The 72,089-nt window shown below is 37.1% G+C and overlaps 2 protein-coding genes and 1 pseudogene across 2 annotated transcripts; all 3 read right to left on the bottom strand.

The window, feature by feature from the left end:
* Window positions 1-19,082: 19,082 nt before the first annotated feature.
* Window positions 19,083-19,955, bottom strand: LOC130685145 (olfactory receptor 6C2-like). The gene has a single exon (XM_057508317.1). It carries the CDS (start codon window positions 19,953-19,955, stop codon window positions 19,083-19,085), a length of 873 nt encoding a protein of 290 aa, XP_057364300.1.
* A 10,802-nt stretch (window positions 19,956-30,757) lies between these two features.
* LOC130685144 (olfactory receptor 6C2-like) lies at window positions 30,758-31,702 on the bottom strand. The gene has a single exon (XM_057508316.1). The coding sequence runs from the start codon at window positions 31,688-31,690 to the stop codon at window positions 30,758-30,760; it is 933 nt and encodes a 310-aa protein (XP_057364299.1). The 5' UTR covers window positions 31,691-31,702.
* A 28,072-nt stretch (window positions 31,703-59,774) lies between these two features.
* LOC130685143 (olfactory receptor 6C2-like) lies at window positions 59,775-60,710 on the bottom strand (annotated as a pseudogene).
* Window positions 60,711-72,089: the final 11,379 nt, after the last annotated feature.

Below are 72,089 nucleotides of genomic sequence, written 5' to 3'. Positions count from 1 at the left end.
GACTTAGTCAAAATGTTTATATTGCTCTCAAAGAATTAGGGGAACATTGATGTCAGGATCCCTAAGTATATTTCTTCAGTTTCTATCTAATTTTCTCCTTTCCTGGTCTGTGCATAGCCTTCCATTCAGCCTGTTGCTGGTCAAGTCACTCCTTTCATCACCTTATAAAGAAATCTCTTTGAGATGATAATCTTAGTGAATAAAAGTGAGAATAGGTGTTCCAGGAAATCTAAGCATGACTTCACTTTTAATGTTTCCTTGCAATGCTGCAAGGATTGGGAAACATGTCATAAAATGTTAGTACAATGGTGCACACCATTTTTCCAAATAAAACACAAAACAAAACAAAACAAAAGCCCACCTTACTCAAATAAGAAGAGACATAATATTGAAAAGAATCAATACTTTTCTAAGTGTACCAAGGAAATATTTCATAACCCCCGAATACATTTTAAAACAGGAATAAGTATACAACCTAGGATTTGAAAGAAACATTTACTAATAAGGAATCTTAAAATCACAAGATTCACATATTTTATCGATTAGATCCAATCCTATATAAAAGTTATTTAAAAATTGCAAAAGGGACATGAATTCAGAGTAAATGAAGAAAGAAATGCACTGGTAATTCCTGTTAAAGATGAATCTTTCCCTGAAGTTACATAAAACAAATTCAGATTGCTGTACCAATTAAAATGTTAAAGCTTGAATGTAAACAATTTAAGCAAACAGATGCCAGTGAATCCAAGGAAATCAGTATAGGGCTAAAAGAGTGATAAATTCGTAACGAGTAAGCCAAATATCCGGGGAATGAAAAAAAGGGAAACAGAACATAATGTAAATACCAATATCAATGTGAGAATCTGCTTTTTTTAAATGAAAAAAAAAGTCATTTCAACAGTCCAAATTATACACCCATGGGGTAAAGAGAAGTTTTCAATAAGAGTTTCCAGAATTTCCCACCTGGCCTTAGGCCATTTTCATATCAGTGCCTGTACACCACAGCAGAGCCTCTGGTCAATCTGGGTCAAGGTGTGGAGAGAAAGTGGCCATTTTCTCCTCACCTCCATTCCTGGTACCTAGTTGGTGTGGAGCACACCAGTCTTCAAGGACCCATCCATGGAGATCCTGATGGAAGGGGCGGTCTGCAGTAGAGCGTGAGCCACAGGCAGAAGGGACAGAAGGAGCAAGGACTGGCTAGCAACCTCGAGCAAGCTGCGAGCAATAAGACCTCTTTCTCCCCATCTACCTTTCCTTCCCCATGTTCTCCTTTTGTTTCACCAGATTCACAGGGATCTTGTCCAGGAGAGGGGAAGCCCCCTTACCTCCAGCACTAACAGTATTTCCCTAAAGAAAGATCAGCATTTCATCACTTGTTACATTTAGTACTAACTTTCACTTCTATAGTACAACACATCAAAACTTCCTTTGATCGCTGTTCTCTTACTTTAGGACACTTCTCATATCACGGCCCAGGTAGGCAGGAATTTCACCCCCATTTTTCACCTTCCACATTTCCAGGGTCCTCCAGTTCAAATGATATTCCCACAAGGAATTTTTTGCTGACCGTGTCTTATGATTCCACCAATAGTACCACCAGGCCTCAGTTAGTGCAACTCATTCACACTAGTGTCATCACTTACCCCCTGCTTTCATTTTACCAAACTAAAATTTTAAGTTTACTTGTCGTTATTGTACTCTCAATGGCAAATGCCCAGGAGAATGTCTGCCCCAAATGCCAAATTCTAGAATGCTTTATGCCTGGAACACAGACAAATATTAGTTGCATAGTAGATAATTTTCCAATATGATGATTTGAAACTTCTGATCATGCAAAATAAGAAATAATAGTGAGGAGAAAAAACACAGAAGTAACATTTGACATTAATCTGTGAAAAAAACTTAAAAAAAGGCATGGCTATAATTAACAATTCTGTTAAAATATTTATTTTTAAATATATGAAGGAAATAAAATGGAAGCCAAAATTTGTTGAAAATTTATAATATCGTTAACCCTGAAAGTATCCCTATAACTTATATGTATAGTCATAATTTACACTAAAGAAATGTGGGGAAATAAAAGTTTGGAAAAGTGAATTATTGCTACCAAACAGTAGAATTAGGATTCAAAACTAGTTTATTGATTTTTGAAAGGAATTATTTATTTAAGTAGATTTGTCTGATTCTCCAGAGATGGTTTCAAGGAACTTCCCAGAAATACCAACCAGTATTAAATTTGAGCAAGATTTATTTCATTAACAAAGTACAAAGAAAAAAGTAAGATATAATGCATTTGCATAACACACATTATGAATACTAATAATATAATGATAATAATGATAATAAATAACATTCATTATTATAATTGGATGATATACCATGAAAAATAACATTAAATGTTTAAAAATAAGGTTACCAATATATAGAAATAAAGAGCACGTGGAAATGGAAAAAGAAGTATAAGCCAGAGAAGAGGTGAAAATAAAAAACAGTACTATAACCTCGATATTCAACCTCATTGAGCAAAGTCTGCCTCCAGGCATTTTTCTAATTGCTAATCATCTGTTCTATGCAGAGCCTCCCCTTGTGAGCCCTTTAAGAACCTAGAGGGCCCTGAACAGATTTTTCAAAATTTAAGAGTACTTGAGAGAAAGGTTCTCCAAGTTTCAGCCCCCATCTAGCACCAAAAATGTTTAATGGCCTTCTACATTTCAGCCAGGAGAAAGCATCTGGGCAGGTATCCTCACCCTATGGCTATGGTTCACGTAGATTTCTGAGATATTTAGCTTGTCTGATTCTTTGCTTCTGCCATAACCTATGCTATTAACCCATCATATTCAATCCAGGAAATATATATACTTCAGTTAAGATTTTACCTTTGCTTTTTTGTCCTTGTGGGAGTCTCTTAGCCTAACTATACCACTAAATGAAAGGCATAGAGTTCAACTATCAAGTCCTCAGTAATACCAATGGATATAACTGCTATCACATCACTGATTTCTGACTTCTTCAACCAAAGGTGAAAAATTATTTTCTATTCAGATCTGGTTTATCCTCTGGGCTCACAGCTTGGTCACATACGTAGGTGGTATTCATGATATTAGTTTTATAACCCATAACCTGGCTGCTAATTGTTATTATTTAATCACACACTTACTCAATCTCAATTTTGAAAAAATTGAGAAATAGACACAGGATTCAGATGACTACTAATAGTTGTTTCATTCATGATAAACATAGATTGATGAATACGGCTAAGTTGAGGGAAGTTCCTAAAACAAGCTTGATTTTCCCACCTAGTTAGAAGCTGCACATTTCTGAAACACTAGGTGTGGACACTGCCCAAGCAAGCTGACTCACTGGCAAATAGAGGTTAGAGGGCAGTGTACTTGCCTTGCACCTAGCCAGTCATTAGTATTGATTTTATTTGGATAAATTTGGCAGAAACTTATTCAGTAACCTAGGTTTTTAAACTATTAGTGAGTTTTTAACCATTCATAAAAGGAGACAAGATACAATAATTACCAAACATGTACTCTTTGTCTGGTTTCCATAAACATCAGCATATTAAAACTACTTTTCTCTATCACCCTGTGATGTTTTATTTCTTGGCTTCTGTGGATAAAATTGCAGTATTTACAGAATCTCTTGCTGGTCCTAAGTGAATGTCCATGTCAATAGGTGTTTCCAAGGGGTGGAAAGAAGTAGTCCATCTCCCTCTTATTACGTGGTTGCTGAGGGGGTGGGGAGTGAGGGCACACCCAGACGGGAGAGGTGTGGTGGGGTTCTCTGCCAGGAGTGGTGCCTTCCGTCTCAGAGATGGCAGAGGAGATGTCATGGGAGGATGGTGGGGTGGGGTCGAGGGCCTAACTGTCACCGAGGCCATCATCCGGGGCACCAGCCCCACCCTCATTAAAGTCTCACCCCGTTGTAATTAAGAAAATAAAAATGCAACTAAGTGATCCTCAGGGGGAGGAGCAGCTCCCCCAACCAAAAGGTTGTGGAGCCCTCCATGCAACACCATTATACCCAGCATGTGCTGGTGGATATGAGCATCTGGATTCAGCAGATGTTAGAACCTCTGCCTACATGGCTTTTGCTTTTTGGGATATAGGGATCAAAAGCATTGTTATGTAGTTCTGAAATGAGTAGACTGGCTTCCCTGATGACTCACCCTTCCCACCAGCAGCAGTTCAAAAGTGCCTGTCACACCCCAGGGAATTGGGTGCTTCTGGATTGGCTGACAGCAGCCATCAGGGCAATTTGGCCTAATCAGGGTGATTTACCATACTTACCTCCTAGATGGGAAACATGCGGAGCTCCAGCAGGCATTATATGAGACTTAGGCATGAAAAACATCATCTATAATATGGAACCCCAGTGCCCCAATGAGTTGTTCACCATAACAATGAGAATTCTGTTGCTCCATTCATTTTCACCATCCCTTTTTGGGTCCCTAGTGACTATTCTTTCCCCCAACATAGGGCAACCAAAAGTGAGGCTACTAATACTTTAGCAGATCTAGGGAGGTTGAAACAATAAGAGCACAGTAGGAAGTACAGACTGTGACTGAAAGGAGAGGTGCAAAAGGCCTCATGAAGGTCTCAAGGACCCAGGTGTGGGATGATTTCATAAAGGGGGTAGTGAAAGTATAATTGATGGGAACCCCAATAAGATCTTGTTAGAACTGTGGCACCAATTAAAGCCAGAGAAGCAGTTCCAGCAGCTGCGATCCAGGACCTGGAAGCATGACCGAAAAACCCATGTCAAGCTTGTGTCCCTGCAAGACTTCCTGGGGGACAGCACTAAGGCTATGCCTGGGCCCTCACCCTCACAGGAGGACAATTGGACATTGCCATTTGACTGAGTGGAGGTCAAGGCCCCCACCTTGGGGGATGTGGTGGGGACCAGAAGCCATAGAATTAGCAATTCACTGGTCCCCCATGAATATACAATGTGTCCTGGCTCTCACGGACACAGGAGCTGAATGTTCTCTGATTTATAGCAACCCTGAGCACTTTCCTGGAACACTTGCTATGATAGATGGATATAGGGCTATAGCAATTAAAATGAAGAAAACCCAAATCCCATTAAAGACATGGCATTTACCTTCAAAGGAGTATACTGTGTACATTTCTCCCATCCATGAAAATATTTAGGGGGTTGATATCATACATGGCCTGTGGTAACAGACCACTGCAGGTGAGTTCAGGCTGAGGTATGTGGAGTTTAGGCAGGTCTGAGGGGATGTGCTAAGCACCTTCCTATACCTCTGCCAGTACCTCAGTGGGTGACAAATACCAAGCAATATAATTGCCTGAGGGACACAAGGATATTGGAGAAACTCTACAAGAGTTGGAGAAGGTGGGAATCATAAAGCCCACTCATAATCCTTTTAATTCCCCAGTATGGCCAGTGAAAAAGCCAGATGGCTCCTGGAGTTACATAATAATCCAGTATCATTGTCTTGCATGTAGCTGTCCAGATTTACTAACACCAGTTATTGAAGAAGCTGTCTTTTCCCCATTGTATATTCACGTCTCTTTTATTGTATATTAGTAATTTTACTTCTAGGGATATATTTGAAGAAAACAAAATCCCTGATTCAAAAATACATATGCATGCCTATGTATATCACATCATTATTTACAATAGCCCAACTATTGGAGCACATAAGTGTCCAACAATAGATGAATGGATAAAGAAGATGTCATACTTATAAACAATGTAATATCATTCAGCTTTAAAAAAAAAGATATCCTGCCATTTGCAATAACAAGGATGGATCTAGAGGATATAATAATGCTCAGTGAAATAAGCCTGGTGGAGAAAGATGAAAACCATATGATTTCACATGTTTGTGGAATATAAAACCAAAACAAAGCATAAGGACCACGATAGCAGGAGACTCAAAGACACTGAGAAGAGACTGGTGGTCACCACGGGGGACTAGTTTGGGCAGGTTGGGTGAGGGGGATAGAGGGGCACAAAAGTTCTAAATCATAATGAAAATTGGTTACAGGGATAATGGTACAGCATGGAGAATATAGGTGATGATTCTGTAACATCTTCCTATGTTGATAGTAACAACAATAGAGGGGCTGAAGATTTAATAATATGGTAACTGTTAAAATGAACCACTGTGCTGTATGTTTGAATCCAATATAAGATTGTATATCAACCATACTACAATAAAAAAATAACTAAACCTGTAATATCTTATTGCAACAGAAGGAAAAAAGATAGTAAAAATGTCATATGAGGAAATAAGAACCAATTTTAATTCTACCTGCTGACATAAAATGGGACAATTTGAGCATTCAAATGTAATAATTACTCTAACAGTTTCAAAAAAATAAAATACCTGAAAAAAATCAATCTGTATATAGCTTTTTAAAGGAAACTGACCATCAGTGGAAGTTTTTATGACATCAAATTTCTACCCCAGAACACTGATAAAGGAGGGAATGTCAATGCTCTATATCCTCCCTTGGAATCAAATAGTATATCAAAAAAGCCTATATTATGGATTCACAGAAATACAAATGAAAAAATGCTTTCAACTAATTAACAGAAGAATGAACCTCGACAATGCATTAGTATGTGCTAAACAGCATTTGTGAAATATTCGTAAAAGAGATGTGAGGCTGCAAGACCTGAATGCATTGATCAATCTAATCATTGTTAAAAGAATGTCAAATGGACATTAAGGCTCATGATCTGGTGCTATAGAAAACATACAGCCTCACCTATTTACCTTCTTGCTATAAGTATGAATATAAATCTAATTGGTAATTAAATCTAACTAACATGTGAGAAGAAATGGGGTGATAGAGAAACAAGTTAAGTGATACCATAAGGAAACAGTTTAATAACCAAGGATATCATATAACACAAATAACCTAATTTCTCCCTGAATTAAAGAATGAAAAAAAAAAGGCCCAGAAGGAAATTTCCAAATGTTGTAACATAACAACGAAATGTGATGTGTTAGGTGTTGATCCAAATACTTTACTTGTAACAGAAACAAAAATAAAAAACAAAATGTCTTTATGTAAGCCAGGGAAATATGAACACACACTGAATATAAAAATCTATGATGATTTATTGATCATATTGTGTGGGTAAAATTGCAGTATTTCCAGAATCTCTCACCTGGCCTTAGTTCTTCTCCATATCAATAGGTGGTTCCAAGGGGTAGAGAGAAGTAGTCCATCTCCATATCAATATGAAATACAAGGGCAAGTGAGGGCATGCAGAGGCCAGAGTGGTTGGCTGGGGTCCCTTTTTGGAGCTGGGTCACAAGATACACAGGCAAGCAGAAGTGGACACCTGCTTGTAAGCAATAAGCAGCTTTCTCCCACTTTATTTCTCCCTTGGACTGATTTCAGTTTCAGGTAGTTTGCCCTGGGATAGGAAAACATTTCCCCCCCATAGTTTCATCTGATGGTAGTTCACAGAACCTCAGAACCTGAAATCTGTCTTCATGGGTGCAATTCTTAGGTGGGCTGCCCCTAGAGATGGTGGAAAGATACCTGGAAGCCCCTCCGTGGATGGTGGGGAGGCCCTAGTGGCTGCAGTGGTGGAGGGTACAGCTTCACCGAAGGGCCCCCTATCGATGGGGTTTCCAACTGGGGAGCCCCTAGTGGGGAATTGGTCTATGGTAAAGCACCTGCTAGAAGGGTGGAACCTTCCCCAGTTGGGTACGGGTGGAGACACTGGAAGCTCTGGAATTAGTCCTCATGAGATAGAAGACTGTTCAGAGGCCCCGAGTGGTCGTGTAGCAGCCAGGATGGTGGGATGTCTGTTTCACGAGATAGTGGAAAGGGGTTTCAACGAGAAAGAGACACTTCAGTGATGCTTGGGGGAACTGTGTGATGATCTACAGGATGCCCTTAAGAAAGAGACACAGTTAATGAGAAGGCAGCTTATGCTCCTGGTAGATACGTTAGCAGCGAGAGAGGAGGCAGCAGGAGAAGCTGTGCTGAGGGAGGCCATGGGGAAGGGGGAGGAATGAGCAGTGACGACAGCCCCAGAGACGGTAGAGGAGATGCTGGGGGAGGGGGAGGGGCTGGGGCCGAGAGTCCATCTGTTGCCAAGGCACCTACCAAAGGAACTAGCCCCTCTCATATTAAAAACCTGCCCCGTTGTAATTAGGAAAGTAAAAAGGCAACAACCAAGGGCTCCTCAGAGGGAGGAGCTGCCCCTCCCCAGGCTGTGGAGCACTCCGTTCTTCTCCCATAAACCCTGATGAGCTGGGGGACATGAGCATCAGGTTTCAGCAGAAGACATTGGAACCTCTGCGTGCATGGCTTTTGCATCTCTGGGATACAGGAGTGGAAAACACTGTTATGTCATTTTCTGAAATGGGTAGTCGGGCCCGCGTGATGACTCACCCTTCCCTTTGGCAGTGGCTCGGGGAATCAGGTGCTTCTGGATTTTCTGAGAGCAGCCATGAGAGCAGTTTGGCCAATCAGGGCGATTTACCATATTTACCCACTAGCTGGAAAACCTATGCAGAGCTCCAGCAGGTGTTACGTGACTTGGGAATGAAAAATATCTTCTATAATATGGACCCCAGGGTCCCGATGAGGAGTTGTGCAACACAGGAATGAGAAATCTGGTGCTGTATACAGCTCCCTCGTCTCTCTTTGGGGCTAGTGACTATTCTCACCCCCGACATAGGGCAACCCAAAGTGAGGCTACCCCTACTTTAGCAGAAATGGGGAGGTAAGAGCCCGGAAGCAAGTATAGGCTACAACTGAAAGGAGAGGTGTAATAGGCCTCGTGAAGGCCTCAAGGACCCAGATATGAGTTCATTTGATAAAAGCTGGGGTAGTGAAAGAAAAACGTAATGGCCAACCCAATAGAATATTGTTATAAATGTGGCACCAATTAAAGTCAGAGCAGCAGTTCCAGCTGCTGAGGTAAAGGACATGGAAACCCGAGTCAAGGCCTCATGCCCATCCTGTGTCCCTGAAAAACTTCCTGGGGGACAGTACTAAGGCTTTCCTGGGCCATCAGCCTCACAAGAGGACAATTGGGCATTACAGTTAGACTGAGGGATGGGGTCAAGATTCCCATTTTGGGGGATGTGGTGGCAACCAGAGGCCACATGTCAAATAAGCAATTCATTCGTCCCCTGTGAATGTGCAACATGTCCTGGACCTAGTGGACACAGGAACTGAGTGTTCTCTGATTTATGGCAACCTTGAGCATTTTCCCAGGACCCCTGCTGTGACAGATAGCAATGGGGATAGGCAATTAGAGGGAAGAAAGCCCAAATTACATTGGGGATAGGGTGTTTACCCCCAAAGGAGTATACTGTGTACATTTCTCCCATCCATGAATGTATTTTGGGGGTAGATATCCTGCAGAGTCTGTGGTTATGGACCACTGCAGGTGAGTTCAGACTGAAGGTATGTGTGGTAAAGGCAGTTCTGAGGAGACATGCTAAGCACCCACCTGTAGCTCTGCCTGTACCTTGGTGGGTGAAAAATAGTAAGCAGTATATATTGCCTGGGAAATTGGAGAAGCTTTACAGGAGTTGGAGAAGGTGGGCATCATAAAGCCCATTCATAGTCCTTTTAATTCCCCAGTGTGACCAGTGAAAAAGACGGATGGCTCCTGGCAAATGCCTGTGGACTACAGAGAATTGAATAAAGTCATACTCCCTTTGCATGCTGCTGTCCCTTCTATAGAAACCACTCTATGGCATGTACCATCATGGTGTAGACCTTGCTAATGCTTTCTTCTTTACTGACATAGCACAGGAAAGTCAGAAACACTTTGCCTTCACAGAGGAAGGCCAGCAGTGGACATTCACTGTCCTTCCGCAGGTATACTTCCACAGTCCCACTGGCTGTCATGAACTTGCAGCACAGGACTTGGCCACATGGAAGAAAATGCAAACACTGTGGTCATATCACTACATTGATGATATTATGCCCTCATCTGATTCTCTTTCAGATTTAGAAGGTCCTAGATTGATGCAACATCTACAGGAGAAAGGATGGGCTGTGAACAGCACCAAGGTTCAGGTACCATGACGAATGGTTATCACCAGCTCCATTGGGGGCCACAGTTGTGGCAAGACCTATGGGTGTCTAGTCAGACTAAGACAGTTACTGTATGTCATGTGACTGGCCATTTGCCTTTGGCATCCCCAGGGACTGATGAAGAAGACACATTGGCCCAGGTGCATTGGCTAGAAGGAAAGCCTGCTTCTGATGTAGCCCAATGGTTACATCAGCATTTCTTGTATGTGGGGTAGAAAGAAATGTGGGCTGTAGCCCATTGGTGGGGCTTGCCACTGACCTTTGAAGAAGTCAGCAGATCCCAGAAGGAGTGCCTTGTGTGCTCTAAGAGAGACTTACACAGTGTCCCCCGCAGCATGGGACAATAGTATATTGGCTAATACACCTTGTCAGGTGACAGATAAACTATTTTGGGCCTCTTCCCATATCAGAAGGATACTGGTATTCCATGACTTGCATGGATATAGCTACTGGACTTTTGGTTGCTTTTCCTGCACATTGTGCAGATCAGCAAATGACCAAAAGGAGCCTAGAGCATCTCTTTGCAGCCTATGGCCAGCCACAGGTGATAGAGAACAATCAAGGCACCACTTTACTGGACGTGCATTACAAGAATGGGTCAGGAATTAGGAACAACGTGGAAGTTTCATGTACCATGTAACCCTACCAGGGCAGGCATGATAGAGAGGAACAATGGTCTGTTGAAATTTGGCCTGAAGTTGGACACCAATAATCTACAGGGCTGGTCAGTTTGCTTATGGACAATGTTATGGTGTTTGAATGAGAGATCCCAAAAGGAGCCTTGAGCCCTGTGGACATGCTAACACACATTGCTCCCTCTCCTACACAAGTGTATGTGCAAACCAAAGTGGAGTTATCGAAGCCAGGATATGGCCAGCAGAGCAACATTCTGCTGCCAGCCCCAACTGTGTCAAAACCCAGAAACTGCTGAGTGGATGTGGCTTTGGACATTTCAACACATGGACCAGCAATGTCTGGTCACCCTGGCACCTTGGGGAAATGGCCTGGAAGCTGGCCTCCTTGGTTGTCCTTTGGAACATCAGAGTTACCTGAAAATCGTGGTAGTGTACCCAAAACATTTGAGAGGTTTGAGCATCTTTATGGCCAGTGCATGTACCTCCCATAGCCCTATATATTGACCCACCTGTAACTTCCACAAGGAGGGGGTTGAAAGTCTGGTATAATACACCGGAATGAGACCCCATTCCTGCCGCTGTCCTATCACAGGACCACTTTCTTGCATGCGTTCTGCCTGATGGACAAGATTTGCTCATGTTGATATAATTAAAACATGTATCTTATCATCCTTAATGTTATTTTCTTCTACAGTCCCTGTGGCCTCGACCCACCTCCAGCTGAAGCTGCTGCATGATGACTGCTCTGAACTCCCTACCTGTTTAACTACTGCCTGCCTGTGGAATGGGTGACCTATAGACTTAATCTGCACAGGACTTTGAAACTAGCTGAATCCTCCTGCTTGTGGATATTCTTGATTTTACTGTTGTTGCTATTGTACATCATTAGTCTGGTTACAATGCTCCAGTTTTCTCACACATAGGCCATTGTGGAAGACGGGGAAAGATCAGATTGTGATGTGAGATTTCTGGAGGGTGGGCTGTGGGTAAAATTGCAATATTTCCAGAATCTCTCCTGGCCTTAATGCATCTCCATATCAATAGGCATTTCCAAGGGTGGAGAGAAGTAGTACATCTCCATATCAATACATGATTATATGGGGGAGCAGGGCCTACCTGGAATGGACATGTTTGGTGGGGTCCCTTTTTCTGCAGCCCGGGCAAGCAGAAGTGGATATCGCTTGTAGGCAATTAACAGGTTTCTCCCACTTTATTTCTCCTTTTGACTGATTTAAGTTTCAACAGTATTTTACCCCCAGCTGGGAAAATATTCCCATGGAGTTCCAATCAATATTATAAATTTTCAACAAATTCTGGCTTACATTTTATTTCCTCCACATATTTAGAAATGAATATTCTAACAGAATTTTTACTTATATCCATGCCTTTTTTATCTTTTGTTCACAGATTAATGTCAAATACTACTTCTTTGTTTTTTGTTCTCACATATTTCATTTTGCATCATCAGAAGTTTCAAATCATCATATTGGAAAATTATCTATTATGTAACTAATATTTGTCTAGATGCCAGATATAAAAGATTCCAGAATTTGGCATATGAAGCAGACATTCTCCTGGGCATTTGTCATTGAGAGTAGAATAAAGACAAGTAAACATGAAATTGTGGTAGGGCAAGGAATGAAAGGAGCTGGTAAGTGGTGATACTAGCGTGAATGAGTCAGACTAACCCAGGCCTGGTGGTTCTGTTAGTGGAATCATAGGACAGGGTCAGCAAAAAATCCTTGTGGGAATGTCATTTACATTGGGGAGCCCTGGGAGTTTGAAAGCTATAAAATGAGGGGAAAATACCTGCCTAGCTGGGCCGTGATATGAGAAGTAGATTGTAGTAAGAGAAGAAGTATCAAAGGTAGTTTTAATATGTTGTACTATGTAAGCTGAATTTGGTAGAGAATATAATGAGTAATGAAATGCTGATCTTTCTTTAGGGAATCACTGTTAGGTGCTGTAGTTCTGGGGGTAAGGGGTTCCCCACTCCTGGGCAAGTTGCTATGAATCGGGTGAAACCAAAAGAGGACATGGGGAATGGCAGGTTTGGGAAAGAGGTTTTATTGCCAACAGCTTGCTTGAGTTTGCTAGCCAGCCCTCACTCCATCTGTCCTTTCTGGCTGTGACTCACGCTCTATCCCACAGATGGCCCCTTCTATCGGGATCTCCATGGATGGTTCATTGGAGACTGGTGTCTCCCCACCAACTAGATACCAGGAATGGAGGGGAGGAGAGAACGTCCATTGTCTCTCCACCCCTTGATCCAGATTGACCAGAGGCTCTGCTGTTGTACACACATGCTGGTATGAAAATGGCCTAAGGCCAGGTGGGAAATTCTGGAAACTCTGGCTGAAAACTTCCACTTACCGCATGGATGCATAATTTGGTCACTTTTTTTTCATATTAAAAGAGCAAATCTTCACAGTGATATTGGTATTATCATTATGTTCTATTTCTCCTTTCTTCATTTCCAGTATACTTGGCTTACTGGTTATGAATTTATCACTCATTTAGCCCCGTATTGGTTTCCTCAGACTCACTGCCATCTGTTTGCTGAAATTCTCTACATTCAAGATTTCACATTTTAATTGGTACATCAATATCAATTTCTTTTAAGTAACTTCAGGGAATGATTTATCTTTAATAGGAAAAACCAATGCATTTCTTTCTTCATATTAATGAATTCATCTCCCTTCCATAATTTTTAAATAACTTACATATTGGTTTGGATCCAGTCAATAAAATATGTGAATCTTGTGGTTTTAAAGATTCTTCAGTAGTAAATGCTTCTTTCAAATTCTAAATTTTATACTTATTCTTTGTATTAAAATATATCTTGGGTGTATAAAATATTTCATTGTTGCACACAGAAAGAATTGATTCTTTTAAATATTATGTCTCTTCTTATTTCAATAAGTTTTTTTGTTTTGTTTTCTATTTTGTTTGTTTTATTTGGAGAAATGATGTGCCCCATGGAACTAATATTTTAAGACAAATTTCCCAATCCTTTCAGCATTGGTAAGGAAATGTTAAGAGTGAAGTCATGCTTAGATTTCCTGAAACACCTATTCTCACTTTTATTCACTATGATTATTATCTCAAATGGTTTCTCTATAAGGTGATGAAAGGGGTGACTTGACCAGCATCAGAACTGAATGGAAGGCCAAATCTAGATCAGGAAAGAAGAAAATTAGACAGAAGCTGAGGGAAATATGCTTAGGGATCTGGACAACAATGCTCCCCTAATTCCTTGAGAATAATATAAATATTTTGACTAAGTCATGAAAGGCTTGTTTCACTTGTTTGTTCCCCAGTGTGTAAATAAATGGGTTTAACATGGGGAAATAAAAGTAGTGAGTATTGACACTCCCTTATTAATGACCATTTCAGCTTTTGCTGAAGGTTTGCTATAAACAAAGATGCAGCTGCCATAGGTGATGGAAATCAAGATAATGTGGGAAAAGCAGCTGGAAAAGGTTCTTGTCCTCTGCTGTGCAAAGTGGAGTCTTAGAATGGTTCTGATGATGTACATGTAGGACAGAACCGCACACACCAGAGTCATGAGGAAAGTCATCACAGCACAGACAATAACCATCTGCTGTATGAGCCATGTATCTGAGCATGCGACCTTCAGCATAGGGTTAGCATCACATGCGAAGTGGTCAATGGCATTAGAGGCACAGAATTCCAGGACCAGTCCCAAGCTGAGTGGTGGCAATACGATCAACAAAGAAGTCATCCAACAGCAGAAGTTGAGCCTTTCGCAGACCCTGTAGTTCATAATAGTCATGTAATGCAGGGGTTTACAGATGGCTACATCTTGATCAAAGGACATGGTTGCTAGGAGAAAAAATTCTGTTACTGCAAAAAATAGCAGGCACAACATGGAACATTTTCAAGAAAAGATCATGTACTAGGCCACAAAAAGAGCCTCAGTAAATTCAAAAAGATTGAATGAGTCCCAACCAGTTTCCCAGATCACAAAGGTATGAAACTGGAAATAAATTATGCAAAGAAAATGAAAAATCCCACAAACACATGGAGGCTTTACAACATGTTCCTAAATAACCAATGGATCAATGACCAAATAAAAACAGAAATCAGGCAATATATGGAGACAAATGACAACAATAATTCAACACTGCAAAATCTGTGGGATGCAGCCAGGGCTGTGCTAAGAGGAAAGTATATTGCTATACAGGCCTACCTCAAAAAGAAGAACAATCCCATATAAGCAGTCTAATCTCACAATTAATAAAACTAGAAAAAGAAGAACAAATGAGATCCAAAGTCAGTAGAAAGAGGGACACAATAAAGATTAGAGCATAAATAAGTAAAATTGAGAAGACTAAAACAATAGAAATAATCAATGAAAGCAAGAGCTGGTTCTTGGTACAACATTCGAAAATCCATCAACGTCACTGACCACATGAATAAAAAGAAGGACAAAACCACATGATCATCTCCATAGAGGCTGAAAAAGCATTTGACAAAATTCAACATCCATACATGATAAAAACTCTCAACAAAATGTGTATTGAGGGCAAGCACCTCAACATAATAAAGGCCATATACAACAAACCCACAGCCAACATCATACTTAACAGTGAGAAGCTGAAAGCTTTTCACCTAAAATAGGGAACAGGACAGGAATGCCCACTCTCACCACTTCTACTCAATATAGTTCTGGAGGTCCTAGCCATGGCAATCAGACAAAACAAAGAAACACAAGGCATCCACATTGGCAAAGAAGAAATCAAACTGTCACTGTTTGCAGATGACATGATATTGTACATAAAAAAAACCTAAAGACTCCACTCCAAAACTACTAGAACTAATATCTGAATTCAGCAAAGTTGCAGGATACAAAATTAATACACATAAATCTGTGGCATTCCCATACACTATTGATGAACTAGCAGAAGGAGAAATCAGGAAAACAATTCCATTCAGAACTGCATCACAAAGGTGAAAATACCTAGAAATAAATCTAACCAAGGAAGTGAGAGATCTATTCTCTTAAAACTACAAGACACTCTTAAGAGAAATTAAAGAGGACACTAACAAATGGAAATTCATACCATGCTCTTGGGTAGGAAGAATTAATATTGTCAAAATGGCCATCCTGCCTAAAGCAATCTACAGATTCAATGAAATCCCTATCAAAATACCAACAGCATTCTTCAATGAAATGGAACAAAAGACCCCGAATAGGCAAAGCAACCTTGAAAAGGAAGAGTAAACCAGGGAGAATCTCACTTCCAACTTCAAGCTCTACTACAAAGCCACAGTAATCAAGACAATTTGGTACTGGCCAAGAACAGACCCACAGACCAGTGGAACAGACTAGATAGCCCAGATATACACCCAAACATATATGGTCAACTAATATACAATAAAGGAGCCATGAATAAACAATGGGGAAATGACAGTTCATATTGGAAAAACTGGACAGCTACATGTAAGAGAATAAAACTGGATTATTGTCTAACCACATACACAAAAGTAAACTCTAAATGGATCAAAGACCTGAATGTAAGTTGTGAAACCATAAAACTCTTAGGAAAAAACATTAGCATAAATCTCTTGGACATAAACACGGGCAAGTTCTTCATGAACATATCTTCCTAGGCAAGGGAAACAAAAGCAAAAATGAACAAGTGGGACTACATCAAGCTGAAAAGCTTCTGTACAGCACAGGACATCATCAGTAGAACAAAAAGACATCCTACAGTATGGGAGAAAATATTTGTAAATAACATATCTGATAAAGGGTTGACATCCAAAATATATAAACATCTCATGCACCTCAACAAACAAAAAGCATATAATCCAATTAAAAATGAGCAGAGGATCTGAACAGACACTTCTCCAGAGAAGTAATTCAGATGGCCAGCAGACTCATGAAAAGATGCACCACATCGCTAATCATCAGAGAAATGCAAATTAAAACCACAATGAGATATCACCTCACACCAGTAAGGATGGTCAACATCCAAAAGACAAATAACAGCAAATGTTGGCAAGAATGTGGAGAAAGGGAAACCCTCCTACACTCCCAGTGATAATGTAAATTAATTCAACCATGTGAAAAGCAGTATGGAGGTTCCACAGAAAACAAAAAATAGAAATACCATTTGACCTGGGAATTCCACTCCTGGGCATTTACCCTAAGAATGCAATAGCCCAGTTGAAAAAGACATCTGCATCCCTTTGTTTTTCACAGCACTATTTATAATAGCCAAGAAATGTAAGCAACCTAAGTGTCCAACAGTAGATGAATGGATAAAGAAGATGTAGTACATATACACAATGGAATATTATTCAGCCATAAGAAGAAAACAAATCCTACCATTTATAACAACATGGATGGAGCTAGAGGGTATTCTGCTCAGTGAAATAAGCCAGGTGGAGAAAGACAAGTACCAAATGATTTCACTCATCTGCGGAGTATAAGAACAAAGAAAAAACAGCAGCAGAATCACAGAACCCAAGAATGGACTAACAGTTACCAAAGGGAAAGGGATTGGGGAGGATGGGTGGGAAGGGAGGGATAAGGGGAAAAAGGGGGCATTATGATTAGCATTTATAATGTGTGGGGAACACAGGGAAGGCTGTACAACACAGAGAAGAGAAGTAGTGATTCTATAGCATCTTACTATGCTGATGGCAGTGACTCTAATGAGGGATGTGGGGTCTCTTGATAATGGGGGGAGTCTAGTAACCATTATGTTGCTCATGTAATTGTAGTTTAATGATACAAAATAAAAATAATAAAAATAAAAAGATGAAATAAACATATGCAAAAACTAAAAAAAAAAAGAGTGGACAGTAATGGTCTTAAAGATACTCACTGTACTTGAGAAAAACAGAATAGCAGAACTCAAGTTGGACCTCAACAAGGAGATAGAAAGCAAAAAAGAAGAAATCAGGTGTAAAGAATTGAAAAGATGAAATAAAAAATACACTGAAGGGAATAACAGTGGACTAGAAGATTCAAAAGAACAGATAAGTGACTTGGACGACAGAGTAATGGAAAGCACTGAAACTAAACAACAGACGGAATAAAGACTTAATGTGAATCAGGAAAGAGAGCTCTGGAACAACAGCAATGTCCTAATAAGCTCCTATAACATTATAGGAGTCCCAGAAGAAGAGAGAGATAGGAGTAGAAAATTTACTTGAAGATGTAACAGCTGAAAACTTCCCTAACCTGAGGAAGGAAACAGTCTACCAGGTCCAGGAAGATCAGAGTGTCTTTCCTGAATTATTAACTTTTTAAATGTTTTTGACCAATCCTCCTAATCTTTAACATTCTCCTTTTTTTTAACTGAGGAGAACTGGTAATAACATTCTATGAATTTAAGTATAGAACTTAAATAACGTTAAATTATAATTTAACATCTGTATACAGTACAAAGTGATCACCATCAAAAGTCTAGTTACCATCCACCACTGTATACTTGACCTCCTCCACCTATTTTGCCCACCCCCCCACTAACATTGTTCTTCAATCAAGGGATAATGGAGGTCTGGGTATCGGAAAACTTATCAAACCAAGATTCAGTTCTCTTGCCTGTAAATTCTGGCTTGTTCTCCTTTAGTCTCTATCTAAATACCATCAAAGATAAAGCCAGTAAAGGACATGTAGTAATTGGAGTGTTGTCCTTTCTCTTGTGTTGTCTTCATATTTCAGGAGGCAGTGAACTTGATATAATTTCAAGAAATGACAATAGAAACGTTTTTTCTGGAAAAAATTGGATTTAAAGGAAAGAATATAGTTCACTGATTTTGAAGTTGCCCCATTAACACCTTGTGCTCATTTTTGAATTGTGAACATTTTATAATGAAGAAGTGCTCCGGAATACACATGTGATCTACTTTCAAGATTTTTGGAAGAATCTTGAATTGCTCTTACACATTTGGAGGTTTGATATTAAAGTATTTCCAAAAGTGAGAAATAGTCTTTGGGCATCTGTACTCTATATTAGGAGAAGACTATATAATATAGCCAGAAACTGAATTTCATTTATATGCATTTAATTTCTATGACATTGAGCACTTTGGGACTCAGGTTTCTGGAACATGCATTTATTAAAGAAACCATTCTAATAAAAAATAAACCTGAAGAAATGAGACATAAATGCCTTGATTTTGACTTTTCAATTATAAGGGGAAAATGCTTTTAGGGGAAGATAATGTTGATAAGACTGCAGAATAGGAAGAAACAGTTTATTTGGAAAAGTCATGAATATAGCTCATGGATTATTCATATTTAAATTTAATTTAGTTTAGTCTAAAAAAAATGAATAGTCTCCTACTTCTTTGTGAGAAATCCAATCTGTTTTACCATGTCTTTGAAGGCATCTTTCACTTGTTTGTTTCAGAGTGTATAAATGAATGGATTAAGCAAAGGGGCAATGGATGTAGTGAGCACAGACACCACTTTATTAATAGCTACTCCTTCCTTTGCCGAGGGCTTGATGTAGATGAAGATGCAGCTGCCATAGGTGATGGAAACCACAACCATGTGGGAGGAGCAGGTGGAAAAGGCCTTCTTCCTTTGCTGGGCAGAAGGGAATCTGAGAATGGTCTTGATGATGTATGTGTAGGAGAGGACAACACACACCAAGGTAATAATAAGTGTCACCACAGCAAAACTCAAGGCAATTTTCTCTATGAACACTGTGTCTGAGCAGGTTATCAGTAAAATAGGAGATGTATCACAGCCAAAATGATCAATCACATTTGAGTCACAGAATTCCAGCTGGAGGCACATGGCAAGGGGTGGGAGGATTATTAACAGGTCTGCAATCCAACAGCAGAGAACGAGTGCAGTGCAGACTCTGTTGTTCGTGATGGTCATGTAATGCAGGGGCTTACAGATGGCCACATAGCCATCATAGGACATGGCAGCAAGGAGAAAAAATTCTGTTGCAGCAAAGAGGACAATAAAAAATAACTGGGTGGCACAAGCATTATAAGTAACTGTATTATCTTCAGATAACAGAGCATACAGGAATCTGGGGATACAGACAGTGGTAAATGAAACTTCTAAGAGAGAGAAATTTCGGAGAAAAAAATACATGGGAGTTTTAAGATGTGAATCCCACAGTGTGAGGGTGATAATGGTGAGGTTCCCAGCCACACTCAATAGGTAGGTGATAAACAAAAATACAAAGAGCAAGAATTGTAGTTTTGGGTCATCTGTCAATCCCAGCAGGATGAATGTGGTTATTGCTGTGTGATTCCTCATCACTGCCTTGTGCCAAGTCAAGAGCGATTCCACCTGAAGAGAGAAGTGTCGCAAGAAGCTGGCCCTGGAACCTGGATGCAAGTACCCGGCAAGCAGCTCACACGCACTTCCTTGTTTTCCTTACTGGCCAATTATTAATAGCAGTGCCTCTGACATCTTATGAGGAGGCAGCTACAGGAAATATCTAAGACAGATCTTATGCTTATAATTCTTTGATTAGCCAGCACATTTACAAAAATGTCAAATAAAAGCCAAAGAAAACATAAATCATATGTGTAATTTGTCATTTCTCAGCAATACTGTTTCGTGGTACAGATCTTATTTGTCCTTATCCTGGAGGAAATTAAGTCATTTCTGAAGTTTTCTTCTCCCTTCCTCATCTTTCTATGCTTTTGCACACCAGACTGAAAAGCTCCATTTTCAAAATCAAGATCTATCAATTAGCGTTTTTGTGTGTTTTACAATTTTTAGAGCAGTTTTAGGACCACAGCAATATTGAGCATAAGGTACAGAGATTCCCCATATCCCTCCTGTCCACACTTGTGAAGCCTACCCCTGGTGTCAGCACTCTCACCAGAGTAGCACGTTTGTAAAATTGGTGGACCCACATGGAGACATCAAAGCCCACAGTTTGCATATGTTTCACTCTTGGTGCTGTCTGTTCTATGGGCTTGGAGGAATATTTCATCAGTATTTCACCCTGATCATATTAGGTTGTTATGCTGAATTCTAACAACAGCACATTTATTTAAAAGTGTTAGTTCTGCTCTTTGCATTTCAAATTATCTCTGTTCAGGGAGACAAAAGTTTAAAATATGAAACTATCTTTGTTTCTTCTTCCCTGTATATCTAGGCAAATGAAGGTATTTATCAGCCAGTTTTGGGACTGCTTAGGCAGAAAGTTTCCTGAACTGGTGTAAAGAAAGCTTTTCTGGAACCTGAATATCAGCCAGACTGAGTCCTGCTGTGGGGCTCCAGGGTGTGGGCAGTGCCCAGAGGGGAGGATCTGTGGTGTTTGCTCTCTGCACCTTCTGATCAACCCTGCACTCTTTGCTGTACAACAGTCAGAATCAGTGCCATGGTGACCTCTTCTTTGAAAAATTTCTGCTGCTCCTCTCCTCAAATCATCTCTCCCCATTTACCAACAAACTCCCTAAACCTGCTGCTTATGTTCTTTGAGTTTGGGGATAGGTAACTTGCCCAAGCAACATCCGAAAACAACTGTACACATATGAGTCAATCAATGTAAATAAATTCTAAAGTACCCTACCTTTGTCACTGACATATACCACTGTCCAATCTTAGGAGTTTTAAGACGCCCTCAGGAATTCCATTAGGTAGAAGACTGGGAAATTCCTCTCACCTTTATATCCAAACTTACCCTCACTAAGATTAATATTTTAAGCAGCTGCTCTCAGGTATCCATCCTGTAAAAGAAGATCTGGTTAATGCATTCTCGCTGGTGTACTAAGTATTAATAATAAATATATCAGACTATAATATGTTCTTGTGTTTAGTAGGAGGAATAACTGATAATTAAATGAGAATATTTAGGTATAACTCAAGGGTTTGTAGGGAAACTCTACACATTTTACGTAAGAGGAAAAACGAATTCCTTGAGTGTTCCAACAATTGCTCCAGTTCTACCCAATGTGTGTACTGAAAAGAGAATCAAACTATGTTAGGTTACTCTTCTTCCCTATTGCTCAAGCAAGCAATCTACATTTATTCATTCAAATAATATTTAATAAGCATCTATTACTTAAAGAGCATAATATCAGAGCCTAGAGACCTGACCATTAACAACTTGCTCCTTAAGGAGCTGAATCAGGCTACCAGTGAGTGGGAGAAAATGTGTCATGTTGGTGCACACTCAGTGACATGGTAGCACAAGAAAAGAGTGGAAATATAACTTTGGATTTGGGACATTGACAACTCCATGTTTCTTCCTTGGCAGTTGCTCTTCGTCATATTGGTAGCTTTTTACATTTTCCTATGTTCATTCTGTTTCCCTACATTCTTTTCTTTTTACTAAAGTTATAAAGTCATTGTCACCATAAGCTGAGTAAGGACATTGTTCAGGGTTCACAGACATGGATTTGGAACAGAGAAATCCCCTCCCTGAGCTCACAGGAGAAATGGTCACTGCAGAGATAGCACCTTGCCATGTACTTGCCAGAAGTATCTGATGGGCCAAACTCAATGACAGGTCAGGTCTGCTCTGCACTCCTACTTCCTCCCTGCTTCTCTCCTTGGCAATGACAGTTCAATCCTTGTCCTGGCTACAGACATTTTAACTCCATCTCTCCCTCTCCTACAAGTTCCAGAATCTAACATTACTCTCTGCTTTTATCAAAACTTTAATTCTTCTCTATTGTTAGTAAAGTGGTAAACACAGTCACATTTTCATTTGAATCATCAATTAAATGTTTAAATGCCTAATGTTTGATAACCTTCAGAGTCACTGTGTTTTCATTCTTGAAGCTTTTTTAAAACATTCAACTGCTAGTGATACAGTAAAGCCCATGGGGTCAGATCCTTTGGATATAAGGCTGCTCCCTTCTAGCCTGTACATGCGATGATACCAGCGCTCTCTGTTCTATTGGAAATATTTTCCCTGGGAGGCTGGAAGTTGTTTATTTATTTTGAATTTGGGTCAATTAAAATTTGAAGCAATTTCACTAAATACATGATAAAATTTACCACCTTCCTGCCAGAAATATTGTTCTCAGTTAATGTTCACAGGCAGGCCTTGATGACAGCCTAGGCAAGACTGCCCACACTCACTGTCCCTGGGGGGCTAGTAAGTGATCGAGATTCAGGTTTTTCTTCATCTCCCTATTTGATGATTTAAAAATATATTTGAGATACATTGACCTTACTTATATTTGGAAAGAAAATGCACTCAGTCTTCATTTGGGACAGAGGCTGCCCATGGCCTGGATAGTTGAGATTCTAAAAGAGTAAATGCTATCTGCTACCAAAACAAGAAATAAAAAACCTCAATAATAGTTGGAGTCTAAGGTGATGTTCCCTGTAAGATAATTTATAGTATTGGTATTACTCGATACCTATGACATTAGTGGATATTACTGAGAAGCAGTGCCTTTTCCAACACCTTGTGTTTCTGCCTCTCAAGTAATTATGGCCTCCTCAACTGACGGCTGGGACTGTCCCTTTCAAAAGACACAAAAAATGACCATGGCAGGCATTTGTCATTTCATGTTAACTCAGAATAACAACCTAACAGAAATGGCTCTTGAACACTTTTCTGCAGTATCAATTATAATGAACTGAATTCCAGATTTAAAAACTGGCTGTATTCACCCTCTGCCTACGTTTTGATGATTTAGAAAAATGTGCCATGCCGATTGCATGCTCACCCCATTCCTGACAGGCTGTCCCCGAGGCCCCTGAGGAAACCACAGTGTGAGGGGTGTTAGGTGGGTGAGCAGCTTTGTGGACACATCTGCTCCCATTGTCACACACACCCCAGTCTCTCACCTGTCTCACTCCCACACAAGTGCACATGTGGGCACAGACACACACAGACACAGACACACACACACACACACACACACTCACAGCCGAGTCTGACAACTGACAGAGCTCTCCTGGATTTTCACAGCTCCTGATAGAATGAGCCCAGTCTCTGATCCTGATAGAATGAGCCCAGTCTCAGTCCCCTCTTCCCTCACCGAGTCTATCATGGCATCTGACACCAGATGTCCCAGGTACTCTGTTAATTCAAAGGAATAAAAGAATGATGCAGAGTTAAGGAAGGTTTCTCTCTCATTTTCTCAGAAGGGTTCTTCTGATCTTCCCGGGCATGGAGGCAGGGAGGCAGGGAGGCAGGCTGCCCTGCAAATTCTATAATAGCATCCTTTCTTTTATATGTTTATTCTGCTACCAGTGTCCAGGGAAGATGTAAGTGAACAACAAAATAGTCCTCAGTGACCCAGTTTCAAAAGTTAGTAATGAATTAATTGGTGGCAGTCTAATCAACAGTGTAAAAACACAGGTAGCTATGGTGACAATGTCCTAAGAGACACTGAGGTGGTGTGATGTCATCTTAATTCTGTTTTGATTTATTTGTTGAATCTTTTTTTTCTTCTGTAATTAGACACTCTGTTTGGCACCTTATATATGTATGACATATTATTTATCATCGGCATAAATCTCAGATAAAGTCAAAGAAGAAAACTACCCTCATTTTGCAGCTGAGGAAACCAGGAAGCAGAGAAATGATGGTCGGAACGCCCTGCCGTGGCGGTGCAGGTTTTGAGCAAAAGTTCATCTGAACACAGAGGTCCCGCTTCTTCCTCCACACTCACCTGGCTTCTCCTCCTGATATTAAGAAATTTCCCTTATTTAAATTTCAAAGTTTTCTAGTGAAACCTGGCCTTCATTTTCATCCCTTTTCCTTCTACTTATGACATTTCAAGCAAGCAGTGAAATGACTTACTTTCAGTATTTGAAGCAAAGGAGAGTTTTGCCTCCCAAGAACTGGATAAACAGTTACCTGGGGCCAGGACATGTTTCTGGTGTTGTTATGGCTTCTTGCTGCCCAGTGAACTTGAACAAGGTTTCTTATCACTATCTCTAATGTCACTTCTGGACGTTTGTTTTCTTGCTGCTCATGCTGATCGATGAACAGCAAGAAATGAGGGTCCCGTCAAATGAGGGACCACAGGTGTGTTTCTGCCACCTCGACTCGAAGAGGTGTCTCTGCTGTCCCCTTAGTCCACTCACTACTCCTCTGCCGAGGTTTCTCACGCTGACTGGCCAGCTCACATCGCATCTCTCTGTCATCCCACTTTTGGCAGACTGAAAATTGTCCCTGGCAGGGGGAGTGTGCTGGGAAGAAAGGAGATACATCCCTATATTCAGAGAAAATTTTTGAAGAATATCCTTATGGGCTGTGGCAGGGACTGGTAATTTCCTGCCTGGTGTTTTTCTTCCCTGATCCATAGCAACTGAACCCAATTTTATTCAGGCCACAAAGCACCCAGATAAAATTCCATACCCAGTCACCCTTTTAGCTGACATGGCTGTGTGACTAAGACTGGCCAATGCACATTACAATCATTTAAATCTATTGCTTAGATTAAATTGTTGGCAATTTAGGGTGAATTGCTATAGAGCCATAAATATTCCTACAAACACTGCTTTAGCTGCATCCTAGAAACTCTGATAGTTGTCTTACAATTCTGATTTTTCTTAGAAAAATTTGTTATTGTTTACTAATTTAATTCCATTTGGCCAGATAACATACTTTGTATAATTGGAATAATTTAAAATGTGACATGGCTTGTTTTAAAGTCCTGAATATTGCCTAACTTGGTAAATATAATTTGTGAACCTTGGAACTATTTTTCTCTTTTTGTTGTTGTTTTTCTTGAAATATTCTATAAATGTCAGTTAGATCATATTAATAGTGTTGTCTTTTATATACTTAATGAATTTCTGGGTAATGATTCAATCAATTATTAAAACAAGTGTTTAAATTTCTGCCTATAATTGTGGGTTTTTCTTTTTCTGCTTGCTTTATTATATACATAGACATTTAGGGTATTTATTGTTCCTTGAAGAAAAATGACCACTTTGTCATTTAAAAATGATATTTTTATCCCAATTATTCTTTACTCTAATCTACTTTATCTGATGTTAATGTAGCCACTTCAGATTTTTTAATTAGTGTTATGTCTTTTTTCTCCATTTTTAACCCCTTCCCCCATTTCTGCATTTATGTAAGAAGTTGCTTTCTGACAGGCAACGAGTTTCCTCTTTTCCCCTCTCAATCTAACAATCTCAGATTTTCCAAGTTTGGTGTTAAAATCATTTGTCTATAATATGATATTGATATGATTGGCTTTGAATCTAGTACTATTTGTTTTTTATTATTTTCATTTTTTTCAATTTTCCTATTTTTCTGCTCTTTTTAGGATTGATTACCTTGTTGCCTTTTTGGTATAAACTTGTATTACATTATTCTTGGATTTTTTTATAGTATACATATTAAACTTATTACAGACTACCTTCAACTGATGATATGTCCCTCTATATACAATTATAAACCATATACATGTGACTTCTGTCCTTCCCCACCTGGCCTTTGCTCTATTGCTGTCATACATCTAAATATTACATATATTCTGAAACCTACAAATTAGTGGGATATTGTAATTTTTCTGTCTTTCCAGTGGGAATGTAAGATGGTTCACACTGTGGAAAATAGTATGGAGATTCCTCAAAATATGAAACATGAAACTTAGAATTACCCTATTATCCAACAATTCCACTTCTGGGTATATACCTAAAAAAATTGAAAGCAGGAGCTTGAACCAATATTTGCACACAAATATTCGTAGCATCATTCACTATAGCCAAAGATGGAAACACCAAATTTCCACTGACAAATGAAAGGACAAAGAAATGTGGTGTACACATACAAGGAAATATTACTTAATCTTAAAAAGGAATGGGATTCTGACAGATGCTACAACATGGATGAACACATAATGCTAAGTGAAATAAATCAGACACAAAGTAAAGTACTGTATGATTCCACTACTAGAATAGTCAAATTCATAGAGACAGAAAGTAGAATGGTGGTTGGCAGAGGTTATGGGGAGAATGGGGTGTTATTGTTTAATGGGCACAGAATTTAAGTTTGGGCAGATGTAAAGTTCTGGAGATAGATGGTGCTGATGATTGCACATTAATGTCGATGTTCTTAATGCCTCTGAACTGTTCACTTAAATATAGTAAAAATGGCAAATGTTATGTATATTTTACCACAACAAAAAAGTTAAAATACAAGACAATGGAACAACCCACAAATATTTTATTTTGGCTTTAAACTTGCAATGATAATTTTGGTTTATTTAAATAATAAGAACAAACCTTACCTATTTACCCAGGTTCTTATCTTTCCTGGTGCTCTCAACTCCTTTGGTGGGTGCACGTTTCTATCTGGTAGTAATTTCTATCCAAGAGACTTCCTTTGACATTTCTTGTAGGGCATGTCTGCTGGTGATGAATTCTTTCAAGTTTTCTATTTCTGGAAAGTCTCCATATAACATTTAATTTAAAAAATTAATTTTTGCTGGTCATAGAATTCTAGGCTGCCATTTCCTTTTTGTATGTTCAAGATGTAATTGTGCAGTCTTCAGCTTGCATTGTTTCTGCTGAAAAGTACACTGTCATTCTACATTTTCTTCTTCTTATGTAATATTATTCTTTGGCACTTTTCAAGATTTCCTCTTTATAATTAGTTTTAAGCAATTTTTAAAAATTGTTGTGCCTTCATGTTTTTTGTGATTACAGTCTGTTGAGCATTACTGTCCATTAGATTTATAATTTCTACTTTTTGAATTTTACCATATTTTGAAACGTTTTCACTCATTTCTTCATATACTTTTTCTGTCACTCCTTTTTCCTTTCTTTGAAGACACCCTAGATGCAAAATTTATCAGACCTCTAGAATTGGTCTTAGAGTTCCCTGATGCTTTGTTAAAATTGTTGAAGTTTCTTCTTTGTATGTTTTATAAAGAGAGTTTTTACTGCTACTGTTTCCAGTTAACTAAATGTTTATTCTTCAGTATCTAACTGATATTAAAACTATTCAACATGTATTTTTCTCATACTGTGTAGTTTTCATCTCTATAAGTTTCCTTTTCATCTTTGTAACAACTTTCATGTTTTTACTTAACATGTTCAATCTTCTCCTTCTGTACATATGTAGAACTGAACATGTATAACTGTACATATAAAGTTATAATTAGTTTTAACTATATTTTATTTTATTATTTTTTTCAAATGCCCCTTTAGTATTACTTTTTTTAAATTGAAGACTACTCTTAGCTGTATTTTAATTTTATTATCTATGCCATTTTTGTGTCTATTTGTATTGATTGTTCTTCCCATTACAGGTTACATCTCCTGCTTCTTTGCATGTTTGGAGAATTTTAATTGTCCTGGGCACTATGAATTTACTTTATTTGAAGGTCAGATGTATTTCTATCCCTGTGAATATTCTGTAGGCATGTTCTGGCATCATCTACATCACTTGGTAACAGGTTTGTCCTTTCAGGTTCTGTGTTAGTTGGACCAGATTAGTATTTAGCCTATTGATTAATTTACCCTAAACTGAGCAAATATTTCTCAACAATACCCAGTAATTTATGAAATTTTTAAATTGTTTGGTATAAATAAGAATGATTTCCATTCTTTTGTGAGTTCAGAATACTGTTCTTTGCAATCATACTGGGGAATTTCCTTACACATATGTGCTCAGCTGAATGCTCACGATGGGCTGTCTATAGATCACCAGATATCTCCCTGCATGCCTACCCCACTTCTTGGTTCTCATTTTTGTGAACGTCGGCCTCCTAGACTACCACCTGCACCTTCTCCGCTCTGGCACTCTGGTGGGCTCCACATGGGCCCCCTGCCTGCACTATCTCCAAGAGGTAAGATGATATAATCATCTCTCAGGTCTCACTGCCCTTCATTGCCTGATGTCAATTATTTGGAAAGTGGTGGTTTCATATTTTTTTCATATATTTTTTGCTTGAATTTTTAATGGTTTAAGCTGGGTGGCATATACGCTCCCTTTTACTCCATTTTAGGTCGAGCCTATTATCTTGCTCTGCTCTTTTCCTCATATTAAAACATTGTCTAAAGTTCTAGATCTTTGAATATCTATAATGGCTAATAATCTTTACTTGCTGTGTTGTTTATTCTAAATATTGCTATAAAATTTTCTTCTTTTTTTTTTGGTTGTGATTACATTTTGTCATCTCTTGAAACTTTAATTGTTTGGCATCATCCTATGCTTGGTCCCTCACCATATGAAATGAGCAGCAGTCTTTGCTGCCTAACAGGAATTTATTATTATTTCGTATGTGTGTTTGTGGCAGGAATACCAGGGAAGACTTTCAAGAGATGAGATGCCATCTGAGATCTTGCACTCTATCTTAGACCTGAGTCAAGCACATGTTAAATGTTAATTTGCAGAAATATCCATCATGGTTTGCAGCCCTCCTGTGAGGAGACGGGTTTATTGGCCCTTGTGTGCTGCTCCTGTGGTTTTCTTTTACCAAGTAACTACTTTCATGGAATGTTTTAGTGGAAAATGAGGAAAATAAGAACTGTGACTTTGGTTGGTTATTTCTGAGTACCTGAAGAATGTGGAGAGAGAAAAGCGATCATCTCAGGATTTTAAATTCCCATCTCAAGGTATGAAAAAAGAAGTCAGTAACCTTTGTAGCTATAAGACTTCTGGAAACCAACATAAGTCAATTATGTGATATTAATTTCAATGCAAACTGAATTACAACATCCAAAGTTTAATAGAGGAATCAATGAGTGGGTAGAATCCATTGAAGTCCCAGAGAATCAGACACATATATCCTGTCTCAAGGGTTTGATCTCTTCTTGCATGAAGAACCATAACCTACTTCAAGGCCGTTTTCTTGCAGGAGAATGCTAAGCTTATTCAAGAGTCACCCCCACCTTATCTCACTGCTTGGAGTCCAATAACAAGACTCAATTTCACATAGACTCCTGAGCATTGGGTACACAGTATGACCAGCAAGGGAGTACCACAGACACCAAAAGAATTTCAAGAAAACTAATTTATACCAACAGAAACATGAGGAATATCTATGGGAATGAGTTGTGAGAGTTTTGGAATGAGGGTAAGGTGAGAAGTAACATTGTGTTGGGTTGCATTTAACTGATATGGAAAAAATATTACTCGACATTAAAAAAGAAGGAAATACCACAATTTTTAAAAATGTGGATGGACATTGAAGGAATTATAGTAATTGACATAAGAAAGACAAAAGGACAAATACCATGTGATATCACTTACATGTGGAATCTACAAAACTGAAATTTAAAAGAACTGAGATCAGATTGGTGGTTGGCAAAGGTAACAGGTGGAATGGGGGAAATGGGCAAAGGTGGTGAAAAAGTACAAACATCCAGTTATAAGATAAGTAAGTTCCAGGGATGTAATGTATAGCATGTTGGCTATAGTTACCAACACTCTATTGTTGATTTGAAAGTTGCTAAGGGAATAGATCTTAAAAATTACATTTCATAAGAAAAATATTGTAACTATGTGAGAGAAGGTGTTAACTAAACTTACTGTGATCATCATTTCTCAATATACACATATATCAAATAATTATGTTGTACACCTTAGATTTATACAGTTTTATATGTCAATTATATTTCAATAAAACTGGAAAAAAGTAAAGGGTTATAATGCCAAACACTGACACACAAAAAAATTCCACTCTAAGGGCAAGTTAGTGTAATGTCATAGTTCCACCTTAGTCTGTAGCAGTGTGGTCTGCATTACAAAAAAATAAGAAATTACACCTAATCATTCTTCTAGATGGTTGACGCTATACCAGGAAGGAATACTGCGATAAATAATTTTTTCTCTGACCAAGCTATTAATTTAAAGAAGTAGGTGGGACTAAAATGCAACTTCAATTTTTACTGCTTTTTTGTAATTCAGATATAAGAATGATGAGGTGTTGTTTGGGCTTTATGAAAGTCAGTACTCATGCACAATTGGGAAAGGGAACCATTATTAGAGGTTTATTTGAATTAAGGCCATAATGCCTACATAAGTGTGTGCTTCTAAGGCAAACATGAAGAAACTTTGGTGGTTAATCAGATTGTAATTTCAATATTGTACTGTAGACTTGAATAAGAACACATAGTAAAAGATGAAATGTTTATATGCATATATTTTCAATTTTTAAAGTCTTTGTAGTTTTCTAATCCCTTGAAAGAAATGCCATCTTTTTTATTGAGTCCTTGAAGGCTTGCTTGACTTGCTTGTTCCGCAGAGTATAAATGAAAAGGTTCATCAGAGGGATGACTGATGTATTGAGCAATGACACCACTTTATTCATGTCCACGCCTTCCTTTGCTGGTTTGATATAGATGAAGAAGCAACTTCCATAGGTGATGGAAACTATGATCAGGTGAGAAGAATAGGTGGAGAAAGCCTTTTGTCTTTGCTGGGTTGAAGGGAGTCTTAAAATAGTCTTGATGATGCATGTGTAGGAAACAATTACACAGACTAATGTGAGAATGAGTGTCAGCACAGCCATGACTAGAATAATTTGCTCTACAAATTGAGTGTCTGAGCATACAATCATCAGAAGAGGAGATGCATCACAGCCAAAATGGTCAATGAGATTGGAGTTACAGAAATCCAGCTGAACTCCTAGGCTAAGTGGAGGGAGTATGACAATTAACCCAGTCAGCCAACACAAAAGGACAAGAATGGTGCAAACCCTGTCGCTCATGATGGTGGTGTAGTGCAGGGGCTTGCAGATGGCTATGTAGCGGTCATAGGACATGGCAGTTAGAAGAAAAAATTCTGTTGCCCCAATGAGGATGACAAAAAATAATTGCATGACACAAGCATTATAGGTAACCCTTCTGTCCCCAGTTGTCAGGCTATACAGGAATCGAGGAACACAGACAGTTGTAAATATTATTTCTAAGATGGAGAAATTCCGAAGGAAAAAGTACATGGGAGTTTTAAGATGAGGGTCCACCAGAATGAGGAAAATGATTAGGACATTTCCAGCAACAGTGAAAATGTAGGTGAGAAAGAGAAATACTGAAAGAAAGACCTGTAGTCGTGGGTCATCTGTTAATCCAAGTAGGATGAATGTTATTGCAGAATGATTTTTCATCACTGTCTTCAGATAAACATTTAGTCTCTGTTAATAAATCATAAATTGAATCTGAGGGATAGAATATAAAAATAATATTCAATAAATTGTAAAGAGGAGAGTAGCCAAGGAAGTTAGGAGAAGCACATTTTTAAACTTTACTGCATCATCAGTGATCTGATGTAGAAGTGATTGTACTGTGCTTCATTTCCCTGGGCTCTGCTTTACCTTGCTCTTCAGAATGTGGTCTTCAAATAACTCCTTAATCTCAATATTCAAGAGGAGCCGTTACTGTTTCGGTGACCTTGGAGCAGTACCACAGAGTTACTATGAAATTTCCTGACCCCCATAATTCTACAAAATTTCTTCTTTGGTCCCCTTGTATGTTAATATACTGAAATATTCAAATCTGTCTCCCTCCCATGTAGCAGTTTGAACAATATCTGTCATATTTCCTTTCCTGAATTCCTGTTTCAATATCCTTCTGTTGTCAACATCTCACAGCTCAAGCCTTCATAGACTCCTGACAAATGGGATGTTCTGATGGTCTTCCTTAGAGAACCAAATCCTGTCCTTAGGACTCCATGAAATTGCTGGGGTTCTGTAATTTATGCACAGACATGTCATCTCCCAAATGCTTTCTGAGGCTACTTGCTACTTTCATCAGTAACATAAAATCTATATACTCCAAGATGGAGAGCGTAAGATGGAGACCACTTGGGGAGTGTTGACTTCTTTATCATGATTCCTTTCTGCAGGGACTCACTTTGCCCCTGGGAACGTCCCTAATCATCGCTGCCTCTGTCACTGCTTCAGGACACCTCTTTGCTCTTCAGCACTCTGGCCCAAGGGTGGGATCAGACTGGGCTTATTTTCATAAAGAACAGTTATTAGCAGGCATTAATACTTTACAAGGTTTAAATATGACATGGAGAAGAAATAAAAAATGGTATTCGGTGTGGATATTCTTAAAAGCTGAAAAATCGTAATCTTTCTTTGTGAGTTTCCCTACAGGATTGCCTCCCTGTGTGGCTTCTTTTGAAGATCATGTCAAAGAAGCCATTGTTACCACCTTCTGGAAAATCACTGAGTATTATTTCATTTCTTACCTTTCCTACCTGTTCACTTACCTTCCCAGTGGTTGGGGCATTATTGTACTTCTAAGAAGTGTCACAGCTGGAATTTGTTCCAGGTCAAAGTAGACCCAAACTTTAAGGGTTTCCAGGAAAGCTGTAATTTTAAGATTTGGGGCAATTGCTCATCCTTAATCAATTCTGATAACCATGAATTAATGAAAATGTTGGTTTTTCAAATCAGTATCTCAGGGGCACCTGGGTTTCTCCAATAAACAAGTAGGATGACATCTCCTCATGAGACAGCCATTATTTTGTAATATGAATGATTTTTATGTGATGCTTTAAGATATTCCCTCCAAAATACCTTCAGTGCTGTTTCCCTCTGGATTTAGGGAAGACATCATTTCTTCTCTATTGAGGAGAGCTCTCACAGTGTTGGAGGGTTTATGGGGGACACATTCATAGGAAAATGGCTGCTGACCTGGGCTTATGAGTTAACAAGTTTGCCTGAGTGTTGGAAAACAAATAATGCATGATCGTGCAGAAATTACTTAACTATGCTAAGATGTGAGGGTGTCTGGAGAGCCACACACCATCCCAGTTAGTGCCTCTGATGATCTTCCCTTCAGCTCCCTCTTCCTGCATAACCCGATGCCTGAGTGCTGGCCCACACCCTGACCCCCAGTCCTTATCACTGGAGGGTACACCATGCATATCACAAAAATAGATAATTTTGTGTCCTTAATTCAGAGGAATGGCTGGACTGAGCTTTATAAATAAGTTCACATCATTGTTTGAATGATAACTTTTAGAGGAAAATCTTAAGTCAGAAGAGAATATATTTCATATTAGAGCTTTAGGCCATGAGTAGTTTACTTCCTGATATCAAGGGTAATTTTAAATTATGAAGGGTTGCTATTTATTATTTTTCTCTTTAAAGAAAATAGCATTACTTGAATTCTCCCTTAAAAATGAGTAAATATTTACTACATACATCTAGGAACAATAGAAAAGTATAAGAAAGGGAAAAGTACAGTAAAAACACAATGTCCATCATCATTACTCCCTTGGATTTATTTACAACCTGTCTATATAGTTATAATTATGTCATGCAGTCATTTGTATTTTATAAAATTAATATTATATTATATTTTCCTCACTTAACCTCTTTATTTTTAAAGCACTTGTGATATATTTTCCTCATTCGATTAAATATTCCTAAAATACACCATTTTATTTGCTCATCAGATCCCTACTTGTAAGGAACAAAATGGTAAAGATAATAGTTCTAATAGTGAATATTAAGATTGCTTCAATATACTACACTTATTGCCAATGTAGTCCTGTAGAAAATATACCCTACAGTGTATTTCTACCATTGGTAAGTGAGAATCTTTGTCACACAAAACCTTTGGGATTTAGGCATTATTTAGTCTATTATTTTAAATATATTTTACTGATAAGATAAACCAAACTGATAGATTTTTCATTAGTATTTTTCTTATTACTGTGGTGTACAATTTAATTCTAAATGGTCATCTCAGTACAAAATCATCATTTTTATGTTTCTCTGACCTTAAAGGCTTTTAAATTAATAACAAACGTGTATTTAATCACACTTTTATGTGAGTTATTTGACTGAATACACCAGTAAAAGAACAGTAATATGAGAGGCTCCAAATACTAGAATGTATTCTAACTTAATAAATATGACAGTAACTACACTGGACTCTTTTAGGCCTGACACAGCCCAAGGGATGGACTGGATGAATTTAAGGATAAGTTAAATAACCATTTAGCAGGTTGTTATAAATGGGTAGCAGCCCCTTTAAAGTTATTTCTAACCTTCCTGTTCTTAGAGTCTAAGAAAAAATGGATACACATTTTTTAATATATATTTCTTAGACCCCTTTCATTATACCATTATAGCATGGCAGTGACTATGCTCTCCAGCCTTCTATAGCTGGACGTGTCTTTAATGCTGATGTCTTCTAAGAGCACTGCTCCAAGGTCAAGTTCATATTCAGTATCGTGTTATATAGAACAAAGTGGCAGTTCAGAGATTACTTTTCAAATTCCATCAGAACATGAAGATACTTCCTGGACTCAGATTTTCTAGCAGAAATATCTCACCTCATAGCCTTTATCCAGGAACTGCTTTTACACAACATTCATAGTTCCAGTTCCCAAACCTTTAGGCACAGAAATGACATAGTTACTTACTTTCTTCTAGTTCCTCATCACTTTTAGAAATTGAGCCCAAAATACCTCCTTGGATCTGAGAAACACTGGGTGCTACTAGTTATAATTTTCCGTTAACTTTCTCATACTTTTAAACCCCACAGGCTCTTCTAGATAAGAGTGCCTGCTAATTCAGGGTACTGTGCAATAGCATAGAGAATAGCACCCTTTGCTCTTATCATCGCTGAGTCTACATGGAGTTTATGGGAGCTTTTATCTCACATTAAGCTATTAAATAATATTTCCTTGAATTTTGTGACTGAAAGAATGGACAAGGGCCAAAAACTGCTATCAACTCCCCCTGGCTGTTGAAGTAAAGATGTCTGACCACAGTGTGCAAAGAAATAGGTTGCTCTGTAAATTTTCATTACTAGAAATGCCATGTTCTTTATTGGTTTCTTCTAATTAAGCACACAGGGAACAATTAAGTGAACAAACAAAAAATGCCCTTGGTGATCCTATCAAACCACAAATGAATCTACAGTGATGTTAACTTTGGCACAAAAAAAAGAGACAGAAAAGGAAGAATTAAGTAGCAGTTTTGGGGTAGAGTCCACAGTTAGGAAATGCAAGTGTAACATCAGATTCTTGTCATGCTCTCATGTCTTTACATTGTCTAAATAGTAGGGGTCATCTGATGATTTCTGTGACAGGACATTCTTATATGATCTACTCAAGTCAGTCCTCCCCAGATGTCTCATTTTTAGCTCTTAAGATGTTCTATTTCAATGATTAGGATAATTAAAGGTTATTTGTTTCATTCTACTTATCATATAGTTTATCCATGGTTCCCCCTAAGATAGAATTAATTAGTATTCATTCATCACTGCTATAACCCTGTACTGATTTCATTTTGAAAACATGCAGGGACCTTGCTAAACCCAAAGTTCTCATTCTGCTTATCAAGAATGCAGGACCTGGTGCATGTGCTCAGTACCCACCATTTTATTTTAAGTCCAGAGCTCATCCTCACACTTCCGCAATGCTCAGCAGTGCCAGCTTTCCTAAAACCCAATAGCTGAGAACTGAGAGGTCTGAGCTGGAGCCACAGAATCAGTATGTGCATGTAACTTCCTGTGCTGGCTCATAGCCCCTCTCCCTATCCATAATAAATACTCAAAATTCCATACACCCTCGTACCATTGCAGAAATCATACTCACTGTAGAAAGGCATTCGATGTTTCATAAATATGGGTCAGTTATTGAGAGAGAAGGGTAGGTCCTTCATTTATTCATTTATTTAGTTACACTTTAATTTCATTTAATATTTTATAGGTTTACCTTTTGAGTGCTTATGTGTCTGTGTGTTTAGAATTATTCCAGGTGGCTCATTAATTTTATTCATAAATATTCATTGTTTTGGATGCTATTATGAAGGACATCATTGAAAATACTTGTCTTCTAATTTTTCAACTTCAAAATTGATTATCGTATACTAACTTTGTATCCTTGAACTTTAAGTTGCCTAAGAAATTCTAAAATTTTTTCTTAGAGTATTTTGGATTTTCTACATAAAAATTTATTTTCTAAATAAACTCTGTTTTATGCATTCCTTTTAAATTCTTACATCTTTTCTCCCTTTCTGTTGATTTATTGTTCTGGCTAGAGCCTCTAATACAATGTAGAGCAGAAATGATGTATCAAATATCCCTCTCTTATCCCTGATCTCAGAAGCATGCTATCGACATTTCAACATTAAGAATGTTTGCTAAGTATTTGGGGATATATGGGCAGTTGATCAGATTAGAGATGGTCCCTTTTTTTGTTTTCTAAAGGGCTATCATTAATATATATGGAATTTTATCAAACATTTTTAAATCTATTGGGAGAATCATAGGATATTTATTCATATTCTATAATTGTGGTAAAATTATATTAATTGATCTATAAGTCTCAAAACAGCCTTGGACCCCAGGAATTAGTAAAAGTTTATCCTGGGTTACTATACTTTTCATATGTTACTGTACTTATTTTGCTGACATTGTTTTGGAGACTTTTGTATTTTTGATCACGTGAGATTATCCTGAAATAGGTACCTGACAGAGTTTTATCAAAAAACAGCTTTATTGATATAATTCATGTAACACATAATTTACCTACTTAAAGTTTACAATATAATGGTTTCTAGTATGTTCTCATGTACATGCCACCATTACCACAGTCAATTTTAGAATATATTTATCACCACAAAAGAGGCCCCCATTTTAGCTATTACCCCTGCCATCCCCACTCCCATCCTGATGCAATCACTAATCTCCTTTCTATGTTTATATATTTCCCTATTCGGGGATTTCAAATGAATGGAATCATATGATATTGGTTGTTGTGAAGGGCTTCTGGCACTTAGCAGAATGTTCTCAAGGTTCATCCAAGTTGTAGTGTGTATCAGTGCTTCATTTTTATGGTCAAATAATATTCACCGTAATAGTAAATAGAAACCACCCATGCAGAGATTGTCATAATAAATAAAGTACAAGGCACAAGTGTATGCTGTACTAGGATCCCTTTGAAATATAATTGTTTATGAATATATCACATTTAATTGATCCATTCGTCCATACATGGACAGTTAGTTGTTTTCTACCTTTTTGCTTTTATGAATAATGCTGCTATAAACACTTGTATGTGGGTTTTTGTGTGGGTATATGTTTTCATTTCTCTTGGGTATATATATTTGGGAATGGAATTGTTATGAGGAGAGCAAATGATAACTCTATATTTAATCATTTGAGGAACTTCTAAAATGTTTTCCAGAGTGAGTGCACCACTTACATTCCCACCAGCAGTGTATGAGGGTTCCTGGTTCTTCACAACTTTGTCAACAATTGTTATTATCTGACTTTTTTATTCTAGCCATCCTAGTGGACGTGAAGTGGTATCTCACTGCATTTTGATTTGCATTTCCATGATGATTAATGATATTCAACACCTTTTCTTGTGCTTACTGGTCATTAGTATATCTTTCTTGGATGAGAGGATATCTTTATTAACTAAAATCACTTTAAAACCACATATATTACGTATACAGATAAAATATATGTTTAAGTGAATTTTTGCACAATTAGTGCATCTATGTAACCAGAGCCAGAATAACAGATAAGTTATTAACAAAGAATTTCCTTTCATCCCAAAGAATATTTACTTGCTCAATGGTGACAGGAATCTTGACCTTTATAGTTGTAATAAAAAGTTTTTAACTTTTTATGGTCTCTATATAAATAGTATCATACAGTTTCTGATTTTTGCATCTGAAATTATATATGTTGTTTTATTTTGTCATAGTTTGACCATTTTCATTGCATGGGTATATAAAAATTTATTCCTTTTATTACTCAAGATGATAAGCTTGATTCCAGTTTGGGGATATTATAAACAATGCTTCTGAGCACAATTTTGTACACTTCATCTCATGGGAATAAATATATTCCTTTAGATTTACTATTATTCACTTTGGAGTGATATTATTGTATCATAGGTATATGTTTAGTGATAATATGTGCCAGGAACTTATCTCCAAAGTTACGGTAGTAATTAGTACTCTCACTCTAGTAGTATATGAAAAGTCTAGCCCCAAATCCCAGCAACACGTGATATTCTTTTTTTCATTTTAGACAATGTAGTGATTGTTAAACAATGGGAAAAATAGAAAACAAGCAGTAAGATGGGGAATGTAAGTCCAAATGTGCAGAAATTATCGTATTAAATAAAGTGCAAGGCCAAACTATGTGCTATGCTAGGCATCTCTTTGAAATATAAATGTACAGATCTGTTAAAAGTAAAAGGTTGAAAACAGACAACCTAATTAAGCAGAATATTTCAAAACCCCTTTTCCTGAAATTTAAAGAACATGTACAGAGAGAATTAGAAAGGACATAGAAATCACACTAATAATCACTTTGTCCAAAATGACCTCCAGGGATCACAACACCCAACAGAAACAGAACTCACATTCTTCTTAAGTGCACATGGACAATTCACCAACATAATTTAAATTCTGGACATAAAAAAACCTTAACAAATTTAAAAGAATTGAAATGCAAGAACATTCACTCACCAAAATAATTCAACCAGAAATAGAAAGAATTAATGTTTGTTATGATTTCATATTAAATCCACTTTTGGACTATTGATTTGAACTATATAAAAAGCTTTTAGTGGTTGTCCTATTGTTTATAATATTGTTTGTTCAGGATTCTTTTGTTTAGTTTCTACATATTGTGGATTTGCCAATCTTTCTTCTGTTATTAATTTCTAGAGTCATAGCACTGAGAGTCAATTTAAATCCAAGATTTGTGTAACACGAGATCCGTCCTGGTGAATGGGCTGTATATGCCTGAGAGGATTATATATTCTGCCACGGTTAGGAGGAATGTTCTGCACATAGCTGTTAGGTCCATTTGGTCTATAGTGATGTTCAGGTCTTTTGTTTCCTTAATTTCTGCCTTGATGTTTTATCATTGTTGAAATTGGGGTATTGAAGTTTCCTACTATTTTCTTTCAGTTCTGTTAATTCTTTCAGTTCTGTCTATTTCTTTCAGTTCTGTTAATATTTTCTTTATATATTTAGGTGCTTGGATGTTGGCTGCATATATATTTATAATTATTTAATCTTTAGAATGAATACTTTACTGAGATATAATTTATATGGAACACTATATAAATTTAAGGTATACAATGTGTTAATTAAGTACATTATATATTACAATATGACAACCACCATAGCTTCAGGTAATATCTCTATCACATCACATGATTATCATTTCTTTTTTGTGGTGAGAATTTTTAAGATTAGTTTCTTAGCAGTTTTGAGGTGTATATTAAAATATTGTTGATTATAACCACTACAGTATGCATTTGAGCTCCAGGACTTATTCAACTTCTAATTACAAGTTGTAGGTAAAATTGCAATATTTCCAGAATCTCTCACCTGGCCTTATTGCATCTTCGTATCAATGGGTGTTTCCTAGGGGTGGAGAGAAGTATTCCATTTTCATATCAACAGGTACATGGGGGGTGGGAAGCGAGCACAAGGGCAAGAAGGAGTAGACTACTGCTTGTAAGCAATAAACAGGTTTCTCCCACTTTATTTCTCCCTTTGACTGATTTTGGCTACAAAGGTTTATTTGCCCAAAGCTGGAAACACTTTCTCCCTGGAATTACACAAGTTTATAGCCTTTGACAGGAAATCTAAACATGACTTCAATGCTGAAAGATTTGGGAAATTTATTATAAAACATTAATACAATAGTGTACACCATTCCTCCAAATACAACAAAAAGACAAAAAGCAAAAAAAACCCCAAAAACCTTACTCAATAAGAAGAAACATAACAGTAAGAAGAATCAATACTTTTTCTAATTATAACAAGGAATACATTTCGTAAACGCAAAATGCATTTTAAAACAAGGAATAAGTATAACTGTTTAGGATTCGAAAGATGCAATTACTAATGAAGAATCTTTAAAATCAGAAGATTCACATATTTTATTGGCTGGATTCAATCCAATATAAAAATTATTTAAAAATTGCCAAAGGGACATGAAGTAAGTTAAAATGAAGAGAGAAATGCACTGGTAATTCCTGTTAAAAATAAATCCTTCATTGAATTCGGTAAAACAGATCGATACTGATGTCCCAATTAAAATGTTAAATCTTGAATGTAGAGCATTTAAGTAAACAGAAGGCAGCAAGTCCAAGGAAATCAGTAGGTCTGGAAGAGTGACAGAGGAATGACCAGTAAGCCAAATATACTGGTGTTGGGTAAATGGAAGTCTTTGACCGGAATCCCCACCTGGCCTTGAAAGTGATACACATATAAAGGCCTGTTTGCACATCAATATGATGTTTTCTGCAGCAGAGCTGGTGATCCAGGAATGCTAGTCTTGGGTGAGGGGTGGAGAGTAGCAGCCATTCTCTCCTCCCCTCTGTTCCTGAAACAAAACTGGTCAGGATCACACCAGTCACCAGGGACCTGACCACGGAGTTCCTACCAGAAGTGACAGGGGGAAGGGGAACATGCCATACTGGGGAGTGAGAGCTGGGGATTGGACCCAAGCAGGAGGAGGCCCAGAGCTCCAGGAGAGACAGAGGAGCACAATGGGAGAGAAACAGAGCTGTGAGAAATAAAAAAACCTTCCCTCAACCTCTCACACTTGTTTTCATTCACAGTGGATTTGCCCAGGTGGGGAACCACGTTGCTTCCAGAGCCACACTTTGGCATAGTCGGCAGGATCCAGAGAATGCAAAGAACTGTCCTCATTGATGCAATATTTCAGCAGGCTGCCCCTGTGGATGGTGAGGAGACACCCATGGGGATTTGATCCAGGGTGATTTTCCTCCTAGAGGTGTGGGCCTCTCCCAAGAATTGGGGAATGGTGGGGGCACCAGAGGCAATGGAGTTGGCCCTCTGCAAAATGCGGGACTCCTTAGGGGAACTGAGTGTCCATGCAGTGGCAGGAACTGTGGGTTGGATATTTCTTGCATCCTTGGAAAGTGTTACCAAGGAGAGAGATGATCTAAGCCAGAAGTGGCAGAATAGGAACACAAGCTGTGGGATGGTATAAGGAGGAAAGAAGGCTATTAAAAATTGGTATCACACTGCTGAGGGACATACTAGCAGCACTGGAAGGAGCAGCAGGAGAAAGCAGGCTGTGAGACGCCATGGGAGAGGTAAAGGAAGGGGTGGAGACTTAACCTCCAGAAATGGTAGGGGAGATGTTGGGGGAAGAGGAGCAGGGGAAGGATGATGGGATGAGCTGAGGACAGAACCAGAGTCACCACTGGAGACACCAGCTCCTCCCCTACTGAATGCCCATCCTGCTGTAATTAAGAAAATAAAGACACGGCAACCACACATTCCTCAGGGAGAGGAGTAGGCCCCTCCCCTGGTTGTGGAGCACTCTGTGTTCTGCTCCTACACCCAGACTGAGCTGGTGGACATGAGCTCCCAGTTTTGGCAGAAGCCCTCAGAGTCTCTGCCCACATGGCTTTTTCATCTTTGCAATTCAGTGGATGGCATTGTTCTGTCTGGGTTAGAAATGGGGAAATTGGCTTACCTTATAACTCACCCCTCTCTCTGGCAGAGATTATGAAATGATCATTAGACCCCAAGGAATCTTACACTTCTGGACTGGCCTACAGCAGCACTCTGCACCATATAGCCTAATCAGAGTGATTTGCAATCTTTCCCTACAAGCTGGCAGATGTATGCTGAGCTCCAACAGGTTTTATGGGAATTGGGCATGAAAAATATCATCTACAGTATGGGCCATCAGGGCCTGGAAGAGGAGTTGCTCACCGTGGGGATGAGAAATCTTGTGCTCCACACAGTTCCCCAATCCCTCTTTGGCTCACTAGTGTCTATTCTCACTTCTCACTGTGAGGAAACTCACACTATAGCATATCTGGGAGAGGTTGAGATAATGAGAAAATGAAAGGCGATAAGGTTTGCTACTGAAAGAAAGGTTTAAAGGGCCCCATGAAGTTCTCAAGGACCCAGATATGGGTTCATTTGATAAAGATACAGGCAGTGCAAGAGAAACTTGATGGACGGCCCAATAAGATTTGATAGAGCCATGGCAACACTTATAACCAGAACCGCAGTTCCAGCCCCTGAGGTCTAAGAAATGGAAGTCGGAGGCAAAGCCACATATCCAGTCTGCGCGCCTGCAGGACTTTGGTGCAGGACATGCAGACCCTCCCTGGGTCCTTTCCAGATGACAATTGGCTGTTATAGTTTAACTGAGGGGAAGGCCAGGGCACCCAGCATGGGGACTGGCTGGGGCCTCTTGTGCCAAAGGCTACATGTAGAATTTAGTAAATAATTAGTCCCCAGCAAATGTGTAGTGTGGCTGTGGTGGACACAGGAGCTGACTGCTCCCTGATTTATTGAGACACTGAGCAGTTTCCTTAGGCTCCCACTGTTATATAAGGTTGCAGGGGTAGAGCTGTCATAGTGGAAGATGCTTGAATTCCCTTGGGAATACGGAATCTAATATTGCGTGTGATGTTATACTCACCTATGATTCTCTTACAGATAACTGTGGCATTATTGCAAGACGTTTTGGGTCTTGAAGTCTCCTAAAGAGAGTTTACCCCACACTTGGCACAAATTCTGAGGTGATTATGCCACTTTGCATGCAAGGGCATAATGTGGGGCTGGGATAAAACATGAGCATTTATCTCCACAGCTGCAAAATGGACAAGTTGGATATCCATGGGGCTGAAGACATCAGTGACTGGGGCCTTTGGCAATGGCTTGCTGGCCATTTGCCATTGGAATCCCCAGGGAATGATGAAGCAGACAACCTGGTCCAGGGGTGGAAGACAATGTGGGCTATAGCCCATTGGTGAGGACTGCCTCTGCCATTTAGAGACATAAGCAGAGCCTGGCAAGAATGCACTGTGTGACTGAGGCCCACAGAAACCTGAAGACTATGTGAGCTTGGACATCTTAACTCATGGACCAGTGATGGCTGGCCCTTCTGGAAGATTGGGTACAAAGCCTAGAAGCTGGCATCTTGGGTGTCCCTGGAGTAACAGCAGAGTGACCCCCAAAGATCGTGGTAGTGTATCCAAAATGTCCAGGAGGTAAGAGCATCTTATGGAAGAGTTTTGTCTTATTATTGTGGCCAGTGCATATGCCTCTGGTAGCACTACATCTTCCCTGTTCTTGCCACTGTCCCATCACAGGACCACTCTCTGCATGGATCTTTTTTGATGGCTAGTATTTGCCTATGTCAGTAACTTTAAAAAATGTGTCTTATAACCCTTAAGGTTTTTATCTTCCACAGTCTTTTTGGATTGGACACACTGCCTAACACCACCTTCTGCTTGCTGAGCATGCCCAGAGCCCACTGCTGGTTCAGCTCCTCGTCTCCTGTGGAATGTGCAAGCTATGGACTAAATCTGAGTAGGACTTTGAATGCAGATGGATCCTCAGGCCTGTAGATAGTTATGGCTTTATTGTTATCTGTATTATAATTTCTGTTGTTATTTGTATATTGTTAATCTGGTTACAGTGCTCTAGCTTTCTCACACAGAGGCCACTGCAGAAGATTGGGGGCATACAGATGGTGACACAAGAATTCTGGAGGGGTAGATTGTAGGCTAAATGGAAGTTTTCAACCAGAATCCCTGCCTGGCCTTGTTAGCAATATGCATATTAGGGCCTGTTTGCATATCAGTGTGGTTACTGCAGCAGAGCTGGTGGTCCATCACAAGAAAGCTGGTCTAGGGTAAGGGGTGGAGAGTAGCAGCTACTCTCTCCTCCCCTGTGTTCCTGGTATGTAATTGGTCAGGTACCCAATTGTCACCAGAGATGTGCCCACAGATTTCCTCCGGGAAGGGGTGAGTAAAAGGAAAGCAAGCTGCAACCAGAGAGTGAGAGTTGGGTAGTGAACCCAAGCAAGAGGGGTGGAGAGCACTGGGAGAGAGAGAGAAGAGCAGCAGGAGAGAGACTAAGCTGTGAGAAACAAACAAACAAAAACTTTCCCAACCTCTCACCTTTGTTTTCCTCCAGTCTCATCAGATTCATAGAGAATTTGACCTGGGTAGGAGGGAAACTCCTTCCTGCTGGAGCCACAACTGGGAATGTAAAAAAGAGAAACAGAATATAATGTGAATACCAATATCAGTAAAATTATTTACTTTTGAAAATGATAAACATATCATTTCAAGAGTCCAAATTATGTACTTCACAATAATTCCTTATAGAAAGATTAACATTTCATTACTAGTTAAGTTCTGCACCAATTTCCATGTCTATAATGCAACATATTAAAACCTCCTTTGATCCTTGTTCTCTTTCTTCAGACCAATGTTCAAATTGGCCCCATTAGGCAGGAATTGTTTCCTCATTTTTAAACTACCAAACCCCCAGGGTCCTCTGGTTTAAATGGCATTCCCACAACGAATCTTTTGCGACTTTGCCTTATGATCCCAACAGTGCCAACTAGCTTGGGTTAGTCTGAGTCACTCACACTACTGTCATCACTTACCCACTGATTTTACACCTTACCCAACTATAATTTCATGTTCACTTGTCCTACTCTCAGTGGCAAATGCCTTGGAGAATGTCTGCCTCATATGTTAAATTCTAGAATGCTTTATGCCTGGTTCCTAGACAATTGTTAGTTACATAATGCATAATTTTCCAATATGATGATTTGAAACTTCTGATCATGTAAAATGAGAACTTACATGTCGAGAAAAAACACAAAAGTAACATTTGACATTAATCTGTGAACAAAAGATAAAAGAAAGTCATGGCTATCAGTAACTACCCTGTTAAAATATTTTTTTGACATATATGAATGAAATAGGATGAAAGCCAAATTTTACTGACAATTTACAATACTGATAACCCTAAAAATACCCCAACAAATTATGACAAAATAGTCATAAATTACACTGGAGAAATGTGGAACAATCAAAGTTTAGAAAAGTGAATTGTTGCTAGCAAGTAGTAGACGTAGGATTCAAAACTAGTTTTATTGATTTTTGAAAGGAACTATTTTATTAATGTGTCTGCTTCTCCAGAGATGATTTTATGGAACCTCTCAAGAAGTACCCATCAGTACTAAATTTGAGCAAGATTTATTTAATTAAAAATGTACAAAGTATAAAGTAAAATGTAATGCATTTATACACTATATATTAAGAATATTAATGATAGTAATAATGTTGATAATAGATGATATTATGGTGATTGAATGATACACTATAAAAACTGTAAGATTAAATTTTTTAAAAATCAGGTTACCAATATATACAAGTAAAAAACAAGTAGAAATGGAAAAAGAAGGAAAAGCAAGAGAAAAGAAAAGAAAAAAATGGCCTTGTAATCTGAATCTTCAACGTCATTGAGAAAAGCCTGCTTCCTGACATTTTTCTAAATATTAATCCTCTGTTCCATGACAGAGCCTCCCAAATGTGAGCCCATTAAGAACCTAAAGGGCCCTGCATGGATTCCTCAAAATCTTGAGTGCTTGAGAGAAAGGTTCTCCAAGTTTCAGTCTCAATCTAGGACCTAAAATGTTTAGTGGCCTTCCAGGGTTCACCCAGACAAAAGCATCGAGGTGGGTATCCTCACCCTATGGCTATGGTTCAGCTTCAGATTTCTAAGATATTTAGCATCTCTGGTTTGTTGATTCTGCCATAACCTACACTATTAAGTCATCAGGTTAAATTTAGGTAATATATATATTTCAATTAAGATTTGATCTTTATTTTTTTTTCTACATGTGAGAGTTTCTTAGCCTATGTACACCATTAAATGAAGGGTATAGAGTTCAACTTCTGAATATCAAGTCCTCAGCGATACCAATGGATATAACTACTGTCACACTACTGATTTCTGACTTCTTCAACCAAAGGTGAAAAGTCATTTTCTATTTAAGCCTGGTTTATCCTCTGGGCTCACACCTTGGTCACATATGTATATGGCATCCATGATATTAATTTTCTAAACCATAACCTGGATGCTCACTGCTATCATATAATCACACATTTTCTAAATGTGAGTTCCAAACAAAATGAGAAATAAGCACAGGATTCAAATCAGTGTAAATAATTTTTTCATTCATGATAATTGTAGATTGAAGAATATGGCTAAGATGAGGGAGTTTCCTTAAACTGGATTGATTTTCCTACCAATATAGAAACAACATTTCTGAAATCACTAGGTGAGGACACTCTGCCCCAGAGAGATGACTCAGGGGCAAATAAAGGAAAGAGGACAGCGTGTATGCCTTACACGTAGGCAGTAATGAGTAGTGATTTATTCCAATCTCAAAAAGTAGAAATTCTGTAGAAAATTAACCAGTAACCTAGGTTTTGAAATAATTCTTAAGTGGGAATTTTTAACCATTCATAAAAGGAGATAAGGTACAATATTTAACAGATGAGTACTCATTTTCTGTTTCCCATAATTATCAACATATTAAAATTATTTTTCTCTGTCACCTCCTAATGTTTTATATTTTGGCTGACATTTCATCTTATAGCATTTCACCCATAAATTCATTGCATGTTACCCACAAGTTTATCAGTAGATATATCTGATAATAAAAATGTCTTGACAAGAATAATACCAACATGTAATTATTTCACATTTCAATATTTTCAGTAAATCATAGTAGATTCTTATATTCAGTGTGTGTTCATATTTCCCTTGCTCACATCAAGATTTTTTTCTTCTCAGAAGTAATATGTTGGATCAAATTCTAACAGATTACATTTGGCTGTTATATTACATTACATACAATTTTTTAAAAATTTCCTTATGGTCCTTTCTTTTTTTTTTCTGCTTTAATTGAGGGAGAAATGAGGTCATTTTTAGAGATATGATATCCTTGATTACTGAACTGGGTGTTTCCTTATGGTATTGCTGTAGTAGGTAGATAGTCAGAATGAGCAGGGAAGAGGGAGGGGGACTTCGGCCAGTGTTTACATCTGGTAGGTGCTTGCTTATATTCTACAAATTCCATGTAGTCTAGTCTCAAGAGATGTGGGTGAGACTATAGGTAACAGAAGGGCCAAAACAGGCTAGTTCCAACATGGAAGAGAAATTGACCCAAACTTACCCCAAAATATATTACCATAGTAATGTATCTCCACCCCATCATTAGCATAGTAAAAGTCATCTCTCCCCAGGCCATGAAAATTCTGATGAGGACCAAATATAGTCAAATATCCCTCTGCCCTAAGTGAGGGTGGAGTAAGTCTGAACTCCAGTAGGACTCCACCTGTTGCCTTTGAAATTGAATTTCACTTAGTAAATATTCATCTCCCTTCTTTTAAAAAAGGATCCCCATAGTTCTGTGAGCACCCCCTCTGGGTCAGCCTATGCCCCAACTCTCTGGACACTTAGTCGCTCCTTTCTTTTCATTTCTAAATCTCCAAATAAACTCTTAATGCTCAACAGCTTTTCTGCATCCGTTCTTCAATTATTTCTCCAAGAAGACCAGGGATACATCTACAGTAACAGTATCACTGAACTTGTTTCTCTGCCACCCAATTTCTTCTTACACGTTAATTATCTTTAATTATTGATTGGATCTAGATTCATATTTTTAGCAAGATGTTTGATAGGTGATGTTATATGCTTTCTAATGCACATAATGAGCCATATAATGTCCATTTGACATACTTTTAGCAATGCTTAGATTGATGTGTGTTCAGGTCTTGGCAACCTGATATCTCTATTATGAATCCCTAGCAGTATTTCACAAATGGTGTTTAGCACATACATCAGTGCATTGTCTAGATTCATTCACATATTAAAAGGTTGAAACCATTGTTTTCTTTTGTATTTCTGTGAATTCTGGGATTTTTGATAAATTATTTTATTGCCAGTAATGGTAGAAAGAATAAACATTGCCTCTTTTTTCAATGTCCAGAGTAGCAACTTGATGTCCTACCAACTTCCACTGGGGATCAATTTCCTTTTATAAGGAATGGATTTTAATATTTTTGATATATTTAAATCTGTTAGGATCATTATATTTGCTGAGAGAATTTACCTCCTACAAACCATCTCTACAGTCTATTTTGGAGGGACTGTTATAGATGGAAGTGTTCCTAAGGTTTAATAGCTGTCACCAGATGAAAGAAAACCACAGCAAAGGAAGTAGAACAGCTAATTAGTAAGCAAATGCAAAATTAAATGAACTCTCCCCAAAGTCAATCAAGGGATAGACAAACAGTACAGAATATGATACCTAATATATAAAGAATGGAGGAGGAAGGAAAAGGAGGAGTAAAGAAAAAGAACCTTTAGATTGTGTTTGTAATAGCATATGAAGTCAATAAAGTTAGATTCTTAGATGGTAAGGAAGTTAACCATAAACCTTTGGTAACCACAAATCTAAAGTCTGTGATGGCAATAAGTACATACCTATCAATAATCATCTTAAATGTAAATGGACTGAATGCACCAATCAAAAGATATAGAGTCAATGAATGGATAAAAAAACAAGACCCATCTATATGCTGCCTACGAGAGACTCACTTTAAACCCAAAGACATACACAGACTAAAAGTGAAGGGATGGAAAAAGATATGTCATGCCCCTAATAGAGAGAAAAAAGCAGGGGTTGCAGTACTTGTATCACACAAAATAAACTTCAAAACAAAGAAAGTCACAAGAGACAAAGAAGGACATTACTTAATGATAAAATGGTCTATCCAACAAGAAGATATAACCATTATAAATATCTATGCCCCCAAAACAGGAGCACCCACATATGTGAAGCAAATACTAACTGAATTAAAAGGGGAAATAGAATGCAATGCATTCATTTTAGGAGACTTCAACACTCCACTCACTCTGAAGGACAGATCAACTAGACAAAATATAAGCAAGGAGACAGAGGCACTAAAAAATGCAATAGAACAGAAGGCCCTAAGAGACATCTACAGAACTCTCCACCCAAAAGCACCAGAATACACATTCTTCTCAAGTGCACATGGAACATTTTCAAGAATAGATCATATACTAGGCCACAAAAAGAGCCTCAGTAAATTCAAAAACTTTGAAATTGTACCAACCAGTTTCTCAGACCACAAAGGTATGAAACTAGAAATGAATTATGCAGAAAAAAAGAAAAACACCACAAACACATTGAGGCTTCACAACATGCTCCTAAATAACCAATGAATCAATGACCAAATAAAAACAGAGATCAAGCAATATATGCAGACAAATGACAACAATAATTCAACACTGCAAAATCTGTGGGATGCAGACAAGGCCATGCTAAGAGGAAAGTATATTGCAATACAGGTCTATCTCAGGAAAGAAGAACAATCCCATATAAGCAGTCTAAACTCACAATTAATGAAACTAGAAAAAGAAGAGCAAATGAGGCCCAAAGTCAGTAGAAGGAGGGACATAATAACGATTAGAGCAGAAATAAGTAAAATTGAGAAGAATAAAACAATAGAAAGAATCAATGAAAGCAAGAGCTGGTTCTTTGAGAAAATAAACAAAATAGATAAACCCTTAGCCAGACTTATCAAGAAAAAAAGAGAGTCTACACACATAAATAGAATCCAAAATGAGAAAGGAAACATTACTACGGACACCACGGAAATACAAAGATTTATTAGAGAATACTATGAAAAGTTATATGATAACAAACTGGATAACCCAGAAGAAATGAAAAACTTTCTAGAAAAATACAACCTTCCAAGGCTGACCCAGAAAGAAACAGAAAATCTGAACAGACAAATTACCAGCCAAGAAATTGAACTGGTAATTTAAAAACTACCTAAGAACAAAACCCCTAGACCAGTTGGCTTCACCACTGAATTTTATCAAACATTTAGTAAAGACCTAATACCCATTCTCCTTGAAGTTTTCCAAAAAGTAGAAGAGGAGGGAATACTTCCAAATTAATTCTATGAGGCCAGCATCACTCTAATACCAGAACCAGGCAAGTACACTGAGAAGAAGAAAATTACAGACCAATATCCCTGACGAACATACATGCAAAAATATTCAACAAAATATTAGCAAACCGAATTCAAAAATACATCAAAAAGATCACCTGTCATGACCAAGTAGGATTTATTCCAGGGATGTAAGGAGGGCACAACATTAGAAAGTCCATCAACATCATCCACCACATCAACAAAAAGGACAAAAACCACATGATCATCTCCACAGATGCTGAAAAGGCATTTGACAAAATTCAACACCCATTCATGATAAAAACTCTCAACAAAATGGGTAGAGAGGGCAAGTATTCAACATAATAAAGGCCATATATGACAAAGCCACAGCCAACATACTTAACAATGAGAAGCTGAAAGCTTTTCCTTTAAGATGGGAAACAAGACATGGATGCCCACTTTCCCCATTTCTATTCAACATAGTACTAGAATTCCTGGCCACAGCAATCAGATAACACAAAGAAATAAAAGGCATCCAGATTGGCAAGGAGGAAGTTCAACTGTCCCTGTTAGCAGATGACATGATATTGTACATAAAAACCCTAAAGAATCCACTCCAAAACTACTTTAACTAATATCTGAATTCAGTAAAGTTGCCGGATACAAAATTAATACACAGAAATTTGTGTCATTCCAATACACTAATGATGAACTAACAGAGAGAAAAATCAGGAAAAGAATTCCATTCACAGTTGATCAAAAAGAATAAAATACCTAGGAATAAATCTAACCAAGGATGTGAAAGACCTATATCCAGAAAACTACAAGACACTCTTAAGAGAAATTAAAGAAGATACTAATAAATGGAAACACATCCTGTACTCATGGATAGGAAGAATTAATATTGTCAAAATGGCCATCCTGCCCAAACCAATCTATAGATTCAATGCAATTCCTATCAAAATACCAACAGCATTCTTCAATGAACTAGAACAAATAGTTCTAAAATTCATATGGAATCACAAAAGAACTGAAATAGCCAAATTAATTCTGAGAAGGAAGAATAAATCTGGGGGTCTTACGATCCCCAACTTCAAGCTCTACTACAAAGCCATAGTAATCAAAACAATTTCGTACTGGCACAAGAACAGACCCATAAACCAATGGAACAGACTAGAGAGCCCTGATATAAACCCAACCATATATGGTCAATTAATATATGATAAAGGAGCCATGGATATACAATGGGGAAATGACAGCCTCTTCAAGAGCTGGTGTTGGTAAAACTGAAGAGCTACATGCAAGAAAATGAAACTGGATTATTATTTAACCCCATACACAAAAGTAAACTCTAAATGGATCAAAGACTTGAATGTAAGTCATGAAACCATAAAATTCTTAGAAGACAACATAGGCCAACATCTCCTGAATAAAAGCATGAGCAACTTCTTCCTGAATGCATCTCCTTGAGAAAAGGAAACAAAAGCAAAAATGAACTCATGGGACTATGTTAAACTAAAAGGTTTCTGTACAGCAAAGGACACCATCAACAGAACAAAAGGCATCTTACAGTATGGGAGAATATGTTTGTTAATGACATATCCCACAAGGGGTTAACATCCAAAATATATAAAGAACTTACATGCGTCAACAACCAAAAAGCAAATAACCCAATTAACAAATGGGCAGAGGTTATGAAGAGACAGTTCTCCAAAGAAGAAATTCAAATGGCCAACAGACACATGAAAAGATGCTCATCATCACTAATCATCAGGCAAATGCAAATTTAAACCACAATGAGATATCACCTCACACCAGTAAGTATGGCCAGCATCGAAATGACTAAGAACAACAAATGCTGGCGAGGATGCAGAGAAAGGGGAACCCTCTTGCACTGCTGGTGGGAATGAAAGCTAGTTCAATCATTGTGGAAAGCAATATGGAGGTTCCTCAAAAAACTGAAAATAGAAATACCATTCGACCCAGGAATTCCACCCCTAGGAATTTACCCAAAGAATACAAGTTCTCAGATTCAAAAAGACATAGGCACCCCTATATTTATTGCAGCCCTTTTTACAATAGCCAAGATATGGAAGCAACCCAAGTGTCCATCAGTAGATGAATGGATAAAGAAGAAGTGGTACATATACACAATGGAATATTATTCAGCCATAAGAAAGAAACAAATCCTACCATTTGCAACAACATGGATGGAGCTGCAGGACATTATGCTCAGTGAAATAAGCCAGGTGGAGAAAGACAAGTGCCAAATGATTTCACTCATTTGTTGAGTATAACAATGTAGCAAAACTGAAGGAACAAAATGGCAGCAGACTCAGAGACTCCAAGAAGGGACTAGTGGTTACCAAAGGGGAGGGGTGTGGGAGGGCGGGTTGGGAGGGAGGGAGAAGGGGATTGAGGGCTATTATGATTAGTACACATGGTGTGCGGGGTCAAGGGGAAAACAGTGTAGCACAGAGAAGGCACATAGTGAATCTGTGGCATTTTACTACACTGATGGACAGTGACTGCATTGGGGTATGGGGGGGACTTGATAATATGGATAAATGTAGTAACCACATTGCTTTTTCATGTGAAACCTTCATAAGAGTGTATATCAAACATACCTTAATAAAAAATTTTTTTTAATCTATTAAGGAAATTGAACATGTAATTCAAAACGTTTTAGCAAACTGATTTTCAGGCACAAATAGCTTCACTTAATAAATCTTCTAAAAATTTAAGGAGCATATAACACCAAATATTATGAAAAACTTCCAGAGCACTGATAAAGAAGGGAAACTCCCTTTCTGATTTCATGGCACAGGCATAACATTGGAACCAGTATCTGCGAAGTTAAATAAGTTAACATGATAAGCGTATGGGAGATTTATAAATGTATTAGCAAATTAAATCCAGGGATAAGTAAAATTAATGCTACATCATGACCAACTGAATTAATTCCAGATTGAAATTGATTTGTTTTTAGAAAACAAATACTATGATTCATTATATAAATGGATGAAAATCATGTATTAATCTCAATAGATTAAAAACATAGCATTTGATAAAATTCAATACACCTTCATCAAAAAATTCTTGACAGCCATGGACTAGGGGGAGTTTCTTTAATTTGACGCAGTAAACCTAAAAAGTAAAGTGAACTCTGTAGCAAATATTGTATTTAGTGGTAAAATATTGAAACCTATCCCTCTGAAACCAGAAAAAAACTACTCTTATTATTTATGTTCAACATTGTATTCATATTTTTGGCCAGTTTAATGAGACCAAATAAAGAAAATGCAAATTTATTGAAAAAGGAAAGATGGTTGATCATAGATGATAGGTTATGTATATCGGAAATCCAAATGAATCTAGAGAAACATTAAAATCCAGCACTAACTTTAGCCAAGTCACCAAGGCTGCATAAAAATATAAATTGTATTCTGTACTTGCAGCAAAGAATTAAGAAATGAAAATTAAATTAAAATAATGATACTATTTACAACGACATAAAAAAATATCAAATACTGAGGAATAAATCTATAAAAAATGCACAAAACTGCTGCCCTAGAAACAAAAATCCCCCTTATTATAAGAATCAAAAAAAACTTAAATAAATGGAAGGCAATACTATGGTCATGTATTGGAAAGTTCAGTATGACAACAGTGTCAGTTCTCTACAAATTTATCTTTTAAGTCAATGCAATGCAAAGAAAACTGTAGCATTTTAACTTAAAGAAATTTCACAATGTGATTCTAAATTTAGATGGAAATGCAAAGGATAAAACATAGCTCAGACCATCTTGAAATAAAAAGCTGGAAATTTAACTACAAGTACCAAGAGTTATTATAAAAGCTACACTAATGAAGATGTGGTATTGGCACAAGAAAAATTAAATACAGTGAAATTGGCCAGGGAAGAAATTCCAGTATGAGATTTTGACTTATTTGATTACATGTATGACAGCAAATTCACTGCTACAAGAGGGAATCAATAAATAATGGTATGAACTTGGTATTCGTATGGGAAGAATGAAATGCAACTTAACCCTTACATTATGCCTTAGTGTATAGTTGGAAGTTTGCCAAAGAGGTTGGACTGATTTACTCTTTCACTGGCAGATTATAACCCACATTGGTAAACAATTGGCAGACTTGTTAGTTTTGCCTGTTTTAGCCAGGCTTGTACACGGAGATCAAGGAATGAATAAGAGTTCTGCTAGTCCCCAATATATCCATCCTGATTTTTAGATACTTGGGATCCAGAGAAATGATTACTAGATAGGATCCATTGTATCCACTGCAAGATGATTGGACAGGATTCTATCACCTGGCCTCCAAACACACAAGCTTTGTCTGCAGGTGTGTCCTGAGGTGTCAGAGTTAGTTCCAACAGAAACTGGAAGGTCAGTTTCAACAGATCTGGAATGAGCTTGAGAGTTCCTTTTGCCCAGGACTAGAATTACTCTGATATGCGAACACATATCTCTTTGAGGAAAGATTGACTGAAAAACTATTGCCAGTATATTTCATTGAAAGGTCCTTCACTTGAAGAAATGGCCTCTCCTTCAACAATGGGCTTGACAGCTGGAAATCAGCTCAGATAGGGCATGTGATTTATATTAGGGTGGCTTCCCTAAGCCTTCTTCTGGAAACTTCATGATTATCTGGATTGAATAACATCCTTTTTGGTGTCCAGTTCAGTCCTACACAATAGCATCTAATAAGGTGCTGCCACAGACCTCTGAGGGTCAGTTACCTGGCTTTTGCATCCCCAGGCAAATTAAAATTAGGAAAATGGTATCTACCTTGCCCTTGACAAGTAATTGTTACTACCTGGCCTTTGATACTGTGAAACTTGTCATTGACAAAGATTCATATTGCTGGCCAGTTTAAATAGACCAAATAAGGAAAGAAAAGGTAAACTGAAAAAGGAAAAATTGATGTTCAGTAAATAATGCCATGCCTCCCTACAAAATCCCTGGCATACAAAAAAGAGACATTAAGCTCCCAATGATGCTGGTATTGCCTGTCCTAGAACATTGTATGTTTGTTTTTTGAGGGAATTTCCAATGGTTTCTCTAGCTAGTGCACTCTCTGGTTTCAGTTAGAAAATCCAGCCCAGGAGGATATGAACAGACACTTTTCCAAAGAAGAAATTCAGATGGCCAACAGGCACATGAAAAGATGCTTCACATCATTAATTATCAGAGAAATGCAAATTAAAACCACAATGAGATATCACCTCACACCAGTTAGGATGGCCAACATCCAAAAGACTAGGAACAACAAATGCTGGCAAGGAAGCAGAGAAAGGGGAACCTTCCTACACTGCTGGTGGGAATGTAAAATATTTCAACCACTGTGGAAAGCAGTATGGAGGGTCCTCAAAAATCTCAAAATAGAAATACTGTTTGATCCAGGAATTCCACTCCTAGAAATTTACCCTAAGAATGCAGGAGCCCAGTCTGAAAAAGACAGATGCATCCCTATGTTTTTCACAGCACTATTTACAATAGCCAAGATATGGAAGCAACCTAAGTGTCCATCAAGAGACAAATGGATAAAGAAGATGTGGTACATATAGACAATGGAATATTATCCAGCCATAAGAAGAAAACAAATCCTACCATTTGCAACAACATGGATGGAGCTAAAGGGTACTATGCTCAATGAAATAAGCCAGGTGGAGAAAGACAGGTACCAAATCATTTCACTCATCTGTGGAGCAGAAGAACAAAGCAAAAACTGAAGGAACAAAACAGCAGCAGACTCACAGAACCCAAGAATGGACTAACAGTTGCCAAAGGGAAAGGGACTGGGGAGGGTGGGTGGAAACGGAGGGATAAGGGGAATAAAGGGCATTATGATTAGCGCATGTAACATAGGGGAGGACATGGGGAAGGCAGTATAGCATAGAGAAGACAAGTAGTGACTGTATAGCATCTTACAATGCTGATGGACAGTGACTGTAATGAGGTATGTGGTGGGGACTTGATAATAGGGGAAATCTAGTAACCATAATGTTCTCATGTGATTGTATATTAATGATACCAAAATTAAAAAAAAAGAAAGAAAGAAAATCCAGCCCAGAGTTTTTAACTCTTTGACATCTTTGCACCACTCAAAAACACTGTGTAAAGCTGTTCTGGCATCTCCACCCCATTTGCTATAAGCCTCAATGTGTCCAAGCTTCAAGGAGCCAGACTAGCAGTACTTTTGGGTGGCTCCAGGTGGTTTTGCTAAGATGGTACATCCTGAGGCACTCAAGAGTTGGCGTGTATCAATAATTTCTCCATTATTCAGCATTTCATTTAACCCTCACTGAAGTCTAGCATCCTCACAATCCATTCTTATGCGTTATCTTGATATCTGAAGTATGTATTAGCTATTTCAGTGAATAATTATTTTCCTTCTAAAGAAGGGAAAATACTCCCTAGGAAAGCCATGTGGGGACTTGGTCCTTGGTGTTGTTACAGAAGCCTTTAATTGAGGCAAGGACAGATTTTAAAGAAAATAACTATCATCTTCCAAGGCATTTGCCTCTGGTGAGGACTTTACACCTCCTCCAAGTAGGAGGAGGCTGCTGCATCTAGGAAGGAAGAGTGCACTTCTTCAGGTCAGAGTGCCTGGCATCCTAAGGGTTCAAGGTTCTCACGCACAGTCACTCAGTGTCTCCATCCTACTGCGGAAGCTCAGGACAAGAGTAAGACAGATGCCTGAGAGTTCTTCCACTTGACAAGGGAGAAGGGACATCTATGTATTAATTCATCTCAGTCATTGGATGAGTGCTGCTTCTGAGGGGTCTTGATTTGGGGCACTTCTGGCCTGCCTCACAAATGGGCACAATAGGCCTCTGTGGCCAGAAAATAAGACCCTGGTCTTCTGAGCCTCCTGGTAGTTAGAAGTCAGGCAGGTGTACACCACAGCAGGAAGGGGGAGACAGTATGGACAGGGTGCTGCAGCATCTCCTACGGGCTTCATCTAACTGCAGATGTTCTAGGAGTGTGTATGTGTTTGTGCTTTTGGAGGCAGGACATATAATGTAAACTACAGTGAAACTCACCAGAAATTCCACTCACTGACTTTTAATTTACAGCATTTGCACAGTAATTTGAGCAGGAATTCATCTGTCTCCTAAGGGAGTTTATCTAGGGAACATTCCTAGCATCTTTTCCAGAAACCACTGATTTATATTTTATTCTAATACATGTAAATAAATATATCTATAAATATATTGCATATTCATCTATATTCTATATTTTTTATGTATTTAAATGTAAATATATAAAAATATACACACATATATATTTATAGTATAAACCTTATCTGAGAAGATGGAATAAATTTGAGAGTCTAACCAATTGAAATGCTGTCTCTTTTTCCGTAATTTCCTAATCCCCTTCTCTGAATATAATGAAAGATTTCCACACTTTGCTTATGAGTTGTTATTATACAAATAGGAGACTATTTCCTCAGTGTGCTGGTGTATTAGTTAAAAAGAGGGAAGTCTCTTAAACTTTTTAAGGATTTTGAGAAAAGCATGACTTGAATAAGTAGAGCAGTTGAGTCATACCTTGGTTTTAAATGAAGTCTCAAGGAACTCCCCCAACTCATTTCCTTCATTTTTAAAAACAAGGATGAAATTTATATGTCCCGGCAGTCATTGTGGAGATGAAATAAGACTTAGTGATGAAAAAAGTGCTTAGTCCTATGAAAAGCACAGAAAAACTACACAAAATATATCAGCTGTTCACATTAATGTATTATTAGCTCTTGGACATTTTGAGGAGCATGAGAAGACTCCGTAAAGGGACCCCCAGAACTGAAAACTGCAGGAGGCCTAGAACCATGCTAATCACTGTCCAAGCTGAGCATCTGGGCCCTGACTCCTGCAACAGACTCAGAGCAGCTTCCAGTCCCTCTGTGGTACGTGGCAGGTCTGGGGTTGCCTGCAAGCTTTTAGAAAGCTGAAAATTAAATCAAAAGCAACAGAGAAAAACGTTGAACTATAAAAAATGCCACTACATGACAAGCGGCAATTCAGAGGACTATCAAATCAGGGTTTCAGCAAAAGAGGCTAGGGAAGAAAACGTGGGAAGGTTTGAAAAAGGGGCCCAAGTTAGTGGACAATTTTGGACCAGGAGAATTTTAGAGACAATACATCAGAAAAGATGGGAGAAATGATAATGGAACTGTTAGCGCATTAGCTGCAAGAGAATTCTTTCTCTATTAGAAGGAACTCTCTGAGAGCACGGACAGCTTTCTTCTCCCCACTGCCTGTCCTGTCTACTTGAGTGCAGAGTCTTGTTCTAGGAAGGAGCATTGTCCTGAAAAGCCCTTCACTGTAAGGTATTCAGAGTGAATCGAATTTTTAATACTCTTTTAAATGACATTTGTGCTGTGCTGTTGGGTTCACCTTCTTTCTGGTCTGTGTTTGTTCATAGGATAATCTAAAAAAAATTAACATTTTTATTTTGTTGGGCTTATAGCTCCTAATCAACCAAAATTGGTGCAATTTTAGTCCTGCAATGTATATGTTGTGTTAATTATGAATGTATTACATTGGCTGAGATACCATGTATTTTTGTTGGTTTTTCATAATTTTTCCATGATTACATCAAGTTTTCTTTGATTTGCTGTTGCCTGCTTGCTAACTTAGGTTACAGTTTGGATTTGAAGATTCAATCACTGCTTCAGGTTTTTAGATGCTTTTTGCATTACCAATAAATCACATTAATTCCTCATTTTTGTCTTTTAAAAAATGACTTCTTACGCCTTTTGAGAAGAGCTTTTATTTATGAAACTTACTTGTGATTTTAATAATTTCATCCTTATAAATTCTGCATAAGCTATATATAATTTTCATGAGTTGTTCTTTCAATTGTCTTGCATGTAAACTTTGTCTCATGATTCTAACAGTGATGCTAATTTATTTTAACACTATATATACATTTGTTCTGTGATATATGCTACATGTGGACAGGATTATTCTAAGTTTTGTTCTGTGTCTTATTTCAGTTATTCAACATTAATAAATGTGTCTTTATTCAATCAAGAGATATTTTGAGAAGCTATGGATAAAATAGTCAAAATGAGCATTATTACTTGTTTTATTGCAAATCTAATATTTTATTAATATTTACATTTTGCCTTAAAAAATTTTTTTTGTTTACACTTTCTGTAAGGCTGGATATGGTGTGGAATATTTGTCCCTCATAGAAAACTATTAACATAACATCAGTAAAAGAGGTTTGCAAGAAGTAACCTTATTAAGTAAGGGAAGTGCTGGAGATTAGGAGGAAGCAAATTATTTTAGGAACTTAATGATGTATGCTCTGGAAAGCCAATCTCTTATGAGATACTTGAATAGTAACTTTGGCCTTCCTTTACTTCTTAAAGACTAGGGTGATTCTTTTGATTGAGTCATTGAAGGCTTGTTTTACTTGCTTATTTCTCAAGGTGTAAATGAAGGGGTTCAACATAGGAGCAATGGAAGTAATTAGTACTATTACAGCCTTATTAATAGCCACTGATTCTTTTGCTGAAGGTTTGACATAGATGAAGATACAGCTTCCATAGGTGATGGAAACCACAATCATGTGGGAAGAACAGGTAGAAAAGGCTTTTTTCCTTTGCTGGGCAGAAGGGAATCTTACAATAGTCTTGATTATATATACATAGGAGAGCACTACACAAAGAAGAGTTGTGATGAAGGTCAACACAGCACAGACTATAACCATCTGCTCAATGACCCACGTGTCTGAGCATGAAATCTTCAGGAAGGGAGATACATCGCAGAGAAAGCTATCAATGATATTAGAGTCACAGAATTCCAGCTTTTGGCTCAAGCTAAATGGTGGGAGTATGATTAACAAGCCAGCCATCCAACAGGAAAGGATGAATCTTCTGCAGACTCTGCTGCTCATGATGGTCATGTAATGCAGGGGTTTGCAGATGGCCACGTAGCGGTCATAGGACATGGAGGCCAGGAGAAAAAATTCAGTTACTCCAAAAAGATCAGTAAAAAATGCTTGCATGGCACAAGCACAGTAGGTAATAGTCTTGTCCCCTTTTGATAGGTTATATAAGTATCTAGGAATACAAGCTGATGTGAACAAGATCTCTAAGAAGGAAAAATTTTGTAGAAAAAAGTACATTGGTATTTTAAGATGAGAGTCTACTAACATAAGTAAGATGATAGTCAGGTTCCCAGTTACACTTAATAAGTAGGCAAAAAATAGAAATATTGAAAGCAGACCCTGAAGGTGTGGATCATCTGTCAGTCAAAGTAGAATGAATGCTGTTACTGTGTGGTTTCCCATAATGTATCTTCTGATTTTTGTCCAGTTTTCATGAAAAAAATCAGTTATGTTATTAGAATATAGGGATGTCAAAGTTCAGTAGCGATCAACAATGACACACAGATAACTGGTTCACAAGAAATTTATTTTTTAATTTCAAAATTAATGTTAATGTATTGGTGGACTTAGGTTGTATCGTTTTGTAGTTTTTGAAATTTCTTATAGATCAATTTAACTATGCCACAATGCAATAATTTGTAGATTCTATATTTCCATTGCATTTTTCTAAATTTATTTTAAATTTTTGTTTATATTCTATATAGGTTTTATTGGCAATGCATTACAATGCCATCAATATTTAAAATTTTTTTCCTCTCATACATCTTTTCTATTTTGAAGCTGAAATCTTAAAGTTCACTAACAGTTTCATATCTTTGCTTGAGCTTAGTCCTTGATAAATCACAATTACATAACAAATAAGTTGGACTTGCTATAAAGACTCTCCAAAATGCATTATCATTTATAATTTTATGTTCAACTCCTATAATAAAACAAGGTTTTTGTCACACTGTACATAAAGTATATATACATTTTGGCGGGGTATATGAATTAAGTCCTCAGATTTCAAATAGAATTACGTGTGATAATTCTTCAGCTGTGTATCCAATAGTGATCTCTTTTTTAAAATTGAGTTGTAAATAGCCACACATACCTCATATTGCACACATGCAAAGTTGATTTCATGGACTCTACCCCTATCTTCTTCTTTCCATATGTTTCCTCTAATAAACTTAATGGGTTACAGTAATTGAACTCACCCAACAGGCTAAATGTTGTATAATGACTTCACAGGCAGATATGTCTAGACCAATTGCACCACCAATTCTATCCCTTTTTCGACTCTATCTTTTCTTAACATTTCTAGAATTCACCCTGAGGACACTCATTTCTCTTTGATTTTCAGCCTAGGCATTATTTAATTTGGGTCTTTTGAAACCCAGGAGCTATGGTTGGATCCCCAAATTTCCATTTATGCATCATTGTCAAACAATGCTTATTTCTACCATGGTAGTTACCTTGAGAACATAAAACTCTAGAGATTAGAAACTGTGTGTGTTTTTCTATTTTTTTCTCGTGGGGGATAACCAAGAAAACTAACACAACCCAAGCATGTAGTCAATGCCTAGCAAATGGTTATTAGTTGAATGCCAACAACAATATTTTTCTCCAGACACATGAAAAAGCTTTCATCTTTCCTATTTGGACTTTTTCTTGATTTTTCTAACACTGGGTATATATTTTTTTAAATCTATGCCCTTGGCTCTCATTTTTTGAGTTTTATTTATTTGTGTTTGTTTGTTTGTTTATTGCATTCAAGCAGAATGTTGGCTACTGAATTAGTCATACCACAAAGCTGTCACATTCTCTGCTAATATTAATTACCAAAGGGATAACTGGCTTCTCTTCCTTACCTTATCTGCTGTATGAATGAGTATTTGAATCTCCATTTTGCTTCCTTGAGATATCTGTCACTAAGATAACAAAATAATAAGTCAACTTTGCAATACTATGTTTGAGTCAATACCTCCTTTATAGTTTTTTCAGTTCCCACTAATTGATTACAATAATAGTAATCAATTAAACATTTTCAGTGTCTTTAGTGAATGAAATCACATCAGTGAATGAAAACAGATTTTCCTGGGAGACCCAGCAACAACGTATTCAATCCATTGATTAAAATATCCTTTTCTTACTGGGGTGGGTATAGGGCCAACCCCAACTGTACACTCAGTTCTCACATTTATGACACTATTCAAAAGAAATATCATTAGCCAGGTTCTTGGTTTTCTTGAGAGCTGGAACTCTGAAAGGTAAAAGGATCACACAGGGAACAGCCTCAATGGATCACATTAAGAGGTAGTGAAGACCCACCTCAGGAACTCATCTACTTTGAATCCTGTTTCTTCAGCTCACAGACACCAAATGCTCCACTACAATATTAAACTCAGCCCTGCACCATTTGGGAAATATTAGAAGCTTTAGGAATGTAATTGTTTTACTACAATTACAAATAATAATATTCCATGAAAATCTATCCCATATAGTAAGAAACTATTCTATATAGTAAGTTTTGGCAAATGATTGACTCTGAAGTGTGATTAACTGATATCCTTTTACTTCAAATGTATTACATTTGTAATGCATGTAAAGATCCACAGTGAAATGATATGTCCTAAGGTCCTTTTAATTTAAAGTTGTAGCTCATGATGCTACCGCATGACAAGAAATAATATGGCATTTGATGACCTGTTTTAATTGCTACTGTTAATAACTATAATATATCCAATGGCACTACTCTCATGCTTTTAAAGGTTACAGCTTCTTTTCACTGTGAAATCACACAAATTGTCAAGGATAAAAAATTGAAAATGAATGTGCAGTTGCAATTTGTATGTGAACTTATGGCCACGCTTGCTAAGCTATTCACATGGCGCTCTGGAAGTTCATGGTGTTTTTTATCTGCAGCATAGTGCAAAAGCATACCTTCAATGGCTCTTCTGTCATTGTATATCTGTTTTCTCCATTATTCTTCAATATTCTTCATTATTGTAATGAAAAACTTTTCAAAGGGAGTAATGTTAGGACCAATCTCTTTGGGAGGAAAATCTAATATTTGAAGTTCTCTGGGCTGAGAGGTTATTACCAATCTGGCATTTGTAATCTGTAATTAAGTTGAAAGATCAGAGGTTTTGTTTAGAAGTAATTTTTCATATAAACACATTGCTTTCTTTTTGAAGTGGAGGATAGTTCGTGGCAGATAACAAGAAGGTAACCATCTGGATAACACGCATTATACACTATGTTGGCTAAGTTATATAGTCAAAGGTCATGCTTTCTACATCAAATATAACTGTGATATAAACTTAATTCTTTCTACATTATTTCAAAAAGCCATATGCATCACTAATTTTGATAAATGCAAGTCAAATTTTTTCTTGTTCTAATCTCTCAAAAAGAGACATGAAACCACAAATGTTATACTTACTTTTCTGAGTCAATGTTAGTTGTCACTGGATGTTTAACAAAATTTTCCTATACACTACTAGGAAAAGTGGACCTCGTTAGCAGAGGCTTGTGTTTGGATTTCTAGCCACTCTTGCTCATGGGCAGCATTGCCCTTACAGGAACTCTGGAATGTCTTTTAGCTCTGAGATTTTCACCTCCAACACACTGATGTTTTTCTCAAGGATTTCATTCCACTTTAAAACTCTAAGGTTGAAAGTAATGTAGTGTTCAAAGCATTTTGGAATATCAGGAACTCTCTCTGGTTTTGAAAAGGTTGATATTCTGAGTTCAATGGATAGGGTGAAAAAATATGTATTAACAAGATTAACAGTTGTTCTATTTGCCAAAGTTAAGGTGAAATGAATAAACAAAAGGGACCTTGGTGACCCCATTTCAACAAATCGCTGATGAATCCTGTGTAATGAACTTGGCAGAAATCCTGAAAGATGTAGCTGTGAGGACAGTGCCCTTAGAGAAAGGAAGACACAACAATAGCATCCAATACAAGCTAAGACAGCATCAAAAATCAGAGGGTAGATTACCTGTTTGTCTTTCCTGCATTTGTTACACACCTTCTGTGACTTATATAAGCTCACCAGGTCCTAGTTTTCTTACTCATCCCATATTTTAATTCCAAGAGGTAAAAACCTTGAGTAATTTTAAGAAAATATATAACTTTCACAAATTTACTGACATTTTTATTTATTATGTCTATACCTAATCTTTCCAACTTCCTCTGCACAAATGTCAACAGTTTACATACACACTTAACGTCATATAAATAATTCTTATATAAATTTTATTTTGTTTTGTCCATAAACAATTAACATGAAGCTATATTCAAATCACTAGTTGTAGACCAGGAATCACACTTTTGGTGACTTTGTAATGTGTCACATTTCAAGATTCCATCAGTTTTTCATGCCATTCCTAACTCTTGAAAATTTGTTTAAATATTCATTATTAGCAAGTAAATAGTTTCATATGAATAAATTTTATGGCTGTATCAACTCTTTTTCAGAAATACACTTTTTTTCAACAAATCATCCTTCTACAAATTTTTTAACTTTAACAGTTTTAGAATGTCAGAAATAAAGTACCACGTTTCAAGGTTTTTAAATAATATTATCAAAATTCTCTTCAAAATGTCATACTGACTTACACACCCAATTTTAATTTATGAGAAAGCCCTGTGTCAACACACCGTTAAACAGTGTGTATTATAATTTTCAAGTCAACAAACACTTCTATTCTCAAATATGTTGCAAGTATTTTATTACTGGCTTTCAAAATTATACTATTTTTAAAAAAATTATGGTATCTCTTTAAAAGAACTGTCCTTGTTTTAGCTATTTTGTAATTTGTACTTTTAAAAAAGTCTATTATATTTTCCAAATTGTGATTTATTTTCCTTCCATCAATAAAAGAAGTTTGAATTCTAAGTTTGCCAAGGGTTTTCTTGATAATGTTTCATCAAATATTCCATATTCATTGGGATAATCAAATGAATTTTCTGTTTTAATATTTTATTTTATTTTATTTTATTTATACTCTCGTTAATAAAAATAAGTTATATGTATATTTTACAATGTAAAACATTCTTATAACAAATTTATTTTTTTATTCTTTCTGTTGTAAAAATGCAATGTAAGATCTACCGTCATAAAAAATTTTTAGGTATCCAATAAATATTGTTAACTATAGGCACTGTCATTTACACTAGATCTTTAGGATATATTCATCTTACATAGAAACTCTGTATCCTTTGACTAAAACCTTCTGTTTCTCTACCCCTTCATCCTCTGGCAACCACCATTCTACTCTTTGCTTCTACAAGTTTGACTATGTTAGATACCTTAGATAAGTCGTATCATATAGTATTTGTCTTTCTGTATTTCCCTTATTTCACTTTGTAAAATGACCTCTGGTTTTATTCAGGTTGTCACAATAAGCAAAGTTTCCTTTTTTTAAAACTAAATAATATTCCACTGTGTGGAATTTTTTTTTTGTCTATCAGTGTACAATTTGTCTATCAACTTAATTTTTAACTTATTACAAATTAAATTAATTTTTTATTTGTCTCTCAGTGAACAATTTGTCTATCAACTTAAGTTGTTTCTATATCTTTACTACTGTGAATAATGTTGCAGTGAACATGGGAGTATAGATATTTATTCAAGATCCCGTTTCCAATTCTTTCCCATATGTACCCAGGGTAGAATTTCTGGATTGTGTGGGAGTCCTACTTTTAATTTTTTGAAGGACCTCTATACTGCTTTCCAGAGTGGTTGCACCGATTTACATTTCTATTAATAGTGTATGAGGGTTCTAGTTTCTCTACATCCTCATCAACACTTATCTTTTTTTTTTTAATAATAGCCATCTCAACAGGTATGAGGTGATTTCCCATTGGGGTTTTGATTTACATTTCCATAATAATAAGTGAATTTGAGCACCTTTTCATGTATGTTTTGACCCTTTGTATGTCTTTGGAGAAATGTCTATTCAGTTCCTTTGTCCATCTTGTAATTGAGTTATTTGGTTTTTTGCTACTGAGTTATAGGAGTTTTTAGATATTTTGGACATTAACTCTTTATCAAATATATAATTTGCAAACAGTTATCACATTTTATAGGTTGCCTTTTTATTCTATTGATTGTGCCCTTTGCAGTGCAGAAGCTTTTTAGCATGAAGAGTCCCACTTACCTACTTTTGGTTTTGTTGCCTGTACTTCTGGTGTTATCTCCAAGAAGTCAATGCCAAGACCAATGTTAAGATGCTATTTTCATGTTTTCTTCTAGATGCCATGCTTTTCAGTTGCATTTTGAATATAGGGTAAAATAAGGTTTTATTTTGCATTTGGATATTTAGTTTTCCCAACGTAATTTATCAAAGCTATCCTTGCCCCTGTATAGCTTTGGCACCCTTGACAAAGATTAATTTTCCATATATGGGTGTGTTTATTTCTCAGCTCTCTATTCTGTTCCATTGGTTTATGTCTGCTTTGATGTTAGTAGTATTCTGTTTGGATTATGGCAGCTTTGTAATATGTTTTGAAATCAGGAAGTCTGATCCCTTCAACTCTGTTATTCTTTCACAAGATTGCTTTGGCTATTCAGGGTCTGATTGCTTTCGGCTATTCAGGGTCTGATTGCTTTGGCTATTCAGGGTCTTTGTGGCTCCATACAAATTTTAGAATTGATTTTTATATTTCTGTAGAAAATGCCATTGGGATTTTGACAGCACTGACATTGAATGTGCAGATTGCTTTGGACATTGTGGATATTTTAACAATACTAACTCTTCTAATCCACTGACATGGGATGTCTTTCCATTCATTTGTATATTCTTTAGTTCTTGTATCTAGCATTTTATAGTCTTCAAGTCTTTTACTAATTTGGTTAAGTTTATTCCTAAGTATTTCATTGTTTTTGATGATATTGTAAATGGATTGTTTTCTTTATTTCATTTTTAAATAGTCATTGTTAGTTTATATTTTCTTTTTATATTCAACTACTTTTTAATGTTAATTTTGTATGCTGTAAGTTTACTAAATATATTTATTATTTCTAACAGTGGTTTTGTAGAGTTGGGGTTTTCTAAACATAAGATCATGTCATTTGCAAAAAAAATAATTTTACTACTTCCTTTCTGATATGTATGACATTCACATCTTTTTTTTATCTAATTGCTCTGGCTAGGACCTCCAGTTCTATGCTGAATAGAAGTGGTGAGGGGGGCAGCCATGTATGGTTTCTTATCTTAGAGAAAAAATTTTTAGTTTTCACCTTTTAGTATGATGTTAGCTGTAGGCTTGTGATATATGGACTTTACAATGTTGAGATAAGTTCCTTTTATTCCTACATTGTTGATTATGTTTATCATGAAAAGTTATTGAATTATGTCAAATGCCTTATCTGCATCTGTTAAGATTATCATGTGATTGTATCCTTCATTTGCTAATGTGGTGTATCTCTTTGATTTTTATATATGAACTATCCTTGAATCCCAGGAATAAATCTCACTTAAGTCATAATGTATGATCCCTTAATGTATTGTTAAATTCAGTTTGCTAACATTTGGTTGAGGTTTCTGTGTCCACGTTCATCAGGGATGTTGGCTTTTAATGCTTTTTGTGGTGTCTTTGTCTGGCTTTTGTATCAGGGTGATTCTGGCCTCATGAAATGGAATGCAGCTTGGAAGTGCTTCATCTTCTATTTTGTGGAAGAGTTTTAAGAAGAATTTGTGTTTAATTCTTCTTTGAATGGTTGATATAATTAGTAAATGAATGGTGAAGACTCCTGGCCTTTGCTTTTCTTTGGATAAATATTTTGCATTACTCACTCAGTCTCATTATTTGTTATTCATCTGTTTAGACTTTCTATTCTTGATTCTATCTTGATAGGTTATGTTTCTTGGAATTTATCCATTTCTTCTAGGTTGTCCAATTTGTTGATGTACAATTGTTCATAGTAGTCTCTTAGCCTTCTTATTTCTGTGACATCAGTTTGTAATGTCCCCTCATTCTTACATAATTTTATTTACTTACATCTTCTTTTTAATTCATTGTCTAGCTAAGGGTTTGTGGATTTTATTTTTTCAAAATACATCAAGTCTTAGTTTTTCAATTTTTTTCTAGTGTTTTCCTATTCTCCACTTCATTTTTATTTACTTATTACTTTTTGCTAACTTTGGGCTTAATTTGTTCTCTATTGTAGTTTCTTGTTAGGTTGTTTATTTGAGATATGGCTTCTTTTTTAAGTAGGTATTTATCACTACAAAATCCTGCTTACTACTGCTTTTGCTGCATCCTCTTAAATTTTGGAATGTTTTATTTTCAATTTTGTTTGTCTTGAGAAATTTTCCAATTTTTCATTTGATTTCTTTGACGTAGTGATTGTTCAGGAGTTGCTGTTAATTTCAATATGTTTATGAGTTTTTCTATTTTCTTTTTGTTATCAATTTCCAGTTTAATTCCATTTTTGTTCAGAAAAGACACATGGAATGATTTCAAACTTGTTTTAATACTTGTTTTGTGATCTATCATGTCATCTGTAGCACAGAATGCTCAGTGTGTATTTGAGAAGAATGTGTGTTTTGTCACTTGGGTGAAATGTTCTGTGTAAGTCTGGGAGATCCAATAGTTCTGTACTGTTGTTTAAGTCCATCGTTTCCTTACTGGTTTTCTTTCTGCATATCCCATCATTGTTAAAAATGGGATATTTGAAGTCTCCTACTACTACTGTATTGCTGAACAGAATCCTTCAGTTCTGTTAATGTTTGCATTATATATTTAGGTACTCTGATGTTGGGTACATATATATTTATAATTGTTATATATTCCTGTTGACTTGACCTTTATCATTATATAAGGACCTTTTTGTGTCTTGTGACAGTTTTCAATGTAAAGTCTTTTTTGAATTTGTGCTGTGCAGTGTTTGGGAAAACATAATGTGGGTAAAGTGAACAGTTCCTCTTACCCTTTTCAATGCATCTTTTCTTGTTTCTGTGTATAACCAGAGTGCTCTAACCTCTAACCTGAAATCTCAAGGTCTGAATTGTATTCCCATCTGTATATAGCTGTTAAATCTGCTTCTGTGTGGAGATGAGGTCTGGGACCATCTATTCATCATCTTTTTAATGTCACTCTTTCTGGCTTGGCTTTTTCAGAAAGAAATTGAATGTTTTATGATATATGACCATTTTCATATATTGTTGGGTTCATTACACTAATTTACTAATATTTACTTAGGATTGTTGTCTCTATTATCATGAGAGAGATTAGCCAGTGAATTTTATTTCTTTTAAATATGCTCATCAGGTTTTCACATCAGATTGTTTTGGGCTTTTAGAATGAGATTGTTTTGTTCTTTTTCCAGTTTTTGAGGAGCTTGTGTTAGATTCATGATATTTGGAATAATCGGAATGCTATCTGGGATTGACGTTTAAATTATGGGAAGACTTTTCTTTACAGATGCATTTACTTTTTATAGGAATGGAAAAATAATAGTATTTGAATTAATAATGTCTCATTCTTGGTGAGTTGTGATTTTCTAGGAGATTATCCACTCAAATATATGTAAAAATCTAGTAGTTGTAAAGTTCTAGTAGTTGTTGAAAAGATTAAACATAATTTTCTAGATAGATAATCATGTGGTCTGCAAATAAAAAGGGATTACTTTCTTCTTATCCATTCTAGATGCCTGATTTTTTCCTTGTCTTATTTCATGAGCTAGAACCCTCTATAAAGTGTTAAAGCGATATGTAGAATGAGAACATTATTGTCTTATCCCTGATCTCAGAATGAAAGCTGTCCATTTTCAACATTTTACTATTCACATAGTCCATATGTAAATTCTTATCTCACTTTTGGTTTTATTTCTTTATTTTTCCAGATTCATCAAGCAATTAAAATTTAATTTATCTCCTTTTCATATTTGATCGATTTTCTAGCTTAGAATATATTCAGAAAAATGTCCATATGGTAAGTTATAGTTTGCCAGACAGTATTTATGTCAATGCTAGATACTGAGAGCACTGAGAGCATCAGTATTAACTCATCACATGTCTTCTTAATAGTGAGCAAGTAATTTCAAAAAGTGAAATTAGAAATGCACACTAAGAGCCAAATTTCTGTTTAGCTTTCCAGAGTTTTTGGTCCTTTGCTTTAATTAGATCTGTAAGCTACATCTATAAATAATTCTTGAACTCAAAAGATGCCAGATTGTTACGTACAGTGGTAGACTTTTAGTCTCAAGGATTCAAAACAATATTGAGACTCTCAAGCAGGAGTTAGACTACCCCACTTGCTTTTCTCCTAGAAATAGTCTCGAGTATAGACTATTACATAGACTATAAACATAATTCTTAAGGTTTGGATTCAATACATATTTGCATTAAAAGAGATAAAGAACTAGAGATAAGATCAAAACTTTAAACTCCCAGGAATTTAATGTGGGAAATAATAGAGATTAAGTAATTTTAATTCTGATACTTTTTTCTGATGTGAAATAATATTATAAGAGATTCCAAAGATGACTTGGTTTGAATGAGTGTTCATTGTTTTTCATATCATGGAGACTATTTAAAGATTGAAGTGTATTTGTCTTCCAGAGCCTCAAATTATTTATTCATCTAAAACCCAGGTCTGAATATTTTATGATATAAAGGAGGAATTATTAAAGTCTTGCCATTCTGTTGTGAATTAAAGAATGTATTACAGCAAAGGTTTTTAAAGACTACTAAAATTTTTCTGGTGTTAAAGAAAATCATGAAGATATGATATAGTAGTGCAGGTGTGCCAACATGGGGAGTCATTAATGGCCCTGTCCCTTAAGGGAAATGAAGTCAGAGGTCAAGGGAATTTACTTACAAAATTCACATGTCCCATAAGTCTCAAGGGCATAGAAAACAATGAGAAACATAGAGTATGTCTGGATAACCATAGAGAAAAAAATCCAAAATATTCTGGATGATCATGTCATTTGTTCATTTTAGTGCTGTTGCATGTTTGGCCAACATCAATCATTCATTACATCTTAGTGGAAGGATTATGTGACGGTTTAGTTCCATGCAACTATCCAGAACCTAAAATATCACATATATGTGTGTGTCTGCCTGACATAGTCGTGCTGAGTCTTCTTTTTATTTATTTTTATTTATTTTTTTCCTTTTTGGATTCAAAATACCACCTCTCTATGGCAGAGTAGTGTCAATTCATTTTAAACACATCACTCAGGAATTAGGCACCAATTTTTGTTTTGGTACTATTTTGTAGTTTTGGTTAAGCTGAATAAAAAGTAAAGTAATTAATACATTTCCTATGAATATATAGCCTTGTTTTGTGATAAGGGATGTTATCTTAAGAGAGGTTTATTTGTAAGAAGAGTAAACAATGAACTGAAATTTGGGTTTTAACATGTTTTGTGGAAGTTAACCTGAATTACAGCACAGATGAGGAAGAATTATATTGTAACTTAAAAAATTTATGTTTAGGAATCTGTATCTTTTGAAAACTTGGTTCTTAGACGTCAACATTCCCCTGCTTCTTTGAGGGTAATGCAGCTTCTCTGAATGAGTCACTGAAGGTTTGTCTCATTGTTTCTCAGAATATAAATGAATGGGTTCAATATTGGACATCATTACACTGCTAATAATGGCCACTGAATCTTTTGCTGAAGGTTTGACATAGATGAAGGTATAGTTTCCATAGGTAATGGAAACCACAGTCATGTGAGAAAAGGTAGAGCAGCCCCTTTTCCTTTGCTGAGCTGAGGGGAATCTTAGAATGGTCTTGATAATTGTGTATACAGGACAGAACAACACACAGAAGGG

This window comes from Manis pentadactyla, chromosome 10 (genome assembly GCF_030020395.1).
Source record: "Manis pentadactyla isolate mManPen7 chromosome 10, mManPen7.hap1, whole genome shotgun sequence".
In the NCBI taxonomy this organism is placed as follows: Eukaryota; Metazoa; Chordata; class Mammalia; order Pholidota; family Manidae; genus Manis; species Manis pentadactyla.
This window is presented reverse-complemented; position numbering and strand designations above follow the sequence as displayed.

What these genes read in the sequence shown, in the direction of transcription:
- LOC130685144 (XM_057508316.1), bottom strand. Translation starts at nt 31,690, where the DNA reads ATGAAAAATCATTCTGCAATAACATTCATCCTACTTGGATTAACAGAT.
- LOC130685145 (XM_057508317.1), bottom strand. Translation starts at nt 19,955, where the DNA reads ATGAGGAATCACACAGCAATAACCACATTCATCCTGCTGGGATTGACA.